This window comes from Lepidochelys kempii, chromosome 7 (genome assembly GCF_965140265.1).
Source record: "Lepidochelys kempii isolate rLepKem1 chromosome 7, rLepKem1.hap2, whole genome shotgun sequence".
In the NCBI taxonomy this organism is placed as follows: domain Eukaryota; kingdom Metazoa; phylum Chordata; order Testudines; family Cheloniidae; genus Lepidochelys; species Lepidochelys kempii.
The window spans coordinates 100,405,254-100,477,342 of NC_133262.1; the positions used below are offsets into that span (position 1 = coordinate 100,405,254).

The window sequence follows — 72,089 nt, forward strand, 5'->3', positions numbered from 1 at the left end:
ATCTCCTGAAATAGTTAATTCCTCTGACTTTGGCACAGTCTACAGTTATTACCTCATAAACAGGAAACCTCCTCAAGTTATAAAACCTCCTGATTGTTCCTATGCATTTCATTATTTATCCTTCCAACCTTCTTCCCTGTAGAACTATTCTATCAAAGTTTCTGACTTGTGGCTCCCATACACAAGGCTGAAATAAGAACAAAGACAGCTGTGGAAATTAATTTTCAAACACAAATAGTTGTTCACTGATCACCACAATATTAAGAAAGGGAGAGGGAATTGGGGATCCCTTTCATGTAGGCTGGTTTGAGCAGTTTAAGGAGAAATCTAGTGTCCCTCAGTTTCACAAGAGCTTTTCCTTATTTTCCAAGGCTGGATTAAAGCATAGGCACTCAATGGCCCTGGCTACTGCAGTCACTTGATTACTTTTGAAAAGAAGATGGGGAAATATCCCTAAATGTCTAGCTATCGTGGTTGTAAGGAAAAGCTTGAAAACCTGCCTTGAACATGACCGGCACAGTGATCTCAGACTGCGTCTGAAGACTGCCTGAAAGGTGTGAACAGCCCCACCCCAGCCTTTGTGAGAGGAGGGAGAGGGGATTCCTTCTGCTCTTGAGAGCAGGCAGCAGTCACTGCTGCCACTTTTGCGGTAGTCAAAGGGAGCCCCATTCTGCTGCCCCTGCTACCACCTTTTCATGGTATGCTTAGGGTCCCAGACTGCTTCCGTCTGGTCTTTCATTTACCTAGGTAACAGACACAATAGGGAGTTAATTGCCTAGAAAAAGAAAATATGCAGTCTCCAAAGTGCTTCCCTGCTGAATGACTGCTGATGGTTTTATATCTATGACTCAGTAAGGTAAATGCTCTCCCCCTGCCCCCCCCCCCAACCACTGGGCTATCTGCAAATACAAGAAAGAAATAAAAGGTTTTGTATTAGATAATCTGATGGTGGTAAAATGCACCAAAGAAAAAATAGGTGTATTCCCTTAGTTAACATTGATGCATCCATTAGATACATAATCTGTTTTCTCATTAGCTGTTACCTTGGCAAAGCAATACTATTGACAGTAACTCAAGTGATCAAGCTGAAAAGTCATCTATCTATCTTCTTTAGGGCACAAATTAGGCGTGTGTTTGTAATATAGTCTTTTGGTGATATGAATGTTCCTATTCTGACACCTAGTGTTGAAGAACGTTTTTACATGGAAGTGTTTAGTTTTGTGCCTGGTTCAGTTACTGTGGTATGCAGTACCCTCTTGTGGACATCCTGCAGCACTGCGTACTGATGAACAAATAACCAGGCTTTACAAATGGAGAAAAGAAAAAAGAACTTTCTTTCCTCATAGGCCCATGTCTTACAAATCACCAAGAAGGCTGTTTACCATTTGATGTGTATGCACAATTTCCATTAGGTTTAATGAGCACAATGGAAGAATAGACACCAATATTCTTATCTTTCTGTAGACACAACAAATTTTTCTTTGAGAGCAGTGAACTTAAAACACTGATAATCCTGAAACATGTTCTTAACCTTTCAACACACACATACATACATACCAGGAGGTAGCAGTAGACACACCCATCAAATGATATAACCAGTAGTTACTTGTAAAGACTTAATATTTCCTATTCGTGGACATTATTGCTACATTTACACTATTGTCATAAATCTGCAACTATTCCCAGCAATTAGACATTGGTCAAACTACTTTTTGAAACCATGCAATGAAACACTACTTAAAAAAAATAAAAAAGACTACCATAAAGTTTGTTGCCATGTCTGTTGTGTTGCTAAAAGTATTAAACTTAGTTAATCCTAACCTAGAAATACTTAATGATAGTGAAAAGCCACTGCTGGCTACAGTTCAGAACGATGCCACACTCTTAAAAAGAGAAGGCAGAAGTTGAAAAAAATGTTCATCTCAAGAAACCATCTAGTTTCTTTGCAAATTATCTATTTCCTAGTCTACCTTTCCTGGAAAAGATCAGCGTGAAAGCAGTAGTGAGCCAATGCCACCAACATTTTTATTCTCCAGTGCATTAGATATCAACCAATGAGGCTCCAGACTGGCAAAGCAAGGAGAAGGCTTTAGTCCTGGTAGTCTGTCTTCAGTGGACTGAGGTCAGATATCCTGCTTATTCTGCTACAGCAGTTAGATCTTTCTGCAGTCTGAGGCTTGGACTACACGACCAACTTATGTCGATATAACTACATCACTCAGGGGTGTGAAAAATCCACATCCCTGAGCAACACAGTTATATCAGTCTAGCTCCCCATGTAGACAGCACTATGTTGACAGGAGGATTTCTCCCTTCAACATAGCTACCGCCTTTCAGGGAAGTCGATTACCTACCTCTGCTATCTATGCTAATGGGAGTTCTCCTGTCACCGTAGACAGCGTCTTCACTAAGCGTCTTCAGATGTACCATTGCAGCTGCATCGCTTCAGCGCTTGTAAGCGTAGACTAGCTCTCAGATGCTAACGTACATGGCAGGAGTGACAAGTTCTGTTTTAAATAGTTCATCTCCTTCCTGGAGGAGTGTCCAAATCTGGTGCCCACAATTCAAGAAGGATGTTGATATATTGGAGAGGGTTCAGAGAAGAGCCACAAGAATGATTCATAGAATATCAGGGTTGGAAGGGACCTCAGGAAGTCCAACCCCCTGCTCAAAGCAGGACCAATCCCCAACTAAGGATTAGAAAACATACCTCATAGTAATAGATTCAAAGAGCTCAATCTACTTAGCTTAACTAAGAGAAGGTTAAGGGATGATGATTACAATATATAAGTATCTACAGGGGGAGAAATATTTAATAATAGGGTCTTCAATCTAGCAGAGGAAGATACAACAGGATCCAATGGGTGGAAGCCAAAGCTAGACAAATTCAGACTGGAAATATGGTGTAAATTTTTAAGTGAGAGAGTAATTAACCTTGGAGCTAAAGGTCATGGAAGATTCTCCGTCACTGATCATTTTTAAGTGACAACTGGATGTTTTCCTAAAAGATGTGTTCTAAACATTATTTTAGGAAAGTTTGTGGTCAAACTAGATGATCACAATTGTCACCCTTCTGGCCTTTGAATCTATGAATTGCAGAGGGTAGTGATGGGCTCAATGTTTACATGAAGTTTCTGGAGAAGATGCTATGGGGATATGCTACTGGTACTCAGTTCTGTCTCTTCTCTTCATCATTCCAAGATTTAGGCACCTCCATCCACTCCCAATCTGTAGAAGAGATTGGGACCTGGATAAAAGCCAGTTGCTTTAAGGTCTGGAATAAGATGGGAGTGCTACTCAACGACTTGGAGAAGCATTTTGAGGAAGTGAAGAAGTCTTTTAATAATTCCCTAAAGCAAGGATATCTGTCTACCCACTGTCAAGGATCACAAGCTCAGATCCTGCTAGACTCCTTTGCTACTCATGGATTTCTAAATGCCTTTACTCATTTAACTCCAGCCTGTGCCTAGTACCCACAGCTATTGAAAGTAGACTCCTTCCTGAAACTAAGAGTTTAAAGACAGAAGATTCACACCGCTCAGACTGCAGCTGTCCAGCTTATGAACAAGATGGGCCAACAAAATCATATTATACTTGTTCTCTGCCCCCAGCAATGGCTGCTAGTGAATTCCCAAATTAAATTTGGGTGCTGGGTACCATCCATAAAGCCCTAATGGTCAAGGACCCAGCTACCCTTTTCGTTCTGACCTGGCTTGACTACATTATTTATCCAGAGCACATAGGCTAACTGTCCCAAATGGTGAAGCTCAAGTGAGCACAGCAATGTTGGCAGTGACTCCTTATCTCTGGAATTTCTTCTAAATCAGAAATAGATCTAAGTCTGTATCAAGCTGCAGTCATTAGCCGTTATAAGATGCACCTCTTAGTCCAGGATTTTCTCTAAGAAGAATCTCTGTTACACTGTAGCATTCAGTCTAGTGATAAGGGTTTCCTCACTTCTATCCTACAAACATTGTGGTGCTGCAGTCGGGGGGAGAAGAGCATTTGCTTTCCATGGACCACATTGTGACCCACCTTACTCATATAAGTAGCATCAGTGAAGTCAATAGAACTACTTGTAGGCTTATACATATACTGCTCTCTTGTATTACTAGGGCACTGTCACCAACTGCCTGATACAGAGGAACAAAGTGGGTGAGGTAATATCTTTTATTGGGCCAACTTCTGCTGGTGAGCGAGACAAGCTTTTGAGGTTACACAAAGCTCTTCTTCAGGTCTGGGAAATATTCTGAGTACATTCCCGGAGTACAGACCTGAAGAAGAGCTCTGTGAAAGCTTAAAAGCTTGGCTCCCTCTCCAACAGAAGTTGGGTCCCATAAAAGACACTACCATAAGCGCTGACTCCTTTGGTGCTCCAGGACTGGAGAACCCCTGGAAAAAAATTAGCAGTTTCTTAGCACCCACCGGCAACCAAGTTCCCCTCTCTCACCCCACCACTCCCACCCACCTGCAGCCCCTGCCAATCAACTCCTTCCCCTCTCTCTCAGCACCTCCTACATGCCATGGAACAGCTGTTCAATTGCGTGCAGGAGGCATTTGGAGGGAGAGGGAGGAGCGGGGACAGGGCATGCTCAGGGGAAGAGGCAGGGTGGGGGTGAAGCAAGGGCAGGAAGAGGTGGGGCAGGAGGTGGGGGAGAAGCAGATAAGAGCTTTGCCATCTTAGCCCCCTTTCCATCCTAGTGGTCTTTTAATTAGTCTGCTTTGCCTGCCAAATCTGTGTTTCCTAAATGATCATAATGGTGGTACATTTGAGATTTGGATGACCAGGGGAATGAAGACAAGAGATTCTAATGAATTAATCTCAACAGAAGTGATTATACTACATATTGTGTTTGCTAATGGTGCTAGCGAGTAAACTTTATTCAAACTGAAAAGTGGGGGGGGGGACAGGACTGGAAAAGAGTAAGTTAAAAGAAAGGCTCTTTAAAATAGACTTGGCATCCATCTTATAATTGCTCATTCAGTAACATAATAGCCTGTTTTCCTAAACTCACTGCCTAGAGAAACTTCCCACTCTGATCTTGAAACCCATTTTATTTCTGAAATAAGACATTTCCAACGGATATTGATCATGTAAGGGCATAAAATAGGGAAGGTCTCATTTCTTAACAGAGGAACAGTCCTGCAAGAGGACCTTTGTCCTCCTCCCAGATAGACACAGGAAAAGAGAGGAAAAGGAAAAGTCAAGCTTGAGCGCACATCATAGTCTGTGTAAAGTGGTGATATTAGAGCCCCTGGCTACTGTTCATGGAGAGAGAAGTCTCAGACTGGACCTTTGACGGAATTTGCAGAAAAGAGGGGCAGTGTAAACGTCACTAGGATATTTTTTAAACCCAATATGCATGAAGTCAAAAATGATCCTTTGATTAAGAAAGTGTTCCCTTTGCTACACATCTCCCGTCGGCTTTGAAGGTGAAAAGATGGCAAAATATAATCCAGAACCCACACAAAGGCAGAAAAAGTGAGTGTTCTCTATGGGGCTCTTGATAATTGAATTTGGGAGACAAATTAAGATAAATTAAATTAAGAAAAATGTGTTTGAAAGTTAAAATATTAATGTCAATTTAAGACTGATTTTTTTCACATCTTCTTGCAAGTATACAGATTTGTACTTTTGGCCTTACCAAGTCATTCGGTATCCTAAACAAACAATTCTAGTTAGGTGAGTTCACCACCATGGTGAGTCGACTGCTGCTGCTCCTCCATCCACTCTGCCTGCACCTCTTGCAGCGGTGAAGTACAGGAGTTGATGGGAGAGTGCTCAGGGGTCAATTTATCACGTCTAGATGCTACACGATAAATCAATCTCCGCTGGATCGATCGCTGCCCACTGATCTGGTGGGTAGTGAAGACATACCCTAAGAGTAGAGAGGGTTCAGATATTGTTACTGCCCTCTCATATAGAACACAGTTATCATTTAAAATAGCACTCCACCACTTTATAATAGTGCAGGAAGTGAAGGATGTAATTGAAACTGTTCAGGGGACAGTGGGAAATTCCAAGTTTGATTTGATCCAAACACCATCATCAAACTAATCACTGCTTGTAAAAAAAATATTCGGGCATCTTTAGTGACATAAATGTTCAAGATCTCACTTTAGGTCTCATCAAGAAGACTGCACCTCCAGCAACTTGGTGTTGCACAAAGGAAAGAGACATTGAGGTTTTCTTTGCAGGTATGTCTACACAGCAATTAAACATACATAGTTGGCTCAAGTCAGCTGACTTGGGCTCACAGGGCTTGGGTTGCGAGGCTGTAAATTGCTGTGTGGACATTCAGGCTTGGGCTGGAGCCTGAGCTCTTGGCCTCTGTGAGGGAGGGGGGTCCCAGATGTCTACCCAGCAATTTTTAGCCCCACAACCAGAGTCCTGTGACCCCAAGTCAGTTGACCTGGGCCAGCCACAGATCTTTTATTCTAGTGTAGATGTACCCTAGGTGTCTCTCACATCAATGCTGAAAACCAGGCCTGACACCGATTAGCTTTGGAGATCTGACATGATTACCGCACAAGTTAATATTGTCAGTCTTTCCCAGCAAATGAACATTCTGCAGAAAGTCACAACTTTGTCCATCATTTGCACTGAAAGACTAATTTAAGCATGTATGAAAACAACATGACAAAGGAAATACAGGTTGAACCTCCATAGTCTGGCACCCTTGGGACCTGACCAGTGCCGAACCATGGGAGATCAGTATTGTAACGAGCAGGTCTCTTTTTATTTTTATCTTGCCAAGGCAAATAAATGGAACAACGCTTGCAACGCAGCCTAGCCAAGGCTTATCAGCTCTTCATAACAAAGTGTTAGTGATGTTACACAATTTTACTGTATTGGCACAGGAAATAAAGTAGATAAAGCATAAAAAACAAAATAAAATCATGCTGGACCATGGATGTTGCCGCACCAAAGTGCCAGACTAGAGGGGTTCAACCTGTATGTGGTTGGTTGCTGACTTCTACAAATATTTACATATGTAGGGATGTTTGGAGAATATCAAATAAGAACCTATGACTCTGACTAGGGAAACAAATGGCAGGGTTTTTTGAATATTTCCTACCTATTTCTTACTGCTTCACCTCCGCAACCAGTGTCTGCTGTGCTGAAATATTTTTAAACACAAGTATTGTTTGTCCTTTTCATTCTGCGTAAAACCTACACTTGTAATAAAAGCACTCTATTCCCATGACAGCATATTTTATTCCCACATGAAAGGCTCTATTTTAAATGTCAGTTATTGCTGCAAGGCAGACCCAGTGTGTGTGCTGCACCCCTCTGCTGAAAGGAGCCCAGAAGAGATGTTTGCCATTTGGATGAAGTTGCTTTCTTGCACATTTCAAACAGTTATTTGGATTTCACTTTTTTACCCACTCGGGATTTTAGGCCAACTACAGTTGCACAGAGTAGTTTTCTACCACACAGAGACGGCACTTAGATTTATGGGGAATGTGTGTCTAGCCTGATCATTACAGTTCATATCCATGCTGATACTTCTGATTCTGAAGAAGCTTCTACATCCCCTGATGCCACTGACACTGTAGAATATACTAAACTCCATAATGGTTCAAGCACAGTGATTTTTCAGATAAGGTGAGTACTGTCAATTTTGCTCTTCCCAACCACACCAAAACACTACACTGAAGTACAGTTGGAAGAGGGCAATAAACACTACCAGAATTAAATTATTCAAAACACTAAATGTGCAAATCTATGGTTACACCTGAAGTCCTTCATTTCCCACTCCCATGCCTCACTGTAGGAATTACAAAATCCTCACTGTAGGAACCACCACCTAGCTAGTCAAGACTTTTCAATGTTTCCACTATAAATAAGATCAGACTACAGCCATATAGCTATATTTCACCGCCTTCATTAGGATTTGGATTGAGCCATATACTAATTATATGGTTAGAAGTAGAACGTTCATAAGAGTTACTCCTGGTACGAACTGTTTTTGAGATGTTTACCTATCAAAATCTATTCTGTTTGTAAAAGCCTGCTCTTTGGAATTTACCAGAAATTCAATGCAAACCATTTTATTTCTAAGCAATAAATACCAGAAACAGCAAAGCTTTATTAAAATTTGCACTGGTGTCTGGGAGACCCATTGAATTTTGTACATTAGCAATTAAGTGATCAATAAGCAAGGAGAATGAATCGTGCTTTGTTCATGTATTCTGTCAATTGTCAGTTAGTTTTAGAACACAAGAACAGCCATACTGGGTCAGACTCTAGGTCCATCTAGCCCAGTATCTTGTATTCCAACAGTGGCCAATGCCAGGTGCCCCAGAGGGAATGAACAGAATAGGTAATCATCAAGTGATCCATCCCATCGCCCATTCCCAGCTTTTGGCAAACGGAGGCTAGGGACACCATCCCTGTCTATCCTGGCTAAAAACCATTGATGGACCTATCCTCCATGAACTTCAGTTCTTTTTAAAATCATGTTATAGTCTTGGCCCTCACAACATCCTCTGGCAAAGAGTTCTGCAGGTTGACTGTGCGTTGTGTGAAGAAATACTTCCTTTTCTTTGTTTTAAACCTGCTGCCTATTAATTTGATGTGGTGACCCCTAGTTCTTGTGTTATGAGAAGTAGTAAATAACACTTCCTTATTTACTTTCTCCACACCAGTCATAAATTTTATAGATCTCTATCATATCCCGCCTTAGTCATCTCTTTTCCAAGCTGAAAAGTCTCAATCTTATTACTCTCTCCTCATATGGCAGCTGTTCCATACCCCTAATCATTTTTGTTGGCCTTTTCCGAACCTTTTCCAATTCCAATATATCTTTTTTGAGATGGGACGACCACATCTGCACGCAGTATTCAAGATGTGGGCAAACCATGGATTTATATAGAGGCAATATGATATTTTCTGTCTTATTATCTGTCCCTTTCTTAATGATTCCCAACATTCTGTTCGCTTTTTTGACTGCCGCTGCACGTTGAATGGATGTTTTCAGAGAAGTATCCAATGACTCCACGATCTCTTACGCGGTAACAGCTAATTTAGACCCCATCATTTTATATGTATAGTTGGGGTTATGTTTTCCAACGTGCATTACTTTGTATTCATCAACACTGAATTTCATCTGTCATTTTGTTGCCAAGTCACCCAGTTTTGAGAGATCCTTTTGTAGCTCTTCGCAGTCGGCCTGAGACGTAACTATCTTGAATAGTTTTGTATCATCTGCAAATTTTGCCACCTCACTGTTTACCCCTTCTCTCAGATCATTTATGAATATGTTGAATAGTACTGGGCCCAGTACAGACCCCTGGGGGACACCACTATTTACTTCTCTTCATTCTGAAAACTGACCATTTATTCCTACCCTTTGTTTCCTATCTTTTATCCAGTTTCCATTCCATAAGAGGCCCTTCCCTTTTATTCCATGACAGATTACTTTACTTGTCAAAGGCTTTCTGAAAATCTAAGTACACGGTCCACATGCTTGTTGACCCCCTCAAAGAATTCTAGTCGATTCCCGAGGCATGATTTCCTTTCACAAAAACCGTGTTGACTCTTCCCCAACAAATTATATGTTCATCTATGGGTCTGACAATTTTGTTATTTATTATAGTTTCAACCAGTTTGCCCAGTACTGAAGTCAGGCTTACGGGCCTGTAATTGCCAGGATCTCCTCTGGAGCCCTTTTTAAAAATGGGCTTCACATTAGCTATCCTCCTGTCATTTGGAACAGAAGCGGATTTAAGTGATAGGTTACAGACTCGTTAGTTCTGCAATTTCACATTTGAGTTTCTTCAGAACTCTTGTGTGAATACCATCTGGTCCTGGTGACTTATTACTGGTTTAGTTTATCCGCAATGGCCTTATCATCCTTGAGTGCTCCTTTAGCATCTCCATCATTGAGCGGCCCCAATGGTTGTTTAGCAGGCTTCCTGCTTCTGATGTACTTTAAAAAAATGTTGCTATTACATGAGTCTTTGACTAGCTGTTCTTCCAATTCTTTTTTGGCCTTCCTAATTATATTTTTACATTTCATTTGCCAGAGTTTATGCTCTTTTCTATTTTCCTCACTAAGATTCAACTTCCACTTTTTCAAGGATGCCTTTTTGCCTCTCACTGCTTCTTTTACTTTGTTGTTTAGCCACGGTAGCACTTCTTTGGTTCTCTTACTCTGTTTTTTAATTTGCGGTATGCATTTAAGTTGAGCCTCTATTATGGTGCCTTTAAAAAGTTTCATGCAGCTTGCAGGGATTTCACTTTTTGCACTGTACCTTTTAATTTCTGTTTCACTAACTTCCTCATTTTTGTGTAGTCCCCTTTTCTAAAATTAAATGTTACAGTATTGGGCTGCTGTGGTGTTTTCCCCACCACAGGGATGTTAAATTTCACTATTACCAAGCAGTCCAGCTATACTCACCTCTTGGACTATACCCTGTGTTCTTCTTAGGACTAAATCAAGAATTGCCTCTCCTCTTGTGGGTTCCAGGACTAGCTGCTCCAAGAAGCACCTGCCATTTTAGTTCAATAATAATTCACCCTATACTAGTAAAAATAACGTAGCATTTTGTAAAATGATGAAATCTTAATATAAAAATTCAATACATCCGTTAAGTCTTTGCAGAAAAATGGGCAAAGACCACCAATATTTTGTGCAGATTATAAGGTACGCAGTTTAATTAAGCTCTGCTGTATTGAATTTTGAAGGAAATACTAATTTTTTAGAAACACTGCAGAATAAATTGAATTTTGTATTTAATCTTGATTTAGTTAAATCCTAATTTGACCACAGGGATAGTACATTTTGGTATAATTTTCTTTAATGAGGTAGGCAATGATTACTAGCAAGAAATACCTAAGAGATTAATTAAAGATTGTTTTCATGACAAGGACATGATTTCCTGTTATGAGATTAAAACTGATTTTTCCAATAATAAATATATTCTATTTTAAAATAATTGCCAAAATAATTCCAATATTATTCATATTTGGATAGAATTAAACAACCACCATTTTAAAGGATTTAATAATGTAAATAAATACTACTTAGATGCAGCAATAAAAATGTAAACCCACAAATGCTGCCAAGTGGTTTAGACTCAAAATTTGCCCACCTTCTAGGTTGTCAAATCAAATAGAGGCCAGGTTGATAGCGACTGAAAGTTACTACCAGAGACCATCCAACTGCCATTAGGTCGCCTATGTGAAATGAGTTGGTGGTCTCACTTCAATTTCTAGAAGCCATCACAAAATTCACACTACCACGGGAGACAACCTTGATAGTTCCAGCAAACTGACAGGACTGAACTGATCCGGATGCTGAATACTTTTTCACTTGAAGAAGGGGCCCTTTCAGGTCAGCACTGAGATACACTGATGATGCAGATGTAAGGACTCTTGCATTGCCTTTGCTGTATTTTTTTCAGTGGACAAACAGAGGATTTATTTTCCAAGACGATTTGTGAGCATTACATGCAGTACTTCTGGTTTAATGGTAAAGCTGTGCTTAGACACATAGGTTAGTTTCCTGGACTTTTTTCCCCTTACGATTGAGGAAAGAAAGTCTTTTGTCCTTGAATGGAAGAATTGAGACCACGGGTCTCCAAAGGTGGATTAAAACAAGAAAATAAAGAGTCCTCTAGGTACAGAGACTTAAGGTAGAAGAACAAGATGAACTGTTGAGAAATATCTCATAGGAAGGAAGTAGCTACTTTATTTCTAACGGCAGCAGCACTGAGGGTACACCAGAATAGCCTTAACTTCAAGTTTACTGGCTTAAATCTCCATCTTCATTTAAATATGTTTAAAGCAAAAACCAGGATTAACCAGGCTCAAGAACATTGGAAGTTAGCAAACAATTGCTGTAACTGCTAAGACAATGGAGATAAATAATGTACAACTGAAGCTGATTAATAATGACTTCTTAATAGTAGTACTCTGGATAAAGGTTTCGGTACCATTTTTCTTGCTCACCGGACATTAAAAAAACAATTAGAGACACTGACAATAGGTATGCTGCCTGTCACAATATGTGTTCTTCTAATGAGACTTGTATGCCCACAAACTACGTACTGTAAAGGACTAAAATATATCAGATAGGTGAATTGTGGGGTCAGTTTACACTAAACTAAACTGTCTACGTAAAATGAATATACTTATATTTACAAAGAGTGCAATGAAAACAAAAATGTTTAACATTCCATTTTAATTGAAGATGTTGATACAGCTTTGTATTTCTTCTGAAAAATTACTTTAACATAGATCTAGCATGACTTTGTTAAGTATAAAGAGAAAGTCAGAAGCTTTTAATTGCTCCCACTCCATTGCTGATTGCTCCAATGTAATCAATAAATGAATCATTTCTTGCAGTATTTCAGTTCCCACCATTAGCATTCGTGTCCATTTGCATTAATTGTCTCCCTTCAGAATAGATAACAATTCACCATTTTCCTTTAGTTCCTGTAAAGAAATTATAGGATAGTAACTTGGGGCATGTATATTTTGCAATAACCTCTGTCAAATTCAACAGGGATAGTTTTTAGACAAGAAAATGAAACCGTCCACTATTCAGGAGGAGACAGACTAAATAACCCACTAGAGGTCCCTCTCAACCACAAGTAATTTTTGTAATTCTGTATTTAAACAAAGTTTTACAGAACATAAGACACCCAACATGCTACACAAAGGAAAGTAAAAAAATCATGATCCATCAATAGAATTTGTTGAAGTGTAAGACCATGAATTGGTGTAAATTATAATTTAGAAGTACACGTATGCCCTAGTCTGGTTAGTTAACTTCAGTTCAAATTATAAATCATTCAGTTAGTCTGGTTCAGTTAGTGTGAAATGTTTTTCTTAGATGTATACAGAAAATATCTACAAGCAGAATATTTGTGCATATTCAGTCATTTTATAACATATCTTCAAATTACTGTAACATGCATATGTCTGTAGAATACATCACTAAAGCGAGCTCTCAGTAACAGATAATCCAATTCAGCTGTTTATTTTTCAAAAACTACTGCTGAGTAGAACACATTCCAAGTTCTTTGATGCTCAAAATTATACTTATTGATCAATGTACGAGTTAACCCAAAATTGTGGTAAGTAAATAAAATTTTTAAAAATCATCTATATAATTTAAGTAACATCAGCTTATTTTCAGAGCTAAATGAGATGTATCGATTATATCTTCCCAGGAGTTACAATGTGTACTAGCTATAAAACATTCAGAGGAGAATAAACTCAGGAGTATTAGAGGTTTAGAAGACTCTGCCTGCTCTGTTACAAAAATCAAAAACCACAGTAACAAATGCAGATCTATTTTTGTTGCTTCAGGGTCTGTTCAAAATACTACAATAACCTTACTTTTTTTTTTTCAGGAATAAAAGTTTGCTAGAAAAAATGTCTCACCACCTTATTTGAGAAGAGCAATGTCAAAAGTAAAACTAAAAAGAAAATGAAACCTGTAACAATGCACCCACAGGGTAAAAATGGTCTTTACAGTAAAGGTAGCTGACTGCTGTCAAGAAAATACATTTCATTGTTATATCAGAGTATGTGAGCATGCTGGAGATTTAAAAGCTCCTTTCAACCATATGTTGAAATGACAGTCACAGTAAAACCAACCAAGTCATTCAATTTCAAAATCTAAGGCCATTACATAGGAGCTTATGTATATGGCAGTTCTAAAAAATATTTTTTTAGAAGTTCACACTAGAAGAGTCAATTTACATTTTAAACAGGAGTCATCGTCCTCCCTCCCCTGCCTTACCTTAACAATATCCAGCCCTCCAACAAGTTCACCTTTCACGTACAATTGAGGGTATGTTGGCCAGTTTGAATATGTTTTTAATCCTTGCCGCACCTAAGGAAAATAATCTTAACTTTAAGGCTCTTCACAGCAGCTTTAGTAGTGTAGTAGACATAACAGTGACATCTGTGGGGCGGAGGGGACGAGATAAAGTATCAGACTTACCTCTTCGTCCTCTAATATGTCAAATGTCTCAAAATCAACACTATAAAGAAAGATGAAAATGAATTATGCATTTTTGCAACATAATACCCACAAAAACATAACCAATTTATTTGTTTTCACACTACCAGATAGCCACCATCCAAAATATAGGAGACACACACAAGATCTTTATTTATAATCTGTAAGCAAGAGACTGCAGAAAGTCAGCTACTTAAACAGGAGACAAATGACATCTGGTAATTAGCTATTAAATACTCCAAGTGACACATACTTATTTTACAGCTACAACATCTTTTTTAGCATCTATATCAAAATCAAAAGTTAGTATAGACCAAAAAGTATCCATTTTCATTGAAAGACTACTTACACTGACTAGACAGAGTGACATGTTACACAAGAAAAACTGAGTGTGCAAAATAAATGTGATATTCAAGATAATTCAGTTCACCAATACAGTGCTTAAGAATGGAAAAAGTTTTAGACACCAAAATAAACTGTATTATACAGACATGTAATGGTCTCAGGCAAAGTTACTGATCCATAATGGTACACTTATTTTGTTAATAATTCCTTGCACTCTGACTAGAGTTAGTTCATAAACACCAGACAGTTGGCAAATTCTTATGCTCTGATTGGCTGAGGGGGATTGACACGCATTTGTATGAGGTGTTTCTGAACTCTACAAACCTCCATTCTCTGATTGGCTACTACTCACAGTTGATTCAGAGGGCCATAAATATAGTTGATTACCCTTGCTAGTCACACATCTAACCAGAAAAATAATACAATATAATTTTTTTAAATGGAATTATTCAAGGGGGGAAGCTGTTAAGCAATTCTCAAGGGACAAGAAGCAGCTGCAAGGGAAGACGGGAAATCAGACATTAGGCATGGCAAAACACTCAGAATCTGAAGCAGCCATGTTTATTGTGGGCAAAAAGGAATTCTAGAAGAAGTTGCTAATCAGAGTGCAAAGATTTTTGTAGTCAATCAGATTGCAAAGAGGAGAGGATGAGAAAGGAATTCACAGTGCTTCCTGTTAGTTAGCCTAGCTACCACCAAGCTAAGTAGTTACTTTTCATTATTATTTCATTATTATTAAATTAATTAATTAATTAGAAAGTAATGTAACATATAGTGCACTCACTGCATTTAGTAGCCAAATAAATTTAAGTCGGGATAGAAGTTCCATTTTTATTACAATTATCAAATGCCAGCTGCTTTTCCATCTCTCTCAGCAGTGATTATTGAGCTAAATAGTCGGCAACAATTATGGATCTGAATTAGCTAGCAACTATTTGCACTACGCAATGTCTCACGCAGAACAAGAGAATTACATGTCCAGCAGTAATCAGGAGGAGTAATTCACTAATATGATTAGACAGTTAACTTGTTCAACAGACCTTTAAGTGTGCTTAAACTGCCTCCCACATTCCAGCAATCACCACTGGCAGATGTTAATCTTATACTAAATGTACTGTGAACTCAGTCACCACACCAGGCATCTCTCCCTCTTTCAATTTCACTTTCCACTAAAACCTTCTGTTTTTAGGGCATTAATAAGATGCCTCCTTTAAATGTTTATAAATATAATTTTAGGTGAGGGAAAAAGCCATTCGCCCATTAGAATGATTCAATTTACTATTGCTACCTGGCATTTTTCCACCTTGTAAGTTTACTTATAAACACTGCACTTTTATTCATTACAAAGCTGTTATGTTTTAAATAATACCTACATACCCAGTGCTGTTTAGGATTTCTATAATTTGCTTGCTGAATCCACATTTTGCCATCTAAAGTGAGAGAAAAAAAACTTATTAGACTACAACACTATTTTTCTAGTTTTGTGAAGTTTTAAAGTTCTTAAGCCAAGAAAATTCCAACTTCCAGATTCTCATATCACAACCCAATTAATCTATTTTATTTCAAATAAATAACCCCTCTTGATGTTCACTCTGTCTGCTGTCCTCCTTCCACATTCACCTTTTAACAACTACATTACATTTGCTCTGCCAAGTTTAACTTTGCAGAGCAATTTGTCTCTCCCTCACTTGCAAATACTTCTAAAGTGAATGAAAACACTGAGAATCATCTCCCTCATTTCTTCTGTTCTGAGAGCTACTGTTTTGACAGTTTTCCTTAGTGAAGTCATTTTCCACATTCATCCATTTTGGTCTTGAAAACTGGTTACAGCTAGGATGCAGGTTATTTCTTAAGAGTATTCAAAGAGAGCCAAAGCTAAGAAGTTTCCCAAGAAGTACACTACTTTTAGATCCACACATTTAATAAACATGTAAAAAAGAGAAGCTTATTATTCCCCATAATTTTTTCCCTTTACCCATCACTGTCCATTTTGCAAGACAGGCAGCAGTTTTCTGGACTGAGTTGGTAAATTCTGCATCTGTACAAACACTCATTCTCATTTTGAAAGGGAATTATCTATTTTAGCTTATTCCCAGATGGGACCCTGCTCTAATCAGAATCTACACACATTATTTAGTCCAGACTACCTGCCCCTTCTTCAAGATTGACTTTTTTGGCAGCTCAGATACAAAAAACAAAAAAATTGATCTTTAGGCTACAGAGCCTCTCTACACCTGACTGTTTTTAAGGCTAATGAGTTAGCCTCTCCCTTCAGGATTCCAGCACTTCCTAACATGGTGAATCAGCAGAAGTGCCACAATTATGACACAGAGGTCACAGAATCCATGACTTCCATTGACCTCCGTGCCATTTTCTGCCCTGGGGTGGAGCTCCCAGACACCCCACTCTGCCCACCCTCCGCAGATCCCAGCCCCCGCAAGCAGTGTGGAACCCGCCAGAGCTCCCTGCTGCCATGGACAGCAGGACCCCCAGAGCTGCTCAGCCGCTGCGCTGGGGGACCCTGGAACTCCCACTCACCACAGCGGCAGCAGGGGACCCCAGAGCTCCAGCAGCAGCATGTGCTGAGTTTAACCTGCCTCCCCATTTTGTTAAGGATATTTTTAGAGAAAGTCAGGTCAAAGACTTCAGTGAATTTTTGTTTATTGCCCGTGACCTGTCCATGATTTTTACTAAAAATATCCAAGACAGAATCTGAGCCTTAATTATAAGTAATATGGAAATTGAGCTCATAGAAAAAAGAAGAAATTAAATGAAAAAGAGGGAATCATACATGGAAGAGCCTAGTTCCCCACCTGAAACAGAGCTCCCTCTGTACATATATCAAAACTACTGCATAAACATTTCATGAGATCAGATTAAGCGGGGGAGTCATCACCTAGTATCCATCATTCTGATCGACAGTTTACATTTATTTTCACCCATACCGCTGTACCTGCCTCGTTGTTACAGAGAGGCCAGTTTATGTATGTGACACACTAAGAAACAAGCTAAGCTTTTGAGTTAGTCATTTATTACCATTTCAATCCTAATTATTAAAACTTGTCTGTCTTCAGTCATCACATTTATTTTAGTCTGGGTGGATAAAAAATGGCAGTTCAGAAAGACACCATCTCACACATGTAAAGGAAAACAGTAGATCATTTATGGTATGTGTTGCCATAAAATCATCCAGCATCTTTTTTAAGCTATGCGGAAAATTTACATAACCAAAGCAGAGAAACTAAATTGAATAGGACAACAACTCAGCTAGGCCACGAAGGGGAATACCTAAAGAGATGTCTAGGATTAACATGGCATGTAATAATCGAAGGGTAGGCCTCACCTGTGAGAGTCTGGCTACATAAGCAGCAAGAGAGAACTAAGAGTGATCTATTATCTGCTAAACCCAAAACTATCAGCACAGGGACTTTTGGACTAAAACCAAAAGGAGGAGACAATTAGAACACAAACAGTATAAATGATGTAGATGAAGCTGATGAATGTAACTAAAGTTTTAGTGAGATGATTGCATCACCACAGCAATGTGCTCAGCTGAAGTCCTGATACCTGTCAGATAAATTATAGATTGCTTTGTACGGTCTGTAGAAGCAAGTCAGACAGATAACTTCCTGATATCACTCCAATTTCAGTAGCCAAAAAGAAAAGAGGTTCAACAGTCCCTTCCCTGCAGACGTGAGCATCAAAAGAAATTACTATTAAACCATTTTGGAGATCTTTACCTGCTTGTTTCCTTTCATAAACAGCATCACAGAAGCTTTGTTTGTCAGAACTTTAAGTCTAAAATAGAAAAAAATTATATAAAATATCTCAGTTCAATTATTAACCTATACTTTTGATCTACTTCTTCAGTAACATACATATAAGAAAGATAGGAAGATAATTCATAGGTTTAGAAGATATATTTAAAGCTGTATTATAAACAATTGAATTTATTTATATTCCATTCTATTTCATTCTCTCCTTAAGCCACTGTAAACCATGATATTACTTTTAAAGCAATGATTTATTTTTCAGGATTAAATTGCAAATACCTAGATGCATCAAACTTAAGGGGCAAATTCCAAATTGAATTGGAGATACTTTTAATACAATATCCAGAGCTGTGCGTATCTAATCACAGATATAAGACAGACAAGGTGGGTGAGGTAATCTCTTTTATTGGGCCAACTTCTGTTGGTGAGAGAGACAAGCTTTCGAATTTACACAATAATTCTGTCTCTCTGAAAGACCTGAAGAAGAGCTTTGTGTAAACTCGAAAGCTTGTCTCTCACCAGCAGAAGTTGGCTCAATAAAAGATACTACTGCACCCAGCTTGTCTCTCTAGTAGCAGTGTTGGTCCCAGGATAGAACAATCTTGCACAGTTACAGATATGTAATCTCTACATAATATTTCAAGTGCAGAACCTAGCTATTAGTGGTTCAACCTCTTCTCATACATTAGATAAAGTCTTTGCTAGTATTCTATGAAAAGTTATGACAGACATCCAATAGTCAAACCCATTTCAGTTGAGATGGTATTTTAATATTTTTGGTTGCTTACTTGCTCAGAATTTACTGTTCCATAACATTTTTACAGGTTCATAACAACCTTTCCCCAAATTGTCCAACAGGAATTTTGAGGGGTCATATACAGAACACTGAAGTCCCACAACATCTGATAAAATAGGGCATCACATTTTATGAACTTCTAGGAGAGCTGCCAGGTTCTAGAAAATATGCTCCATTTTATTTTTATTTTTAAATTTCCCATTCAGCTTAATTCTTTGCTTGAATGAGTAGAGAGCAGGGGCCACAGGGAGCCAGCTGCAGCTCTATAATCCTCTAAAGGGGTAGAATTTCATTATAGACACATTAGCAAAGAAAGAGTAGCATGGTCAAACACCTAGGTTGCCATTGTTCTGTTGAACTTTCCCTTCTGCATTGATCACAGAAGTCAATTAGCCAGAGATTCACGAGTGAAAAATGTAAAAAGTTTAATTACAGTGTTGTAAAAATACGCTTTGGTTTTCAAGGGAAAACTGGGAAGCTGGAAGACAGCTACGGAAAGCTGAAAATTAAGATGGGCAACAAGCCCAACTGTTTCAAGATGAGTACAATAATATAATTATACACGGATTGGAGTGGATCTAGAACTTCAAGCCTAGCTCTATGAATAGGAGTTCTATGATTGTCCTGGAGTGAACGGACAATTGCCATTTTGCCAGTGTTAAAGTATCAGAATGAGTGAAGATTTTAAATCCTTGTCTTACAGCTCTCGTTGCTTCTTTAGTGAGACATCCACCTGAACCAATCTTAAGTGACTTAATTAAAACATATTTAGATCCTGTATATGCATCCTTTTCAGGGATGGAAGAAGTGACATCTCATATTATGAGCAATGGAGAAAAGAAACAAATTATTTTTGCTGCAAAGACTAAGCAAAGCAGAAAACAAAGCATGAATTGAATGGTACAAATTCAGAATTAATTTCTGAGCTTGCAGGTTGGCACGGGGGAAGGAAAAGACTAGCAAAAGCACCTCTTGCAGAAAAAATTCAATTTGAAAAAGAAAGTGACTCAGAAGGTATAACTCATCACCCAGTAGAACCAGTCAGTTTTGCTAGAGGGGATGGCTCGCTCAGTAGTCTAAACATTAGGTTTCAAATATTGAGTCACCTTGGAGCTAATGGTTCAAATCTCAACAATGCAGGTTAAGCTCTTTATCCTCAAGATAGTCTGAGTTCCATGTAGTTTGCTGTAAAGAGGTGTTTAGGATTTGGGGGGAGTTGTTTGTTTTTTAAAGATTAAAAATAAAAGGTCTGTTCGCTCTGTGCGGATATTTAAGTGCCCGCAAGCAAGGGTTTGTCCTGGTATTACTGAAATATTTCAGTGCTTATTACCCTTATCCATGACAAAACATAGTGCTGTTCATTATCACAGTATTTTGTTATAGTTTCTGTAGTCTACTGAAGTTTATGTTACTGTGTATTTTCCTACCAATATTTTCAAGTACTTCTACTTGTTACATACACACACCGTAGTACAAAATATAGCCCTTATCCTGTAATCAGATATAGAGGGGTCAGACACTATAATACAGCATAAGACTAAACCTGAATATATTCAACTGCAGAATCAAGGCCAAAATGAGTAACTAAAACTTGAAAAAACCTATTGCATTATCATATTATTTGAATAGTATGAGTATTAAGCACAAAGAGTAAATTAAAGGGTATGCACTCATCTAACTTTTGCATTTTCTGACTTGTAAATATTTAACTGTGTAGTCTAAAAGTGCTTTATTGTAATATAGGTTTCAGGGTAGCAGCCATGTTAGTCTGTATTCGCAAAAAGAAAAGGAGTACTTGTGGCATCTTCGAGACTAACCAATTTATTTGAGCATAAGCTTTCGTGAACTACAGGTCACTTCATGGGATGCATCCAATGAAGTGAGCTGTAGCTCACGAAAGCTTATGCTCAAATAAATTGGTTAGTCTCCAAGGTGCCACAAGTACTCCTTTTCTTATTGTAATACAGTAGACCTTCAGAGTTATGAAAACCAAAGTTATGAACTGACCAGTCCAGCACACATCTCATTTGGAACCAGAAGTATGCAATCAGGCAACAGCAGAGACAAGAAAAAGCAAATACAGTACAATATTGTGTTAAACAAACTACTAAAAAAAATAAAGGAAAAATTTAAAAAAGATTTGACAAGATAAGGAAACTACTTCTGTGCTTGTTCATTTCAATTAAGATCATTAAAAGCAGCATTTTCTTCTGCATGGTAAAGTTTCAGAGCTGTATTAAGTCAATGTTCAGTTGTAAACTTTTGAAAGAACCATAACGTTTTGTTCAGCATTACAAACATTTCAGAGTTATGAACAACCTCCATTCCTGGGATGTTCATAACTCTGAGATTCTATTGTAGTTTGCATAATATGTTATTTCCCAAGTGTGGTTTACCAATGCTTCGGTGGGAGTGGGGATCAGACACTTCCAGAGCTTTATAGATACCCAGTGTCGCCAGCCTCAGACTATGAGTAGGTATTTGTGTGTCAATATTTGCCTTCAGAGAATAGCTGTAACTTGATAATTCAGCTTCCTCTTTAGTGTTTTAATCGTGTGATACATATAAGATGAGAAACAAATTCCCACTACTTGCTAGCTATTGCTATAAAATAGGAAGATGCTTTACATATTTAGAGCTTATGATTTGTTTGGTTACCAGGCTTGGCTTAGCTGACCAGCCAAATTTAAACAGAGCACATGCTCAAAATGGGAAGACTCAAGAGGCCAGACTAGCTTCTAGATACTAGGTGTGCCTTGGGAGATTAAAAACCCACAATGCATCACTAAAAAGTACATAATGTCAACAAAGGAGACAACCGTTGGAACTGAAAAGTGGGGAGCGGGGCTACATAATTATACCATATTGACACCATAGTAATCAAATCTATACCCAATCAGACTCAAAAAACTTTAAAAAGTTACTTGTAGAATTACAACGTTTTCTATAAAAGGATTTACCTATGTTTTCCTTCTTAAAAAACTAGTTGTTATTCAAGAAAGGAGACTGGAGGAAATCTATGTGCCCTATTTTAAATGTAATAAAACTTGTAGTCTAAGTAAATCCTATCAAAACAGCATACCCAAATGTTTACTTCTATATATGATCACCCATGTTATCTACAACTGAAGAGGTAACTAAAAGATTCAATTACTTCAAATGAAAGACTGCAGCATTACAGTAATTTACTTTTTAAGTGCTGATGTATTTCTGAGAGTCAGAATATGGATGTTGCCTCTAAACTATAACACACTGCTAAAATAAAGATATAATGCATCATACTTGTCTTCCAATTTGTGTGTCTTGGGACAAATTGTGTCCAGCTCTCCAGAAGCCTCCAGTTCCTGAAAAATAGGTGTTCACATTTAGAAAGAGATGGTTATATACACACACACACTTTTAAAAATATGCAAAATATTAAAAAAAAATGCAGATTTCTCAATTTCTAACCTTAACAATATCCAGTCCACCTATAAGCTCTCCAGCTACATATAACTGTGGATAAGTAGGCCAATTAGAGTATGTTTTCAGTCCTTGACGTACTTCTTCATCAGAAAATATATCGAAACTGCTAAACAGAATGTTATGTTTGTTAAGAATCTCCACCATTTGTCTGCTGAAACCTGGATATAAAGAGGATATCAATTAGGAGGTGATTACTTTAAATTATATCTATTTTTAAATAAAATGTTCTCGTGGCTTTATGAAAATGTATTTGGTTAAAAAACGTACTACAGATCTTCCAGACAATAACCGCTCCCTACAATGTTCTATGGTGTTTCTTCGTCTTATTTTAGAGTATTAACATGATAAAATAGGCAATGAATAAAAATGGTTTTATTACTGCAATTATTAAACCTCAAAGTATCTAGACAGTACGTATGTCTGAAGTCTGCCTGCATAAACAATTGCATTCAGTAACTTTAGTGTACTACATTTTGGTAGAACGTCTTATGGTTAAACTTCAAAGAAATCTATTTCCCTAGTCTGTGACTTGTCTAGTCCTCCTCCTTCCTTCTGCATCCAAAAGGAAAGATACTCTTTGCCCTTCTCCACATCTTCTGCTCCCCCTTCTCTTTTCCCCCCTCACCTTGTATTCCTGCAGCTCTTCTTGTTTTCTCCCTCCAGCTACTACCAGTCTCCCCCAAACACCAAAATAAAATAGTTGAAACTGACTGACTGAAGAGCATGAAAACTGCTATTCAAGCCTACTGGGTGGCAGTAGTTTGAGTTTTAAAATGGCTTTTTTTCTGGCTCCATTTCAGCTGCCACAGCGTTGACACTGTTTTCCCTCCCACATCACAACAACTTGAGGGTTTTTTAAGTATTTACATTCATAAGCGTACATATTCTATTGTACTTGTCACACTTTTTATTAGGTACTATGAAGTCATGCACTTTTCTTCTGATACTTTCTCATTAGCACATTAAGTACTGGACATTAAATGTATAAAATGGGTTTTTACACCCTATTATGAGTCTGTTTTACAAAAAATGTTTCTTTTCATAATTTGTGTTCTAAGAAAATATACAATAATGAATGTATCCCAGTCTTCACACACACTAACTTTTTACAATTCTGTTCACAAAATTTAACATTCTTTACGCATAATAAACCATTCTTTACACTAAAAAAGGGACACAAGCTAAAGATCATTTTAAAAAAATCTTCTGTCATAACCACCATCATTCTAGATTATTAAAACTGAAAAGTAAATTTTAAACATTTTCACTATTTAGACTTTTTTTTTACATTTCTATAATAAATGGAACAAAAGGAATTCTTAAATAAAAATAACCAGACTGCCACATAAAAATAACTATTTGATTTCAACTTGCAAAATCACCTATTAATTTTTTAAATATGGATTTGCATTACAGTTTTCTACAAGTTTGCATGATCTGCACTTTGTTGAGATGAGGTACTGATATGTATATGTATGACATCTAAGTGTTAAGTTCATGTACAGCCTGAAGTAAAAACATGGATTCTGAAATTTCTCATTCATCTGGGAGTTCATTAGTAAACAGCTAAAGGGTGATTGCTGATGGTTATTCTGTTACCAATACATTAACTCATTTCTATTGAACAAGGCTGACAAAAAGCTTCATTTTAGCTATAGGCAATTACATGCAGACTAGAAAGATTGATTGGTTGTGTTTCATTTTTAAGGGTTAAGTAAAAGAATGGAAATGTTATGCTTAGGGGGATAAAGTACCAATACAGACTTACTTTCATAACAAAAGATTTAGGTAGAATTTCTGAAAAAGACACCATACATGTAATACAAAGAATTAAAGTGTGATCAAAATGTAAGTGTGTATCCAGACAGCCATAAATACCACTATATACTTTATACTGTTAATGAGAATAAATAAAATTGTAATAGCCATGAAACAAGCAAACCAATGCACTCACAGCCCAAAAATCTCCTGAAACAAGATTACATGTGTAGCAACAAGATACAACAGCCAGTGAACACATGGCCAAGGGAACAGACTTCACTCAGCACTATACTGGAGTTGTCTCTCTCAATGAAGTAATGATTAATTACAAAAAAAAAAAAAAAAAAAAGATTCCATATCCCACCATAGGAGAGGGTTCCACACCAGTAGCCAAGTGCACTCATCTACCAATTCAAATCTGTTGTGTCTATCAAAATAGAGTTTGTTCACAACTATATTCATCCTTAGATAACCACATGGAGCATCCTGTAATTATTTTACATTCTTTTTACTTATCTAATGCCATTGTCATAACAGACCAGTTTTATCTTTGACAATTTAGCCTTTTTAATATGGTAAGCTCTCTTCTCATTAAAAGGTATGCATATTTTAATAACTCTGCCAGCGCCAGCATACTATAGATTTTTCTCTCCAAGCAACACCACATTCTATCTTAAGTATCTTATCTGCAGAATTGGACTAACTACTAAATTAACCTCTCTTCAATCTAAGTTACAAACTCAGGCAATCCTATATACAACTGCAAATTTTCACTGATAATCTATGTTTTAATACATAAATCTGTACTATGTAAGTAAACAGAGCTCACTGTGTATTTTTCATAGAATGTGTGACAGTAGTAAAGTACAAAATCTGTGCAAGTTTGAAAAATATTGTATGATATTACAGTGCATGGTTGTATAATTAGAGATTTTATGCAAAAGCACCAAAGAGCCAAAACTGTGTGCGTAACTTTGATTTAGGCTTTTCCTGTTTTTTTGAGCACTTAACTATGCAATCTCAATGATCACTTAATCTTACGTTTAAACTTGGTTCAGTCCCCTCTGTGAAATAACGAACCTCTGCCTCTGCCCACATACACATTCAGTACACTTCATTATGTTGTTAAAATTAGCCTCACATACATGTACAGATATAGCCTTTACAAGTTCAGCATGCAATTTGCAAAAGCTCATGCCTAGCTTCCTGTTTTGATACAGGGGTGTTCTTATAAAAATTTCAAAGTTTCACGAAGTTCTCAAAGCAGAAGGGTTAAAGTGAAAACTTTTACTTAACCTACACTACAGTGGTAACTGTCTCTGACACTACTATTATGAAAACTAAGACATTTCACTGTCATATTGAGTATATGCAAATTAAATACAAAAACACTAAGAAATTGAGATTTTTTTTTTAAAAAAACACACAAACAAAAAAACAGTCCTAATCTATATTCTCCCATCAGAGTGAATTAAAACAAATGTATTTACTCTAAATTAAATACATTTTTCTCTATAAAAAAGCCTATTTAAAGTTACATTTGAAATGACAACCTATGGTAAAACCTAAACTATGGTTGCCACCCATCCAAGTTTTTCTAGGGCAATCCAGTTTTTGGCATCTATGTCCAAGTGTTTTAAAGAAAGTTTAAAATAATGTTTTAAAGGAAGTCAAACCACGGAATTGGTGGAAGTCACTGCCTAAGCACCTGGAACCAGAGTTTGTTCAAACTTCTGATTGCAGTAGCTTCCTCTGCAGGCATTGAGAATATTTTCTTCATTTCAATTTATTCAACTAGTTCAGTCCAATGACTAGTTCATTTGAAACTGGGAAACAGATTGAGAGCTGAGAAAGCAGGAAAGCTTGGCTTCCTCTTTCAAGCTATGAATAAAAAAGGAGGTGTGAGAAGATGACAATTTCTAGTCCGAAATTTCGAACAACATGGCAATCAGAAACAATTAGGTTCAATACACTAACTAAAGATAATAGTTTCTTTGATTAAGAAATGTATGGATAAACTTTTTTGTTCTTCTGTATCCAGCACATTTAAGGTAGTTTTATTTAACGAATAAACTTAAAAGTGCTGTTTGTATATTTAATTGTATTCCAAATTCCATCCAAATGGTGTTCTACACAAACGACATATAATAAAGAAATATCATTTGCCATTTTCTAACATAATAAAAAATGTAAAAACTAAAAATCTGAATAAGTATGTTAAGCTACATAGTTGCTTAAATAAATATCTACAGATATAGTAGATGCTCTGGTTAGCAAAAAGAAGTACCAAATTTAGTGTAAAGGCTACAGATGGTTGCAGATCAACATTTGAATGGTTACTAACCAACGAGAATAAACTTTTCCTTTGGAAAATAAAAAGTACAAATTCAAACCAAAATTAAAATCATTTATTTAAATCAAGGATTCTTTCTTGCTGATTTAAATTACAATTAAAATCTGTGATATAAATCACTGATTTAAATCAATTCACCCTGTCTCCCATTCACTGTAAGTAACATACTTGAGAAAACCAAACTGTATTACAAATGTTTTGCAAAGCAAAAACCACATATTATAGCCAAGGTAAGAAGTTTATGAGTGACAGAAATAAGATTATTGGGAAATAATATGCTATTTGGGATAAAGACACAGGTGCTTAAAACTATCTCAATTCTTTATTGCATATGAAATATGTGTGATGCGTGTGCAAATACTTATGTATGGGCTTGTTTTGTTCACGGTAGGATTTTAAGGTGCACACATAGTTGTACAGTTAACGTATGTGGGGTGGGGTGGGGGTGTTGAATGTTCAGTTTGTTACTTGTTAAACCATTTCTACCTTAACCCATAGGTGCTGGAACTAGGGGTGCTGGCTTAAAGTGGTTTCCATTATATATTGGGTTTACAGTTTTAGTCTATGGCTCAGCATCCTCACTATAAAAACTGTTCCAGCATCCCTGCCATTATGATCTTGTGAGACTTATTAATCTATTAAAATGTAGCAGCATTATAGGAGTTAATAAGGAAAAAGACATCAGATCAGATGTTCGTATTGCATGAACCATCTCTCCGCCCATTTACAGGATCCTGCAGACCACTTAATCAACCATTCATAATCCTGTAACATTCCCACAGCACTCAACAGTTGTTCATATGTAAAAGTAACTTTTTAATTATTTTCTTTTAATTCAATTAGCAGTTGGAGGTGGAGCCAATACCATGTGACCAACCAGCTCTTCACATACAACCAAGCGATCCATAGACAGAATCTGAAAACAGCTTTATGAAATCATGGAGTCTCTCCCTGCCAATGCAGGATTGTTCCTTATAGTACACATTATGTAGTGTTTTGTCTGGTCTTTTTTAAAATCCCAAACAATGGTACTTTCCACCATTACTTTCCTTTTAAGATTGTTTCACAGCCCAATACATTTCATTGGCAAAAAGTTCTTCTTCCTACTCAGATTAAGTTATTTTAATTCCATCACATCACTCCCATTTACTGCACTCAACTACTCTGGTTAATCTTCAGAATACACGGACTTCCTTCCTTCCCCCATCCACAAGTCATTGCTTAGGCAAGATATACATATTTAGCTCTTTAAAATCCTTCTTCAAAAAGGCTCTTGGTCAGTTGTGTTGCTCTTTTCCTAAATCCCTCCGATCTATCACCATCAGGCCAGTTCCAAAGTTCACTGAAGTTGATGGAAAGTATTCCACTGACTTTAGCAAGCTTTGGATCAGACCCATGGTGACTAGAAATGAAAGTACTATTCCAGCTATTATACCACAACTATACCAAGAGGTTCTAGTAACTCCCTGTCCCAGGACACGATGCCTATGTTTGCAGTCCAAAATAGCTTTTTGTAGTTATACATATTGCAAACTCAAATCACTACCACTCCCTCCCACTGAACTTGTGTGTTTTGAATAGCTTTCACCTTCCTTTCCCTCTCTTCTATCCCAGTGTAGTACTGAAGCTTGCATTGTTCCTATTTAATTCTTGTTTTTTATGTACTTGCCATTTTCAGTTTCTCTATGTCCTGTTGTACTTTTCCCTCCATTTTTACTATTTACTCAACTCTTCTCAATTTGGCTTCTTTCATGAATCTCATCAATATGCTCTTATCCTGATCACTAAAGAAGATAGCAATTAAGTATGGTCATCACTTTGGTACCTCATTAGATACCTTTCTCAAACACTGACCCTTCCCTGTTACTTATTGCCTTTTGTTTCCAGTCAGTCAGTTACCCATTTTTCAATCCACATGGGTTCTTATCCAAACTAATTTAATTTTTAAATTATAATTTTGAGGAATTGTATCAAAGTCAGTTTGATTTTTAAACTCATTATATAAATATATACGATTTTATTTAAATTAGAGAAGAGCTAAATTAAAAAAATTTAAAATTAAATTTATATTTTACGATAACCTAGGTTAAGGCCTGAATTTACTATAATCTATTAATATTATTTTCATTTAATTACAATTATTTTAACAGTACATGTTTGCTGCCACGTTTTCAAGAAAGTCAAATCACTGAACTGGTGGAAGTCACTGCCTAAGCACCTGGAACGAGTGTGTGTTGAAGTGCTAAACTGGTTTTTGACAGTAGTAACCTCTTCTGCAGGTACAGAGAATACATTTTTTTCAGTTTATTCAGCTACTTCAATTCAATGACTACTTCACTCAAAGTTAAGAAATCAACTGGGAGTTCAAATAAATAAATAAAGGCAGGACAGCTTGTTTTCTTCCTCTGATCTACAGACAAAAAATGAGGTCGGAGAGGATGAGACCTACTAGTTCTAAAATCTTGAAAAGTATAACGATCAGAAACAATCAGTTCAATATACTAAACAGAAATACTTCCTTTGTTTAATAAATCAGTGAGTTTTAAATGAAAAATGTGTTTTGGTAAACTTTTTAATTGTATGCTGATAAGAAAAAACAAAGTAATTGTTTTTAAGTAACTTAAAAAAAAAACTTGAAAATGCTATTTGTGTTTTAATGTGCCTGAATGTCTCTCCAAACAGAGCAAGCGAAATCACTAGTAAAACCTTCAACATCCAGTAAATAACAAATGCATCATTCACCATTTTCTACCATACTAAAAATGTAAAAATTAAGAATCTGAATAAATGTAAGTTAGGCTATATAACGGTTTAAATAAATACATATAAATTAGCGTATCCTCCTATCAGCAAAAAGAAGCACCATATTTAGCATAAAGGATATATTTAGCTGTAAATCAACATGTTTTAAATGGTTACCAACCAATGAGACTCAAACTTGCTTTAGGAAAATAACTAAAAAATACAAATGCAAACCAAAATTAAAATCAATTATTTCAATCACGGTTTCCTGCTGGCTGATTTAAATCCCAATTCCAATCAATTACTTAAATCATTTTGATTCAAAGCAATCCCCTCCAAACAAAGTATTTTACCATAGGCAGCAGGTGGAGCTCCCCCCCCGGGGAGGCTCGTCCCCAGCTCTGCCGCTTCCCCCAATGCTCTCCCCACAGCCAGACGGAGCCCTGAGACTCCCCCTCCTCGCCTACCCCCCACCACCTGAAGTCAGAACCACAAGCCCTCCTCCGCGCCTGGAGGAGCCCTGGGCTGGCCAAAGCCGCAAGCCTCTCCCCGCCCAGAGGAGCCCCGGCCAGGCTGGCCAAAGCCCTGAGCCGAGCCTCCCCCTGCCCAGAGGAGCCCATAGCTAGCCGCAGCCGCGCCTCCCTTCCCCGGACCCAACCCACCCAGGGGAAAAGCGTCTGTAGAAGACGCTTTTGATATGTCCCATGCAGGTTCCGTGGCGGCTGAGGCGGCAGTTTGTGCTACCTCAGCCACAGCAGAACCTGCAGGGGGCATAATAAAAGCAAAAACTTCGCCGCCAAACCCTACAACTGGGGGTCCAGCGACCACAGCAGTACCTATTATACCCGCTGTTCATGTGTTTTACTAATATCCAGATATTATGGCTGGGATTTACTAACGAGTCTACAAGGCATAGGCGCCCATCTCCCACTGAAACTCATCGCTTCCAACTTCTGTATTCCCTCATTAATTTTGTAATTCTATCAAAAAAGAGCAATAGTACTTGTCTTGCAAGATTAATTCCTTATAAATTCAGGCTATTGCTCAAAGTTGTCTCCTAGATGTTTACTGAGGTCTTATTCTTAATATTTATTCTATTGTTTTACTATAAACAGAAGACATACGGAACATTAATTTACAGCAGTGGTCACCAACAAGTTGATCGCGATCTCCGGCTGCTAAAAGTCTGGCGGTGCAGACTCCCTGGCTGCCCTGGTCCCACACCACTCCTGGAAGCAGTCAGCATGCCCCAGTGGCCCCAAGGGGGGTGGCGGGGGGTGGTCTCCGCACACTGCTCCAGCCTGCAAGCACCACCCCCGCAGCTCCCATTGGCTAGGAACGGAGAACTGTGGCCAATGGGAGCTGTGGAGGCGGTACCTGGAGAGAGGGGCAGCACACAGGGGCACGTTGCTTCACCCCTCCCAGGAGAGGCATGGGGCCAGGGAAGCCAGGAAGCCTGCCTTAGCCCCACTGCGCCGCCAACCGGGAGCCACCTGCGGTAAGTACCACCCAGCAGGAGTCCACACTCCAGCCTTGAGCCTCCTCCTGGAGCCAGCACCCCATATCCCCTCCTGCACTCCAAGCCCCTGCCCCAGCCCTGAGCCCCCTCCCAGAGCCAACACTCTGCCCCCGCCCGGAGCCACCTCCTGCACCCAAACTCTGTCCCAGAACTTGCACCCCTCACCCCTTCCTGCACACCAATCCCCTGCCCCAGGCTCAGACCGGAGCCTCCTCCCATACTTCAAACCCCTCGGCCCCAGCCCAGAGCCCGAACCCCAACCCACTGCCCCAGGCCAGGGAAAGTGAGTGAAGGTGGGGGAGAGGGAATGCAGTGAGTAGGGTGGGGCTTCGGGGAAGGGGCAGAGTAGATCTTGGGTTGCACATAAATTCAGAAAGTGATCTTGTGCATAAAAAGGCTGGAGACCACAGATTTACTGACTCACTCTTGTTGAAAACTGGCACCATGTTGTTTTACTTGAGCCTGTTACCTCCCCTAGCTGACCACAATTTGTCAGCTATAAATGTCAGTAGCCCAATAAGGTTGTAACCCCACACTTTTGATACTCCAGAAATCATGTTATCAGCACTTGCTTTTTTTAGCTTTATGTTCTAATTTTCCCCTCCTTACAATTTGAGATGCAGGGTTTGGACACAGGAGATGGTGAACAGTAGACGGTCTTGTGGTTAACACACTGGACTGACTCAGGAAATCTGGGTCCTCTTCCAAGCTCTGCTACAGATGCATGTGACTTTGGGCAAGTTGCTTAGTCTTTCTATCCCTCTGTTCCCTATCTGGAGTAACGGAATAATAATACTATCTAACTTCATGGGGGGACTGTGAAAATAAATTAGTGTTTTGAGGCGCTCAGATACTTTAATGCAATGGTCCACAAACTGTGGAGGTGTGCCCCCCCCAGGGTGCAGAGGAACGTTAGGGGAGGCACGGTGGGACTCAGGTCAGTTCTCGTGGGGGATGGTGAGGGAGCGCAACCCAGCCCTGCTCTACCCGCAGCTCTGCTCCAGCTCCGCCTCCCAGCCCCGCCCCCAGCCTCAGCCCTCTGACTCCCTTCTGCATCTCCCCTCTGTCCTCCCCTCCCAGAGCTGCGGTCCTGGTTTGGGGGAGGGTGTCACGGACAGGGGTAAAGGGGCCATGACCCCAAAAAGTCTGGGGACCTCTGCTTTAATGATACATGCCACAAACAAACCTATAAATAAATCCTGCAACCAATCCCTACATAAACAAGCCCTGTTACATTAAATAAAATTTCAGGGTCCTTACCACAACGAGGCTCCTGGGGAGATCCTTTTATAAACACCATGCAGGGTGCAGTATTGGTCAATTTCTTTAGACGTACGTTGAGGTCCTCTTTTGCATTATCATTAGGGCCAGCTGAAATAGTACTGCTAGATGCATGGCGCTGGACTTTTTTGGTAAGCTCTGGGGCATGGGCACCATCTAATCTGTCAATTTTCTGAGAATTCTAAATAAACCAAGAGAGTAGCTCAGTTAAGAAGTATTAACTAAAAGCGGTCTTTTAAACTACTAAAAATTGGCAGTTTTAATGTATTCCATCACTACATATTATAGGTTTTCAGATAAGCAGGCACAATGGGTTAGCATACTGACCCTTTACCTCTTTAATCCCAGCAAAATTCTAAAACTGAAACTAGTCTGTTGGCCATAGCATTGTCTGTACCAAATAGACTTCTTAAAGCTTGTTATAAACAAAAAAAAAAATATTAACAAACAGAACCAAACATGCTATTTCTACTAGATAATCACCTTTTAATTGTTCAGAAGCATTCCACTGAATAATTCAAACAGAAAAGTGAATGAATTGTGAACCTCACTAAACCAAGCCTAACACGATACAAGAGAAGAGTGTTTTGTATCTCGGGTATTGTAAAGCCATATATGAATTCCAAGGCATTTCAAGGAGGTTCTGAAATATTAAAACTGGCCATTCTTGTGCCCAGTAAAAAAAAAAAAAAAAAAACACACTCATACACGAGACACACAGACTGTTAACAGCTTCTACGTTAAGTCAACACTAAGAAAAGGGACTTCTGTTCTATTTTTAGCACTGAAAAAAAGAGTAGAATGAACATTTACTAGTACTGAACTGCTGAACTTGACAGACATTCATGTGAGTGATATGCAACCCATTTTCTCTTACCTTAAAAAACAAGAATGTTGGAACAGAACTAATCTCATATTTTTCAGACACTTCAGGCACAGCTTCAGCTTCCAGCTTAAAAGTCAGAGAAAACATGGTTTTATTTTCATAATTTTCTTTAAGTTTTGATTGTGCATGTCAATCCTTTTTTACTGTTCTTCTCAGCATTTTATGTTTAAAAAGGAGTTTGATGCAAAAGTTTGTAAGACATTTGCATTTAAATGAGACTCAGTGGGCTGGCATGTCATCCAGTGAGCCTGCACAGTGTCAAAACAGGTTCAGGGGTTTTTATTTTGTTGCACATTTCAAAAGATGCCTAGAGGCTGTGAATAAAATTTTTGGTGCACTAGTGACCTAGTAAATTTTCAATCATATGCAGCTACTACTATATTGAAATCCATAAATCATTGACCCCAGTTATGTCATGATTACAGTGCTTATTTTCTGCCCACAGCAATTCTTGCTGTTTGCTCTATTGACTAATTTCAAGAGGCAGTACATCATGACTGACATTTGCAGCCTTCTGCAAATTATGAAGCAAAAAGGAGTATTTCTTCAATAAACTATTGATGTCTGCTAAATTTTACTTTTAACTCTTGCAAGACTGCTGGATTCTAAGTAGAAAGCTTATTAGACTATTGGTCCAGAAGCTTGGTTATCATTAAAATGCATATTTGAAATTCCAGAAGATAATTTTTTAGCAGACAAATATAAATCTTTTTATTAACCATATCTGCTGCGTGCATTCTGTCTCAGCTGCTGACTTCAGTGACAAAGTTATTTTTGGGTTGTTTTTTGTTTGTTTATTGTAATAAATGTTGATTTCCTGTTAGCTCTGAAGACATTAAGTGGAAAAATAAAGGTATAAATAAGGTGGTAAAATAGTGAATATAAATACATTTCAAGGACTAGTAAACAGAAACCTTGTGATCCCATTTACAGGTGCACAAAGCCTTGCCAACTACTCTTTCTGCGAACTGTACACTGGGGCTTTATCAACAGCAACTGGAAAACCATTCAGGGTTGCTGATTTCTTGGTCAGAAAATTAACATTTTTAGAAAATGTAATAATTGGCTATTCAGTTTCTGGCTCTCTCCATATAGTTTGAACATTGAACATTTTAGCGTTATTTGTAAAAGTAGATTTTGGTTTGTTACACCCATAAGGCTTTTAATCTTGTTACAACTTTGAATGCAAGACAAATAATTTTACACCTGCTCAACATCCTGTTAGTTAGGGCTAGGGAATCTCCAGCCCGCTGCCTAATTTATCTGGCCCATGGCAAGTCTCTGTACCATGGGCCGGAAGCCCTGAGCCTCAAGCTCCCCCCCAACCCCCTCCCATGGGGCTGGTGCCGCAAGCACTGGATTGTCCCGCTGTGGGGGAAGCTAGGGTTGCCAAGCTGTTAAAAGTCTGGTCGGCTCTGCGCAGCTCCCGGAAGCAGCCGGCATGTCCCTACAGCCCCTAGACGCAGGTGTGATCAGGGAAGCTCCATGCACCACCTCCGCAGCTCCCACTGGCTAGGAACAGCGGCCAGTAGGAATTGCAGATGCGGGCAATGCACAACCATGCAGAGCCTCCTGGCTGCACCTCCGTCTAGGGGTTGGAGTTACTGAATGCTTCCAGGAACAGCATGGAGCCAGGGCAGGCAGGGAGACTGCTTTAGCCCCAGTGCGCCCCTGATGGGGAGCCACCTGAGGTAAGTGCTGCCTGGCCAGAGCCTGCATCCTGAACCCCCTGCCCCAGATCGGAACACCCTCCCGCACCCTAACTCCCTCCCAGACCCTGCACCCCCATCCAGACCCAAACCCCCGCCCACACCCTAACTCCCTCCCAGACCCCGCACCCCAACCCCTTGCCCCAGTCCTGAACCTGCTCCTGCACTCTAAACCCACTGATCCCAGCCAGAAGCCCCCTCCTGCACCCCAAACCCCTCATCCTCAGCCCCACCCCAAAGTCCACACCCCCAGCTGGAGCCCTCACCCCTTCCCACACCTCAACCTCTTGCCCCAGCTCAGAGCCCCCTCCTACAACCTTATCCCCTCATTTCTGGCCCCAATCCGGAGCCTAGGTGAAGCCCCAAGCCTCAGCGCCCCTCCACAGGGCTGAAGCTGCAAGCACTGGCTCGCCCCGCTGCAGGGGGAAGCCCCAAGCCTCCTCCCCACCACAGGGCTGTGTGTGTCCCCATGACTGATTTTTTTTTGTGGGTCAATGGCCCCTAATAGAAAAAAAGGTTCCCCACCCCTGCTGTTCCCCACCAAAAAAATGAAGGTTCCAGAGAAGGATCAACGATCTTCTCTCTCTCAACATGGGCCTGATCCAAAGCCCATTGAAATCAATGGAAGTCTTCAGTGGACTTTGGATCAGGCCCCATAAATTTCTCTTGCTCTCAAGTTAATTCTTGTCAGGTTTGATCCTTCACCAAAACAAGCAGTCATTATGCACTCGGTGATATGAGCATTGTCATCAAGTAGCCATTCAAAATTTCCTTCTCTCAAACATACTTCTAAAGATTTCAGGAAATTATGTGAAGGGAATGGAACTACAGCTTTACTTTATGAACCACAGCCTAAAGAATAAGCCATGACTGGCATTCTGCCAGGCTATCACACAGAGATTTTTGAGAATGGTTTTTAAATAAGCTCCTTTAGGTTCTACCTGCAGCTTTTGATTGAATCATAAGATTGTTTGATGCACACAACAGATCTTTACAGTATCTCCCTCACCTTATTTATCCTGTATTTGGCCAAGCAGCACCAGACTATGACCTTTAATTTTGAGTCTTCTATCCCTACTCAAACCACATAGTCAAATCTCTACACGAATTAACTGAGAAACAAAATCTGTCAATATATTTCTATTTTCTGATCTCCTGCAAATGGCTGAATTATTGTTACATGGTAGTGAACTTTTATTCCTTTTTCTTTTTGTGGCTCATTTCCTATCCACCTTGATGCTTTTGTTGCACTTTAATGAAGTTCATTTACACAACTTCTTTTATAAAATTGAATGTTACTGGTCCACCCACCAAATTTCAGACTATTTTAAGAGAACATCAGTCATATTTTAAACCTCTTGGGTTGGTTAAAATTAAGATTTATTCTGTGGTCATCTAAAAAGGTCTGGGGCACCTGGCATTGGCCACTGTCGGCAGACAGGATACTGGGTTGGATGGACTTTTGGTCAGACCTACTATGGCCATTCTTATGTTATCTTTAAAAAATTAATATAAACTTGTGTTTAAATACTGCAGCTATAATTTTTAAATCACATTTTAAAAGATTGCTCAAGATGTTAATCAAGTTTTGATTGTTATAAACAATGAATTTTAAAACTGATGATGTGACTTACAAGGCACAATTAGGAACCTACATTCCTGATTAGGTACTTAAAATTAACTTGGTAGGTTAGCTAAATTGTTATTGAATGATCTGAAGTTCTAGCTTGGCTATCCCAGAACATGTGACAAAGTTCTATGCTTTTAATTATGAACCCAAAATATTAAATTAGTACCAGTCAAAATTCAAGCTACTGAGTCAATAGACCTATTCAAATCTGTTTATAGCTTATTTTCTTTAATAGCCTCATCTTACATATTGTAGTCGGTATGTATTTACAAGACAGTTGTTGTAATTTTATTTTGCAATGTATTGTCCAATGAACCTTGCCATTAAAATAAATATTCATTAAAGATACACAGTCAAGTGACAGCTGAGACTTCAAAAAAATTTGGCCTACCATAAACTACAGCAGCACTAGAAAAGCAACAAAAACAATGTATAATATTTTGAAAATTGATGTTTTAGAATACTCTAATTAAAATAGCTTTGTAAATTAATACGATTAAAAACAGATCTATCTTTCTGCTTTACAAAAGGAAATGCCAAACTGTGAGATGAGTCATTAAAAACACACAAAACATAAAGGCTGTAAGAAATCAAATTAAAACACACACACACACAAACAGCTGGTTGTTCCATTACTCCTTGCCCTCATAATCACAAAAATGTCTCATTAACAAGAGAAAGTTGTTTTAAAATGAATGACATGCAGATCTAGTGCATTAAATTTTTTTTTCCCCACAGTGATTCTATTCCTGGGATATGCAGATGAACTCTCAAAAATATTGCATCTCATTTACTTACTGCTGTTCAACATGCCATTCTTAGAATGACAACATCACACAGACTTAAATTTATCTTTCTGCAAAGCCTATGCAGATTATCATTCACCCTTAGTAATGGCTGGAAAAACAACTAGAGTATCTAAATGAATCCAGAGGAAAATCTACTTGCCTAACCAGCAGCATCACTGAAACAAATCAAAGTTCTAGCAAATCTTAAAAGAGCAGTTTTGCTACCTTAATCTCAGATGCCTGGGATTAAAGAGATCAGGCTTTTACACAACTAATTACAGTACTTGCTTGGTGAGTCATTCTAAGTCACATCAAGTACACATACAAACTTAAAAACCTATTTACTAGATGAAGTAACATATTCTATTAAAGTGCCAATATAGTGCATTTTTAAATGCAAGAAGATGCAACTAACTTGTTATTTAAATCAGCAATACACCATGAACTTCACTCACAGTTCAATTTATGCGATTTCTGACACTGAAGTTGAACTCATTAGGATTCAAATCAGCACGAAAGCTTTGGTTTCCACCCCATAGAAGTCATCGGAGAAAAAAAATCTGTTTCTGAAGTTCATTTTATGTAGAAATGGTCCCTTCATCTTTGACTTTAGTTTGCATTACTATCTTTAAAATGGCCTTTACTATCTGGACATGAAGACTTACCTTCACAAATGTAACTTGCGAGTGTTCCTTAGCTAACTCAGCCATGACATCGTTCATTTGAATGCACTGAGGAGCCCATGGTGCCCAAAAATGGACAACTACAAGAGACCTATGACAAAACAAAAATACAGATATATGTTAATAGAAATAGATAATTTTTTTAAATAATGGAATTTTGATGAAGAATAACTGACTACAAAAAGCATGGTTAGTTATAATGGAACAATGCAATATTATATGAATTAATATACATTGAAGAATATAAAGACTATAGAAAGAGTAGTATTACTTTGGATACAGAAAAAAGGAAAATAACTGATATAAAATTAACTCTTATAGTAAATAACTAAGTTATGCACTCTAAGGTTATCACAACTCACAAGAAAAAAACACACTAAGAGAACAGAAAACATAGGGATGAAAAAAATAGCATTAAAAAGAAAAAAGTTACAAAGCCTTGCCCAATTTTTAATGTTTTTAGAAGAATGGTGGTTAGAGATGTTTGCTGAAAAACAAATATCACTGGTAAGATATGCAACATAAAAAGAAGAAAGAATAAAATCACAACAGAGTTACAAGGAGCTTGACATTTTGCTACCTAACCTGATTCTAGCAGAATGCAACATCACATACAAAGAATGAGCAACAATTGAAGCAGGCAGAAAGACCTCAATTACTCACTAGGGGGGTCACACACTTTGTTGCCTCTGTTGGCTGAGCTTATTGCACTCACCAGGGGCTCCTTCCATCCCTTCATTACCCCTACAAGCTCTGTGTGCCACCCGCCAATCCCCCTCTATTTCAGGGACTCGTTGCAACCCTCCTCCCCCAGCTCTTCCCATGCCAGGGGCTCTCTGCCCTTGCATTCGCCCATATCTCAGCATTCCTCCCCACCATTCTTATTCTCCTTTGCTCTCTCTTTCAGGATGTCAACAATCTAAAACTGTATTACAAGAATAAGCTTGTCTACAGATGGACTCTTATTCCAGAACAAGCATGTCTATACATAGAGTTTAAAGTTATCATGTTACATCCAAAAAGAGAAAATACCATCAAGTGGATTGTCAAGCCTCGCAAGCTCTGCCAAAAAGGCACTGAAGGCACTAACGATTACACTGACAAAACATTTGGGTTTAACAAATAATCTGGAAAACACACAACACACTTCATTGCTTCTATAAACCAAGTTCATTTCATCCCTCCAAGTTCATTCTCCTCCACAAACTCCCTGAGCACCACCTTCCCACTCGCCACAATTTCAGAGATTCCTTGCAATGCCCCCACACTTCCCTTCATTCCAGGGGCTCTATGTGAAAGCCTTCCCCATAAAGTCCCCTACATTTCCCCCATGCAAAGGGTCCTGTGTGCTCTCCAGGCCCTCCTCTCACCATAGCAGGCTCCCACACTTTCTGCACATGCCAGGGGCTTTGCGTGTACCCCATTCCACCCTGCCAAGGAATCTCTGTGGCTCCCCTTTCCCTCTCCCCCACACCAGGGCTCCTTTCTCCCCCCACACCAAAGGCTCTGTGTGCACACCTATTGTTACACCCCAACGGCCTCCTCTCCCCGTTCTCTGCTCTTCTTCTTTCTGCCCCCCGGCCTCTCGTATTCTGCAAAGAAAACTTCCACTCTCCACTCACACATTTTTAACCCTCCCCAAAATGCTTTAACAATGTTTGCAACAGTGTTAGCCACATTCAATGCTAATCTACCTTCCCTAAAAACTCCTTGGGGGGGGCACCCATTGGGGTGTAACACTATTCCTCCCACAGCAGGGGCCCCCAATTGGCCTTCCTCACCAGAAATTCTGTGTGCTCCCATACCAGAGTCCCCCATTCTCCGCTTCACCCATTATAAGGATTCTGAATCCCCCCAGACAAGGGGCTCTATGTACTCCCTTCCACAGGCCAGGGTCCCCAGTTCTCCACCCACATATGCCAAGGGCTCTACGTGACCTCACTTCCCTCATTAATATTTCTCTTCTTTCTGTCTGGGAGGCCAGATCTACTCTAGGAGCCCTTTATCAGTATACGTATACCACATCAGCAAAGAATTCCTAGCGCAAATGCATCTTTTATTGGCTACACTGTGCTTTTCCCAGTATAGATTATTCCTGCTGCCCTTCAGTTCTCCCCGGGGTGAAATAACCCAAGGCACGAGAATTAAGTTTAGAGGGGACAACAAATAAGAAGGAAGATGAGGGGTATGCAAAACAGCGAATGATACAAAAATGAAATCCCCACACACACACAAAGCTACCCTTTGGACTCAAAGCCACCAGACATCGGGCCCAAGAACTTGTAGGTTTTAAAAAAGTGGGCATGTACATGGATAATGAGAATATTCAGAGTTATCAGCCAGGAAGTTTAACAAAAAGGCATATAAACCCTCATGTTTCAAGACATAAACTAACTTCTAACTAATGAGAACTAGGAAGAAACTTTCTCTGTGGGCCAGTTATTCCTTAATTGTCCACAACAAGATTTCTTACACCTTCCCCAAAAACATCCAGTACAGATCACAGCCAGAGATCTGCTCCAGTATGGTTATTCTATGCTTTACTGTTAGCTTTCTTAAACTATTTTCAGCAGAATAAGTGAATAGTTAAGGAGGATTAATATAGCTGGACAGGACAACTAATCAGGAATATTAGTTCCAAATTCTTTAATGAAGGCTGTGTAATACTACCCAAGATAAAGGACTTCTCCCTTAATATGGATTTCTGAGAAATACTATTGACATCGAAGCTGAAAAACATTAAGATGTCTGTGATATATCCAAAATGCCAATGAGTTCTTAATAATACTCTGAATGTATAAAAATCAGAAGACATACCAAATATTATGCCACTGAAAGCTGTACAACAATTTATAATTTTATTTTATAATAGACAAAATACTAACTCATTAAGGAATTTTAATGATTACTATGTCGGCAGAATACATCTTATTGTTTTACATTTATATTAATACCCAATATAAAACATCATATGTGCAAATCCATACATTATGCTCAAAACTGTTCAATACTCCAACCCTAAACTGACAGTTATTATTTATATTACCATAGCGCCTATGAGCTCTAGTCATAGACCAGAACCTCAATGAGCTAGAAAAAAAAAAGACATAATGTTGTGGAATGACCCATGAGCCCACACAGGTCCCGACTGGAGTCAATGCAGCTCATGCAATTTTGGCACAAGATCAGGGCCCAAATAACGAGTATAAGTACTAAGGCTTAAAGCCAAGGAAAGGTAGTTTTCCTTTCCAACATCTGCTACTCTCAAGTGTATACAAACACTAAGAAGAGGAGAAAACCATAATCACTACTTCCATGACTTTACAGCAAAAGCATTACCAAAAAAAGATTAAAAATAGGAGTAACTTGACTTCAAGTTTCTGTGCTACCACTATATTAGTTATGGAGCAGCATACAGCACAAAGTGTTCTGATCCATTATATTATTAGAATTTGTTTTCTAGAAATTCAATTTACAATGCAGTTGTTCCAGTCTGTATTTGCAACAATAATCCTATGCTTGTTTGGACACCATAAGAAATCTCTGACACACATGTGGTGGATCTTGATCTGCTAAATTGTAAGGGAAAAATGAAGTCCTTCAATTCAGTGTGTAAAAAAATAAATAAAAATCAAAGAAAAAAAGATGTATAGAGCAATATAGCTAGATACTAAACAATGTATTAAGCCCAAAATACTATTTAATAATTTGATACACTTTCTTTCCCACTACTGAAGCACAGCAGAGAATTCATTCTTTCCTGAGCTGCCAAGCAGAATTTCCCACATGTCTAATTTAAATTACTCAGTATGGTAGGGGTACATCTTATCAGATAAGTGTCACTTTGTGAGCAGTACAGGAGTAAGAACCACATGGCTGAGTAATTCTAGCCCCTTTGAATGGAACAGTAATTATTTGACAAGATTATCCTCAACCATATTATTAATATTGCAATATTGTTTTAATTTAATGTGGACTTAATGAAAATATTGTGAAAACAGAATGCTTATTCCCCTCAAATTTTATTTTTCTGTGAATTATTTTTGTTTTAAACAAGGTTGCAATTAATCTGCCTTTCAGTGACTAAACTTTTTAGAAAAGCATAAGAGAATGGCAAGATAGAGTAACTCAAAACATTGGGGAAATCAAGTGGGTCAACTTCCTGAAAGTGCACCAGTGACTCCAGATACAAAGTGCACACTGGACTCAAGGCAGTACATATTTTGACTCTACTGTCATCCAGAGATAACCAGGAAACTTTTTTTTTTTAAATTTTAAATAACGTGTGTCCTTCATAACTTCCTTTCCCTTGCTACGGGAAAAAAAAAAGCCTGCAATGAGGGATGCTTTATGGGGATGACCTACAATATTGTTTTAATATTGGTCTTGGTTTTGTTATTTAGTCTATTTTATATCACAGCTGTTAGTTTAATAGATTCCAGATAAAAATATAGATATATACACCATGTATTGTCTACAAAATTTTTCAGGTATTCACTTAAGGCCAAATACTACAATTACAGCTTCCTCTTAAGTAAGGGAGGGGATGGGAGGGAGTTATGCTTGAGAAAGAACTGCAGAACATAAAACATATGGATTTTGTTCCCTTTATTCCAGAACTAGTACAGAAAGTGATGACGCAACGTTCTCCAAATAGGCAGTTCTAAAGGTGATGGTTCCATCTTCCATTATGATGCTATTTACATTTGTGTTTACCACTGTACTGTGCTACAATATAAAATCTTTAAATTATAAATATTCAAAGTCCCTTTCTAACACAGCACAATATTTTTTCAGCACATAGTGTCACCATTTTAAAATATCATTTAGTCAAAACTAGAATTAAGATGGAGATTTATATGACTTCTTAATTCCTGTTATATCATCATACTAATCCACCACCATTTTTCCACTCTGAAAACAAAGCTTTAATTAAAACTTTTCCAAAAACATATTATGAAGTTTGTGGTTATTCCATAATCTAACTTGTCAGTAAATATAAATATGCATACTCAAATAACCATTTAATCAGTTTCATTAGAATGTTTATCTTTTAAACCTTTTGTGAAATCAATATTTTCCAAAATGTGTTGTTTTGTTCAATCAGTAACTGTTCAAAAAGCAACTGAATTAGTAGTACAAGGCTATGTCTACACTAGAGACCTTACAGTGGCACAGGTGTACTGATGCAGCTGTGCAGTCACTCTATTACAGTGGTTCTCAAACTTTTGAATGGGTGACCCCTTTCATGCAGCAAGCCTGAGTGCGACCCCCCCTTATAAATATAAAAAAGTGTTTTTAATTTAATACTATTATAAATGCTGGAGGTGAAGTGTGGTTTGGAGTAGAGGTTGACACCTCGCAACCCCCTGAGAGGCCATGACGCCCAGTTTGAGAACCTCTGCTCTATAAGAACTGTACAGGTATTTGTTCTATAAAAAAATATTTTTTTTAGGTTAGGGAAACATTTCTATTAATCCTTAAATTTTCTCAGAATTCTGCTGTAAATTTCTCTAGCAAATTGTCTGTTCATTTAGGCTATAAGCTCCACAGAGAGGGGATCATTGGCTAAACACAAAGGAGATGTATGCTCAGTGCTGCTACGCTTAATGCCTAAGGGGGAGAAAGGGAGGGAATGGCGATGGTACCCCCATTACATCCAGTACCCCACTGCCTAGAGCACAGACCAAAACGTAGGAAACAAGTTTAATTTCCCACACCGCCTGATTTGGAGCAAGGATTTCAAGTTGGGTTTCCCATGTGAGTGCACTAACTACTGAGCTATTGGATAGAAGGTGGACACTGCTTCCTCCCTGGCTGTCTTGTATGAAAATCAAGCATGCTCTGAGCACGCCTCCCAGATTGGGCTCCACAGGTGGGGGAACACCCAGTTTTGAATCATACCAAGGCTTTGGCGAAAGCTAGATGGCATCAAGATTGAGACAGCTTTTCACATTTTCACTAGCAAAAATTTAGATGCCTAGGGAATTTAGGCATCTACAGGGCTAGGCAACAGCTGAGCAAGGGTCTAAAGATCTAAATTATGGACTCTGGTGCCTAACGGGGTAGTTCGGCACATAAGTCCTTTTGTGGATCTAGTCCCATGTTTTCTTCTATTTTGTACAGTTCCAGACACACTGCTATGCATCAATCCTACAAGCTTATTCACATGGGCTGACTTTTTTTCCACAAAGAGACAGAGGTCTGCTCATAAAAGTTATCTTCCAGGTTTGTGCTCTCGAAAAAAATCTGTTAATATAAATGTAAATATGCTGCCAGAATTGAGTTGAAAGCGTTCATTTAAAATTCAAGTTTTCACATAGCATGGAAATGGAGAAAAAACCTATTTGGGGCTGTGAGACACCAACACAGTTGTACCATTCCTGCTCACTGTGTGAATGTATACATCCCCATTTTAAGATTAATTTTAAAGATCCATTAACATAACATAGAACAACATTTCTCATGTCTTCAATCTACAAATCTCATACAACTGTACAAAAATTAGAACAGCACTAGAAAAATCAAATTTGCTCCAAAGTTTAGATTCTTTAAAAAAAACTTTTACAGAAACAAAAAAAAAAAAAGCAAACTTGAAATCAGTTGTTTTTAAACACAAGAAATCCCCTTGCAATGTCAGCAGTCCAAACATTTAGAGCCCTGCACGGATACAAAAACTGTATCAACATCCAATCCGTGATCAGCAAAAATGATCCGCAGATGTGGATGTCTGCGGATATCTGCCGATTTGCAGGGCTCTATGAACATTGCAGTGAAGTGAAACTGACTTCACTGATTTTCCTTGTCCAATCTAAGAAAGTTACAAAAAAAACCCTTCAAAAATAAAAGTGTAAACTGGATTTCTAAATTATTTCAATTTAGTAATCAAAAGGTATTATTAATGTAAGGAAATAAGGTTGAAATATGACTGGAGTTGACACTGTCCTTTAAATAGAATGCAAGCATTATGACCCTTTTACAGATGTGCAAACTAAGGGCTTATCTACACTTAAAACGCTGAAGCAGCACAACTACACCACTGCGGTACTTCAGTGAAGATGCTACCTATGCTGATGGGAGGGATTCTCCTGGTGGCATAAATAATCTAGCTCTCTGAGAGCTGTCTTCACAGAGGGTTAGGTAAATTTACCTGCTTCGCTCAGGGGTGTGGATTTTTCATATCCCTGAGCAACACATTTATACCAACCTAATTTCCTAGAGTGGGCCAAGCCTTAGGATAGGTCTACACTTAGTGCAGCTGCATCACTGTAGCGCTTCAGTGTAGATACTACCTACGCCAACAAAAGAGGTTCTCACATCAGCACAGATAATCCACCTCTCTGATAGGCATTAGCAAAGGCTATGTCTACACTAGCACTTTTGTCAATATAATTTCTGTCACTCACGAGTATGAAAAAGTCACCCCTATGAGCAACATAAATTACACCAAAAAGATGCACCACTTTGCACAGCACTATGGCAGTGGGAGATGCTTTCCTGTCAGCACAGAGCTGCTACATAGGAGACCTTACAACAGCACAACTGCATGCGTACAGCTATGCCGCTGTAAGGTCTAATGTAGACATGGCCTAGGTCAACAGAAGAATTTTTCTGTCCATCTAGTGCTGTCTACACCAGGGATTAGGACAGTAGAGCTACATCTTCAGGGGTTTTTGTCTCTCCTGCTGGTAATAGCTCACCTTAACTGATCACTCTCATTATAGTGTGCATGGTAACACCCATTGTTTCATGTTCTCCATGTATATAAAATGGTCCTATTGCATTTTCCATTGAATGCATCCGATGAAGTGGGCTGTAGCCCACGAAAGTTTATGCCCAAATAAATTGGTTAGTCTCTCAGGTGCCACAAGTACTCCTGTTCTTTTTGCGGATACAGACTAACACGGCTGCTACTCTGAAATCTTCAGGGGTGTTGATTTTTTTCAAACCCTGGAGAGATGTAGCTATACCAATGTAAATTACCAGTGTAGACCAGGCCTAAGAAGCAGAGTGGGATTAAGTGTTTTGCCCTAATTCACAAGCAGAGCCAGGAAGGGCAAACCAGGCATCCCAATGCCCAGGCCAATGCATTAGGCTGGGGTGGATGTCCCACAGGGGCAGGGCAAGGAAACGGGGGTAAGCGGGAGAGGAGGTTAGTAACCGAAGGAGGCAGGGCCGGAGGCGGAAGGAATTAACGACGCCCCCAGGGGAGAAGGCGGCAGCAGCGGGTGGTTAGTGGACCCCCCGCCGGGGGGGAGGGTTAGTGACCCCCGCGGGACCGGGCAGGCCTCACCCGCAGAAAGAACGCGCCTCCCCCAGGGAACAACACCCGCCCTCTCCTTCCCCACAGCCTGGCTCCAACTCCCCGATGACAAAGCCGCTGCCTCCCCAACGCGGGCCGGGCCCCCGGGGCCTGACGCTACCGCTCGCCGGAGCCAGCCGCACGTACTTGCCCTTCTGCTGCAGCAGCTCCCGGAAGTGCCCGGCAGAGCCCACCTCGGCCAGCGCAGCCATGGCTAGGACTAGTCTGTGGCCGGCGCTGCGGCCAGGACGGGCACGTGCAACCCGGTCGGCGGAGCGATCCGCCCTGCCTCAGAGCGAACCTTCTCTGCCTCCGCGCATGCTCGACGAGGGGGACCCCCTCCCAGCGCGCGCGCGCACGCGCACGCGCACGCACACTTCCTCCGCCCGTTCCCGTGGGGAGGAAGGCCTGGAGCCCGGTTGTCCTGGGAGGGGGCGGGGCGATCGGCCGCCGGGCCGGGGCGGGGAAGCAGCAGGGAAGAGGGCGGCGCGGGTGCGGGCTGGGGGAGGGGCAGGTCAGCGGCTGTTGAATTTTACAAAACGAAAGAGGAGGGCGCACAGGGTTTGCCCAGCGCCATCCCCCAGCCCGCGTCAGAGCTGGCCGGGGAGCTGGAGTATTGTGTCGGGTTCTGGGCGCCGCGTTTCAGGAAGGACCTGGACAAATTGGGGAAAGTCTGGAGGAGAGCAACTCAACTGACTGAAGGACTAGAAAACATGATCTCTGAGGGAAGATTTAAAAATAGGGTTTATTTAGTTTGGAGAAGACAGAAGGGACACGATACCAGTTTGCAAATATGTAAAAGGTTCTTATAAAGAGGAGGATGAAAAATGATTCTCCTTAACATCAGAGGATAGAACAAGAAGCAATGGGCTTAAATTTCAACAAGGAAGGTTTAGGTTGGACATTAGAAAAAACTTCTTAACTGTCAGGGTCGTTAAGCACTGGGACAAATTGCTGAGGAAGGTTGTGGAATCTCCATCACGGGAGGTTTTCTTTCAGAACAGGTTAGATAAACACCAGTCAGGAGTGGTCTAGTTATTACATAGTCTGGACTAAATTACCTATGGCGGTCCCTTCCACTCCTACACCTCTATGATCCAGCACCATCTCCGTCCCCTCATTATCCTCTCCTGTCCAGCTCTCTCCAAAACGTACGTCATCTCAATGCACCATTCACAGAAGAAAGACACTGTCATGTACAGTACATACCGGATCCTTCTATACAGTGAAATATTCACCTCTCAGATTCCAGATGTTGGGGAACAATTCCCACTTGTCCTGCTTATGGTAATGAGATCTCAATATGTTAAGACTCAAGAACATTGATCCACCGGTCTACATGAAGTTGCATAGGATATTTTAATGACATTTATTGTCATTATCCAATAATGACATTTTAATGCCTCACGTTTCATAGCCACATTTCTGGAGCTGTGTGCATTACATATACACCAACCTGTGTTTTTTTTAGATCAGTACATGTGTAGGTATTTTTCTCTTTGTTGTTCAGCATGGAGAGGTAGGGCTAAGGAGGTACATCATGGTGCCATGAGGAATGTTGGGGGATGTAGGGAGTGCAACCATGGGGATCTTTGGGCATGTAGGTCAATGACACTCTGCAACATTTGAGTTTATTCCCTGAGCAAAGCCATTAGGTTCTGCTTTATTTCCCGATGCATCTCAGTCCTTTTGCCTCTCCTGCAGCAACCATTCTCTCCATTTTTTGGTCCTTCTCCATGGTCATGTTCAGATGGGCTCTCCAAACCCTGCACTTATAGGCTGGAGCTGTAAAGAATTGGAGGATCTTCCAGAACATATCTTCCCTAAACCTCTTATTTCTCCTCCTGATCAGGGTCAGATGTTGAGCAGGCATGGAGAGGGCACCCGACAAGACCATCATGCCAGAGGCTGCTGATTAAAATGTACAGATGCACCATTAGATTTACAATCACAACAATCAAGGAAAGTTAGGTCTCAAAACCCCCAAACATTATTCCCATAAATAGGAAATGCTTATTGATGCTTTAGCTTTTGAGCACCTCATTACAGCACCACTCTGCAGCTCAAACTATGGTGAGTATAGCCTAGTGGGGAGGAATGGAGTTGTTCTGTTCCATGAAAGCTATAAACGTTGGGTGCCCCTCCCTGCGTATGGGCATAAAGAAAGTGTAATGAATACTGGCATTGTTTTCACAGGCAATGGTGATTTTGATGATATCTCACTCCTGGGGGTGACAAAGTCACAGAGGACCCAGCTGCTACTGGTGTCCCAAAGCCACCTGTGGCCATATACTGCTAACTTGTTTACTGACATGGTGCCAGGCAAACTCATCGTAAAGTGGTCTGGGAAATCTCCAATTGCAGTGAAACAAACAAGGCTGCCATCCCTAGAAATCTTCAGGAGAGGACTGCAGAGAATCTCTATTAAAGTTTCATTGAGATCTGTCAACAGGATAAAATGGACATCTCTATTCGGATAAACAAAGTACTCCACATGCCCTTGCCAAGCCCAGCAAGCCGAGTAAGTGAATAACAGATGCTGACTCTGCTGCTGTTTGTTCTACCTCTGCCCAAGCACAGGACACTAGTCTGATGTGGATTGTGTAATCAGATCACCATACCACTCTTTTTTAATTTATTCCCTAATATTTTATTTTGTAGCATTAGATCTATAAAGCAACAAAAACTCAATATGTTTGTTTTCTAAAATTACACGTGGGGTGTGTGCTATTTTTAAATGGGGAGAAAAGATGGTGGGAGGGACATGAGGTTTCATGGGGGAAAAAAACATTATAAGGAACATTGATGTACACACTTACTCAAGCACCTTTCCCCTACATCAGAGGGCTCATCGGCACTCACCTATCAGGACTTCAGCTCTTTTATGGATTTTTTTAAAGGGGAGAAAAGGTATTTGACTGTGTAGAGTGGCCTGGGACACAATTAAGGCCTTTATAAGACCAAACAAATAAATCTGTTTATTAACAGTAATATATGTCTCTCCCTTTTAATCAAATGGAACCTGACAAAGATACTCTGTCCCCACAACTATTTTATCTAGTAATTGGGCCATTTGTGGAAACTATGACATGTTTCAAATTACTGGAAATGAATGTGAGTTAGCAGTGAGATTATAAAATGGCATTTAGTCCAATGAACTCTTGGTGTTTACTATACAATCAAGTCCCTCATTCCCAACTACAACTATCATTTGGCTAGTATTCAGTTTACATACTGAATTTAAACAAATCTGTAGAAGATTTCAACCTGAAATAGTGGTCCAATTTAAATCCCCCCAAGATGGAATAAATATTTGAGGGCTAAAGTGATCTTAAACCTAATTCAAAACTGAAAATTAATCCCATGCTATTAAATTTTAGGAATGACTCTCCCCATAACAGTTATAGGAAGGCTGTTGCTTCTCAGAATAAATATCCTCTCTAATCTCCTATGTCTACCACAACTGTTTCAGAGAATTTAAAACCTCATTCTTTAATAAGCTTCACAAGACCTTTTCAAGGTTCATTTGGTAGGCAAAAAACAAGAATTGCTGTTAAAAATGTATAGGCCCATTGAGACATCGGAGAACTAAATCTCCCTAACTTAGGCTATATTTCTGGGCATCCCATATGGAGTCTTTGGCAGCATGATCCCAGGGAAACCCAGGACTTCAATGGCTCCAGATTGAACAACAGGCAGCAGGCCAAATTAATCTGGCAAACCTCCCATCGTTCCCAGCTGATCTACTACTCCCCTCAAGTCACACACAACCCAATTACAGAGTCAGTATCAAACTCAGAGATAAAAAAAATTAAAGATGCAAAATCTCTTAAAATGGGTAGTTACTCTCGACTGTATTACTAATTTTTCTCTGAGCATGAATAACTCAGTCTACAAAGAATTGTTATTGCAAACATTTACTATTAATAATATTATAGTGCCCTTTGAAGCACTGAAACATATTCCTGACAGACACAGGTTTTATTTTATTATATTCAAGCTAGGAATTCCCCATTAAAAATTAACACAATTAGACAGAATCCTAGTTTTATACACAGCAAGGAATCATTTTTATGTGGAGCAGGTAAATATGATGTATTTCTTTTGGCTGTTAGGTCTTGAAACCACTTCCCTGACACAACCTCAGACAAAAACATCACAATGAACAGAGGTAATACGTAATTCCAGTTCACAGAGGAGAAGAAATAAAAATCCGGGGAGAAATTCATAATGTTATGGTTAACAATAACTCAAGGCAGATACGTTATATTGTGCACAGAAATATTACTTCTCAGTACTTGTATGATAAAATATGTAAAATTAAACTATATAGATGTAAGAAGGTCTCCTATGTAACTCCACTTTTTTTTAATTCTATCATGTTACTTCCTGTTCCAATTCTGGTAAATTATATGAAGCACTAATAGGAACATATTCACTGTCTTACTCCAAAACACCATTTATTAAGCATTAATCTGGGAACTCATTTATACAAACCTATTAAAAACAGTATTTTTGTTAATGTTTTCAAACACACACAAAAGACATCTTGATTTTCTGAACTAGTGAGACTACCTAACTGTACAAACCTTGATCATGCTTATTACAAAATAATAATCACCTTCCACAGGGTGAAAAGAGTACACACTTTCAAAGACAAACAAGTATTTCTTTATAAAAAAATGCTGACTTTTATTGGCAACTTTATTTCCTTGACTTAGGGTCTTGACCTTATATGATACACGGGGCGGGAGGGGGAGATGTGATGAGCATGTAAGGAGCCTTCCCCTCTTGCAAGATCCTCAAGGTAGAACTGCAGTTAGGGGAGTCCATGGGCTGCTCTCTCATTACTTCCCAAAGAAACTTGATACCCCAAAAGGGGCAGAGATGGGTAGGAAAAGGGTGAGACCATGGTCCTGCCCCCTCTCCACAGTGACTCCGGGGTCAGGAACAGTACACAGAATGGTACACAGAGGTTGATAGCAGGGGGCACTCCCCCAGTGTGCTGGGGAATGAACTTGAGGAGGAGGAAAAGGAGAGATGGTGCTGATGGGAGAGGTTCGTGACATGATGGGGATGATGGGCAAAGAGGGTAATCATAGAAGGCACACTATAAATGGACTGGGGGCCGAATCCACGTGGATGTCAGAGGGTGCCAGGGAGAAGACAGTGGCAATAGTCAAAACGAAGATGACAGCAGAGTGAAGAAATCTTTGTTGACAGATGCTATGGAGGAAGGCCATATTTTGACACAGCCTGGACGTTCAAGGTGAGAGAAAGGGAAGTATCAAAGATAATATTTGGTTGTGGGTAGAAGCATGGGCTTCAGTGACTTGGGAAATGGTCTTGCAGTGCACATTGACAGAAAAAGAGAAGAGTGGGAAGATTCTGGAAGAGAAGGCAGGATTTCAGCTTTAGACATACCAGATGAAATCCTGACCCCATTAATGTCAATAGGAATGGGGAGTCAATTCCCATTGACTTCACGGAGGTCAGGATTTCACCCATTAAGTTGAAGTTCCTGACAAAGCATACAGGATGAGATGTCAGAGAGACAAGTGAAGAGGTAGGGTTGGGTGGAAGGAGACAAACCAGAAGCAGAGAAGTAGTTTTGTAAGTCAATGGCATAAAATTGGCAACTGAAGCCATGGGTGGATTGGATAGATGAGTGGATAAGTGGGAACGGATGTGGAGAGAGATAGGAGTGGACCAAGGATGGATCCCTATGAGACCACCCTGGAAAGTGGGACAGCTGAGTAGGAGAACCCACCAAAGAAGAAGGTGCTGAAGGAATGATCAGAGAAGTATAAGAAAAATAGGAGAGGACAAAGTCATCAACGACAAGAACAAGAAAGGGAGGTCAATACACAAAGGAGGAAGATATGAGTGACAATGTCAAAAGCAGTGGCGAAATCAAAAAGGATGAGAATAGAGGTTCTGAGGATTAGCCATGCTGCAGTTGTTAGCCGTCTTGATGACAGCAGTTTTAGTGGAGTGGAGAGGATAGAAGCCAGACTGGAGGGGATCAGAGATGTGAATAGAAAAGAAGAACTCAAATAAATAGTTGTAGGTGGAATATTTGACAAGTTTAGAGATGAGGGAAGTAAAGAACTGAAGTGGCTGAACAGGCAAGAGGGATCATAGGTGGTTTTTTGAGGTTGGGAGAGAACAGATCGTGCTTGTATTGTGAGGGCAAAGAGCCAGAAGAGAGAGGTTAAGGAAAAGTTGAAGGAGGGAGTAAGAGTAAGTGCAAGGGAGATCATGAGTCAACAGGAAATAGGGTAACTGAGACAGATTGATAGATCAGAGGAGAGCAGGTAAGAAACTTCAAAATTAGTAAGTGAAGAGAAGGAAACGGTTGTTGCCCCTTTGGCTGAGTGGTAACCAAAATTCAGAGCTTTACAGGATGGTTTCCATTTGTATGGGATATCAGTGAGATGTACTCAAGGTATTTGCTTCATGCAATTTATTTATTTTTTACAAAAATGTACACCAGTCCTGTTTCCTTGAACAGCATCAGGAACAAACTGCATACAGACAGTCCTCTTCTGCAGAAATCCAAGAGAAGGCACTCCAGCCCTTCTCCTAAGAAACATCTACCTTTTTGCCTTTTCTCTCCAGAGACCCACAGAGACTCCTTCTGTTTGCTCACTCCAACTGCATTCTTCCAGTCTCCGGCCGCTGTGCTTGGAACCTAGAATATCCCATTAGTTCCAGGCTCTTCCATTGGGGCTCTCTGCCTCCAAAATGAGACTGGGCCATAAACCTCACAATACCTCCTAACAACACTCTGGGTGGTTACCTGCATTGCATCCACTATTTCTATAGTTTCTCCTTGAGTGGCTACCTCAATGATTCTTAATAAGAAAGGCATTATATAACAAAGTACAATGGGAGAGGAGGAGGATAGAGGTCAGGACAGATCTGGTCAATCACACTGAAAAGGTTAGCAAGATCTTGCACATGCAGTGGAAAATATACTTTCTAACTATAAGGATAGCTAAGCACTGGAATAGTCTTCCAAAGTGGGTTGTGGAATCCCCATCACTGGAGGTTTTTTTTAACAGGTGAGACAAACAACTGTCAGGGATTGTCTAGGTGTATTGGATCCTCCCTCAGCACACTGGGATGGACTAGATGACCTCTAAAAGTCCTGTCCAGGCCTACATCTTAATGGTTCTGTGCAACACAGGAGGGAAGAATTATAGAAGGAAGTCTAAGGTGGCAAACAGGTCCTGAGATTGTGGGTATAGGATTCATGAGGTTTTCAAAAGTAGTGCTGCTTGACCAAGAAAATGGCAAAACTAAGGTCCTGATCCAAAGCCCACTCTTGTCAGTGGTATCAAGCTCTAAACGAAGAGAGAACAAATTTGTAAATCGAGGAAGTCCACATGATCATGGGAGTTTCTCCACAAGCACTCAGCAATGCAGTCGAAGAAACGGATGTTGTGGGTTATTGCAACAGATTTTGTGGTGGAAGGAGTTAAGGGTAGTGGAGAGATTAAAGAACAGGAATTCAATTGACTGAACCAATGAAGGAGAGGGAGAATACTTTTGGAAAGAGGAGGCAGAGAAGTCATCAACATCGATGGATTGGAGGCCATGGAAATGTTAGGTGGAGGGATGTGGACCAGGAAACTAGTGTGTAATGATGAAGAAAATTATGTGAGTTGCCAGAGATAGGGAACATGGTGATACAAAGATCAGAGACAGAGCAGTGCTTAATGAAGACGGAGGTTAAACTTACATTAAAACATACCTCATGTGACAAATTCATCAGGCCACTTCTTTAAATCCAAAACACTGTTGTAAATCCTTCAGTTCCTCAGAAGTGCACAAAACATCCAAATGTGACAAAGCAAATGCTTTTTGAATACAGCGTATTTTTTTTTAAAAGGCAAAAAGAGCACAGTCCTCTGAGTCAGTGTCAGAATAGGTCTCAGAGACAAAGGTCTCTATATGAGTTTAGAAGCTGTAGAAATAGCTGATAGTCTGTAGGTGGCATCAGCAACCTCTGAAGACTGATGTAAATCTATATCCCTTTGTTGGAATTTTACTTTATTAGAAGCATTATTTAGAATTAGTGCCTGCCTGAGACTCTGACCAAAATATCTGCCTTGTTCTTTTTCTATCAAAGGAAATTAACATCTGTTTAATGGAATAAAAAAGAAAAGTCTATACACAGATATGAAATAGTCATTCATGCTAGTAAGGGGCGCTGATATAAAAATATAGATTTTTTTTGTTATACATGGGATATTGTAACTCTGAGCTTTACTGGTGCATTATTCCCTAATGGCACCTGAGCGGCTGGCTAGTATCATTATCACATGTCCTTGTTATTTCTGTCATTATGCAGCATAAGCTTTAAATACTGATTGAGGGGGGAAGAGTACTTGTTTTGGTCAAATACACAACATGTCCTCTGTTGAAAGGACTACATAATATACTTGCAGGGGTATGGACTTAATGATTTAATGGATCTCTTCCATTTCTAACTTCTTTGTTCCTATGATGTACTGTACCATGTTCACATCTATCAATATTTAAATTGTTTATAAGTTATATATCCTCTACATTTGCTACTGAACACTTTAAATCTTACAACTACAGAGTTTCCATTTATATTTGAGGCAAACAATCCTCTCAGTAGTAGGCAATTAATACTGTGTTATTCATTTTACAGCACTAACATCCTCTGTGGTTGATGCATAAAAACTGCAGGTAGTTTCTGAAACTTTCTGCTGTACTACAAAAAGATTCAATTCTTATCACAACCCCTTTGCAAAATAAACTTCTTTTTGTCTAGTAGAATATCCATGCATGACAAGAAATTACTATTGACTGAATATTTTCAAATAGTTATTGTTTAAGCCACTCTCTACAATTTGTAAGCCAAGTATTTTTCAATGGCTTGGTCTGAAAGAAATATGGAAAAAAGCACCTTTAAACTGAGACCCACAAACCAATCTTGTGGACTTAGAGATGGGATAAAACAAACTAAAGTTGCCATGGCCTTTTGGCTAAGATCTAGAGAGCCCCGTCCATCCAAGACACCGCCAGCTTCCTGAGCGGTTCCCTGGACGGCGAATTCGGCCGAGATGGGGGCGACATCGCTTCGCTGTGGTCCCGCGCCCGCAATGCCACGCGCCGCCTGGGGAAACGCATCGGCTGCCGCTGGGAGTGGTGTGAGGAGCGCCAGGAGCTGGGTGTCCTGGTGCCACAGATCGGGTCCGAGGGCAACACCATCGTCACCCCGAGCGCCAGGGGCCTGCTGGAAAGGACCCTGAAGACAGCCACCCACTCGCTGTACGTAGAAGCCCTGAAGCGCAAGCCGGACCAAGGAAAAGCCTTCGAACTGACCAGCAAGTGGGACGCCAGCAACCACTTCCTCGCCGGGGGCAGCTTCACCCGCTTCGCCGACTGGCGGTTCATCCACCGCGCCCGGCTCAACTGCGTCCCGCTCAACGGAGCCGTCCGCCACGGGAACCGAGACAAGCGTTGCAGGAAGTGCGGCTACTCCAACGAGACCCTGCCCCACGTCCTGTGCAGCTGCAAGCCCCACTCCAGAGCCTGGCAGCTGCGCCACAATGCCATCCAGAACCGCCTGGTGAAAGCCATCTCACCTAGCCTGGGGGAGGTCGCCGTGAACTGCGCCATCCCCGGTACTGACAGCCCGCTACGACCCGACGTGGTCGTCACCAACGAAACCCAGAAAAAGATCATCCTCGTCGACATTACGGTCCCTTTCGAGAACAGGACCCCGACCTTCCGAGAAGCTCGAGCTCGGAAACTGGAAAAGTACACCCCACTGGCCAACACCCTGAGAGCGAAGGGCTACGAGGTGCAGCTGGACGCCCTGATTGTCGGAGCCCTGGGCGCTTGGGACCCCTGCAACGAGCGTGTGCTGCGGACCTGCGGGATCGGTAGACGCTACGCACGACTCATGCGGCGCCTCATGGCCTCGGACACCATCCGATGGTCCAGGGACATCTATATCGAGCACATCACCGGCCACCGACAGTACCAGGAGGAGTGAGCCGGTACGACGCTGTGCACACACTGTGGGAAAGAGACTGAGAGGCCTTCCCCATCGGACCGTATGAACTGGAACCGTAAACCCGCTGAACATTAAACCCCACCAAATGAGGGTAGACCCATCCCCACCCCCGTATTCACTCACTATACCCAGAATACCGAACGTAGCTGTTGTGTGGATAACTTACCCCATATCTCGATGTCTGTACTCTGACCGGTTAAACTTTTCCCCCTGTCGGGGAATTTGCAGATTATTATGTGATCCTTGCTCCACCAGCTCCTAAATCGCATTTTGCACCCCTCGATAATCTGTACCTTATCCCCTGACGACCAGAAACTCCTATGCTTGAACTCTGTACCGTTCCTTATTTCAACATTATCTCAAATAAAATTATTATATCAGGGAGATGGAATAGGAGCTTGCTCTCACTATACTCTGCACCTGAACATAGCCGTTATATGGTAACTTACCCCCATATCTCAATGTCTGTACTCTGACCGGTTAAACTATTACCCCCAGTCGGGGAGATTGCAGATTATTATGTAATCCTTACTCCACCAGCTCCTAAACCGAATTTCGCACCCCTTGATAATCTGTACCTTATTCCCCGACAACCAGAAACTTCTATGCTTAAACTCTGTACCGTTTTTTATTTCAACATTATCTTAATAAAATTATTAAATCAGTTCTTATCAGTTTAACATATAGAACTTGAAGCTTTTCATGTACCTTCTTCTGTTTTCTTAATTCCATTGTGGAATGATGTCTGGCTTATTTCTTTGGAATGATAAATAAGAAAATAAAGCCTCTGTGTTACTGAGGGATTTCTTATGGAGTGTGTAATTGAAGAAAGAAACTACTTCATCCATTAGCAATTCCTCATGAGAAGAATCCCTGAAAAAGAAGGGAAATGGCATCAAGGAATGGAATTAAAGAACATATTCTTTGTGAATATTTTGTAGGTCTTATTTGTCAAAAAGCAACTCTACTCCATGCCATAGAGACTATTTCCATATGACAATATGGAGGAGGGGACATCCTCTAGATTTACAGAGAGGCTCACTGATATTACATCAAATTTACTACTCATTAGAAGATGCTCTGGATAAAGTGAAAGATGAGGGCTTTGACTTTTCCATGATTGCCCTTCTGTTTGGAGAAAGGCTGTTTCTTAAGAAGCTGTTGATCCAGACCTCTGCATTGCTGGGAAAAGGACTACCTCTGTTACACCCGAATGGAGTGGATTTCCTCTTCAAGATGGTATGCAAAAGGCTCAAGGACTGAAAGGAGGAGCACATGTCCATTATCTCAAGAGTGTCTTCTATTTTGACAGTTGTCATAAATATAAAGGGAAGGGTAAACCCCTTTAAAATCCCTCCTGGCCACAGGAAAAATCCTCTCACCTGAAAAAAGGTTAAGAAGCTAAAGGTAACCTCTCTGGCACCTGATCAAAATGACTAATGAGGAGACAAGATATTTTCAAAAGCTGGGAGGAGGGAGAGAAACAAAGGGTCTGTATCTGTCTGTATGCTGCTTTTGCCGGGGATAGCACAGGAATGGAGTCTTAGAACTTTAGTAAGTAATCTAGTTAGGTATGTGTTAGATTATGATTTCTTTAAATGGCTGAGAAAAGAACTGTGCTGAATAGAATGACTATTCCTGTCTGTGTGTCTTTTTTGTAACTTAAGGGTTTGCCTAGAGGGATTCTCTATGTTTTGAATCTAATTACCCTGTAAGGTATCTACCATCCTGATTTTACAGAGGTGATTCCTTTACTTCTATTAAAAGTCTTCTTGTAAGAAAACTGAACATTTTTTCATTGTTCTAAGATCCAAGGGTTTGGGTCTGTGGTCACCTATGCAAATTGGTGAGGATTTTTACCAAACCTTCCCCAGGAAGTGGAATGCAAAGGTTGGGAGGATTTTGGGGAAAGACGTGTCCAAACTACGTTTTCCAGTAAACCCAGATAAAGTTTGGTGGTGGCAGTGGATCCAGGGGCAAAGGATAAAATTAATTTGTACCTTGGGGAAGTTTTAACCTAAGCTGGTGAAAGTAAGCTTAGGAGGTTTTCATGCAGGTCCCCACATCTGTACCCTAGAGTTCAGAGTGGGGAAGGAACCTTGACAACAATGAACAGGTTTGGGCGTTCAAATACCCATGTCCTCTGTTTTAGCCTTGACCTCAAAAGACAGGGTGGAGTTCTTCAGTCAAAATTAAGAGTGCATTGTAACTATTACAACTGAGTTGACCACAATGTCATGAGTGAAATACACCACTATGAAGTATATTTTCCCATTCAGAAACTAAGGCTTTGATATTCTCTCTCTCCATCTCTAGAAGGTGCTACAATGATAGGAGAAGCTTGTCTACAAACAGAAGTAATATTTCACCAACAACACCTGAAAATTTGCAATACAGTTGTATAGTTGTTTATGAATATATGCTTCTGAAAGCATCCATACTCTTTGCTTCCTTTTCTTGTGGCATAGATGTTGAAGCTCTCCCAGCTTCTGATCCTCTTGCTAAAAAGTAACACAATGAGTGATTTTGGAGGAGTGCTCATAAAAATGCTTTAACCCATATTGAAGAATCTGATCTATTTATCAGACTAGTGTGGATGCAAGAGTGAGCCAATATCCCTTGCCAGCTGCAGGAGACATTCACTTACTCTCTTTCTTATGTAGCTCTAGGATATAGATTCTAAAGCCAGAATGGACATCCAGTCTTGATTTAAAACTTCTCAGTGGTGGAGAATTCACCACGACACTGGGTAAATTGTTGCAATGATTAATTATCAATAGGCTATCAACTGATGGATCTTTTCCTGAACTACCAAAAATTGGATATCCAGATTTTCCACCACCCTTCTAGGAAGGTCTTGAAAGCTTCTGAAGTCATAGTGGCGAGATCAAAGAAGATCTCATATTAACATGAGTAGAAAAAGAAGGAGGACATTCTAGCTGTTCTTGTTCTCCATCCACCAAATGATCTGCATCCCCAGCAGACAATTCTGTTGTGTATAAATGAACCTCAGGTGATGATATCCACACTAAGGCAGCAGATGGTTTCAGTAGATTCTCAGAAGAATGAAAACATTCTCTTTGTGCCTTTCACAGGAAAGCTAACCTTACATGACTTACTGCTGAGGGTGGAGCCCACATGAGCCAATCTGCCCATGAAGCACAACACCCAAAGGGATGTGGTGGTACCAGATGACAGAACAAGGAGTAATGGCCTCAAGTTGCAGTGGGGGAGGTTTAGTTTGGATATTAGGAAAAACTTTTTCACTAGGAGAGTGGTGAAGTTACCTAGGGAGGTAAACCTTCCTTAGAGGTTTTTAAGGTCAGCTTGACAAAGCCCTGGCTGGGATAATTTAGTTGGGGATTGGTCCTGCTCCTGAGGTTCCTTCCAACACTGATATTCTATGATTCTATGACATACTTTGAAAGTGGTCACAACCATAACACTTCAGAGTAGGAAGAAGGTTACCACAATTCAAGGGCTTTTGAGGAGGGTTCTTGGGTACTCCCACACACCAGTGCATTTAAAAAACAAACAAATAAAAAACTGGTTGTACAGTTGGATGACTTTTTATCTTTTAATAAAAATTATATAGCTGCCTGTGGGTCATAAGTGCTCCTTGTGCATCAAAAAGCATGGAAAAGGCTGAAATGCACAAAAATACTCAAAAACCAGTTATAGGAATAACTACTGCAGCATGCCCTCAGATTGTCAGTGAAACCCTTGTGTTGAAAAACACACGAGGACTCTAGCCACATAATACTATTGATCAGAGTCAGGCAGCTACATAGCACCTCATATCAAGATGACAGGTGACAGCACATACTTAACATGCAACAAAAAAAGGGAAGTGAACTGTGGGTGTTTAAAACCTCTAAATGCCAAATGGTTTATTTGTATGCCTAAATATGGGTTTAGACGCCTGGCTTGAGGCCTCCAGGTTTGAAAATTGTGGTCATTTCCCTTAGTGCTCAGTTTTGTACCACCTGGGATACACATCCTATTTAAATATGTCCCTACTGGAGATAGGTAAAATTGTTCTCAAAAAATAGGAAGCAGACTAAACATTTTCCTTCCTATTCAGTAATGTGTTCTGTAATTACACAGAAGCACAATAGAAAGCTGGACTTTACTCCCTTGCTTTGCTGTTTTATCTTACCATTAACATGTATAATTTTACAATAATCTTTCCATTAACGTTATGTGGACGTTGGAGTTTACTCCTAGCTTTAGAATACAGGTAATTATAGACTTAGTTTTGTTTAATGATTGAAACAACCTTGGTCTCGTAATTAGATAACTAAACATTTACTGCTAGTGATAAAAATAAGCTAATAAAATACACTTTACAAATAAAAACAAGGTGGATGGTCATATATCTTTTATGGTGCCTTCTTCAGGCTGTGCATAAACAGAACAAACCTTTTTACTTTTTTCCCCCCAATAAGTCTTCTTACCTTATTTTCTACACCTAGTGAATCATTTATAATCCTTTCTATTTTCAACCCACAGACTAATGCAGCATCAGTTATACTTCCACATGGATTTTGTTTTTTTTATGTTACAGCATTACCAGAGCTTGAAGGCACAGAAATTAGACTACCGTTTACATTAAACCACACACACACAACCTTTTCAAATAACATTTCCAGTTTGACTTAACACCTTCAAAAGCGAGAAAATTCAAAGTGAAGCCTGAAACTCCATCCTTAATTCAATGTATTGTTCCAAGCTACTGCAGAATTTATGGTATAGTATATAAGATCACACAGTATTTGAAGACCATGCAATGAAATTTCAGGTTCAGCCTTTAATTCCCTTACTTGTACTGGGTTAAGGAAGGCTCTTAATGTTAGGTTAAATTAAAGCACATATATACTTATAGTTTTTTGTTACAAATAAAAAAATGATCACACTAGGCCTGTCACAGGGTGGCTGGCTCCTGAAACTGAAGTAGATCCAGCAACCTGTGTCAGAACAAGTGCTCCCAGTTGGGCCAGTTAAGGGGGAAGGCTGTACCTGGGGCTATAAAAGGTCAGAGAGAGAGAGAGAGAAAGAGCTGGTCTACACCTGAAACTTAGCTATGTCACTCTTAGAGACAGAGTTAAGCTGATCTAAGCCGCAGTGTAGACAGCACTAGGTTGACAGAAGAATTCTAGCTACCAGCATTTGGAGAGGTGGATTTATTACAGCAACAGAAGACTCCCTTCCATCACTGTAAGTGTACGCCACTGTAGAATTTCTAGTAGAGACATAGCACCAATGTGGGGGAATTGGTTGAAAGAGGGAGCAAGCTAGTAAATTGCTGAAAGCAGAAGTGCAAGACTGCCAGAGTCCCCTGTGAGAGGAAGTGTGCCACAAGACAGGGTTTCTCTCAACCTTGCTAAGGACTTGCTGCCATACCCACAATCTCTTTTAGGCAGACTTACTGTCCAAACTTAAACAAACCAGTTCCTCAGCTCACCCTTTACATTTTGGGCTCTCACTGCCTCCTCTCTCATGGGACTTTGGCAGTTCTGCTACTGTAAGGGTGGGCAAACTTTTTGGCCTGAGGGCCACATCTGGGTATGGAAATTGTATTGCAGGCCATGAATTCTCACAAAATTGGGGGTTGGGGTGTGGGCTCCAGCTGGAGGTTTGGGCTCTGAGGTGGGGCCAGGGATGAGGGGCTTGGGGTGGAGGAGGGGGCTGGAGGTGGAGCAGAGGGGTTTGGAGTATAGGAGGGGGCTCTGGGCTGAGGCAGGGGTTGGAGTGGCGGGGGGTTTGGGCTCTGGGCTGGAGGTGTGGATTCCAGGCTGGGGCCAGAAATGAGAGGTTCAGGGTGCGGGAGGGACCTCCGGGCTGGGACACAAGGTTGGGGTATGGGGGAGCAGGCTCTGGGCTGGGGGGTTCGAGCAGGCTTCAGACAGGAGAGGACTCCAGGCTGGTGCAGGGGGTTGAGGTGTGTGTGGGGCGGTGAGGGCTCTCGCTGGAGGTGCAGGCTCTGGGGTGTGGCTGGGAATGAGTGGTTTGGGGGGCAGGAGGGTGCTCTGGGCTGGGACCGAGGGGTTCAGAGGGCGGAAGGGGGATCAGGGCTAGGGCAGGGGTTTGGGGCACAGGAGGAGGTCGGGGTGCAGGCTCCAGGCAGCTCTGCACTCTGCTCTGTCTGCAGGCATGGCTCCTGCATCTCCCATTGGCCGTGAGACATGCTGGTGCTTCTGGGAGCCGCGCGGCACAGCGGGACCTCAAGGGCCGTGTTAGAGTCTGACGGGCCAGATGCAGTCCACAGGCCGTACTCTGCCCACCCCTGTGCTAGTGCCTGCAGTTTTCTCTCTCCCAGCCAGTCCCCTCTCATTGTGTCTCTCTCTCACCCTTTATAGCCTCAGATGTAGTCCTGCTCCTTAATTGGCCTAACTGGGAATACCTGTTATGGTACAATAGGCTACTTCAGTGCCCAACCCTCCTATTGCTGAAGACAATGTCAAAACTCCCTTTGACTTCAATGGGAGCAAATTGGATTTCATGTATATGAGGCAACAAAGTAGATCATTTTTGCTGATTTGTGTCCGTTGTAATTCATTACTATAAGCAAACACATAATTATATGTAAGAACATGGAGCTGTTGCCAAGGATTTTGCCACTTGTTTTGTATCATATAGGCCATAATGCAGATGTGTATTAATATTGATATGTGCGTTAAAATATACTTTTAAAAATCCCTCTACTTGTTCTATATTTTAATAATGCCTAAAAGGCCAGGCCTACGTTATAAACCAATTGTGAAAAGGCTCACTGAAACAAAAGCATTTTGAGTTGTAGGAACACCAATGATTTTGAAAATAAAAGAAAAATGGACCTGATGCTGCTTCCATTTAAGTCAATGGTAAGACTCCCATTCGACTTTAGTTACAGGGTTCAGCAGATCAGTTTGAAGTGCTTAAATTCAAAGCAACACTATATCAACTCCTTTCAGGAATAAAAAACAAACAAACATACAGTAGGAGATGACATGTCACGAGATCAGAACTATGATTCTTGGTAAAACATGCATGCAGTTGAACTCCTGGCAAAGTAAAACTACAGATCTCAATCCATTTAGGGTAAAATAAGAAGCTGCATTCACAGTAACATAAGCTTAGAGGTTACACCCTGCTGTAACAACCTTGTGTGTTATAAAATAAAAGGCATAAGCTGAAGGTTAAAGTCCTAGGAGACAGTGTAGGCTGCTTTCAGTGACTTTTTTTTTTTACTAGAAAGTCTTTTGTTCTCTGTCTCAAGCTCCAAGGTTTATCATTTTTATTTTTGTAATTCACCAATTTTTTTGCTGTGCTTTAACTACATAATGCAAATTCCTAAATATTCCTCTTTTTAAAGAAATCTCAGTAAGGAGGGAATTAATGTTAATAGGCTACATCAAACCTCCTGATCAGAGTGCGGAAGGACCCTGTCAGGTGTGGATTGTATTCCTCCTGTGCAGATGGGACAGTCGGATACACATGGCAGGCTGGAAGAGAAAAGGAGGTTCCATGTTGTGGGTTAACACTGGAGGAGGGAAACAGGGCAACATCTGGAAAAAATATTACAATAATGTGAGTCCCAAATCATGTTGCAGCTCCACCAGACGCAACAGCAGCAGGGACAGTAGTAACCACCCCTCTGCAGAGAGCCTGTCCAAGCAACATCGTGGTTAAAATGCTGGTAGATAGTGATACTTCAACAGCCTGTTGCTACACTGGTACATGCGTACAGAAATCCAGCCTTGGACAACTCTTGTGTAATTTGCCACAGCAAGAAAGTATTTCTCAGGTTACTTTAAAAGTAACTTTTATGTAGCTGATGCTGGTGGGTCACAGGCACACGAACGAAGGTGTGTGTGTGTGCGTGCAACGGCAATGCACTTCGAGAAGAAAATGTTTTGGAGAGGGGTTGAGTGAAACAATTATAATGGTTTTGCTTGCACAGCCTGCCCCGGAAACCAGCCACTATACTGCCCAGAAGGGCAGCTGCTGTGTGGGTGCAGGGGGGTGTTTGTCCATCCGTGTACGTGCATAGCCTGTGCTTGGCCGGCTGCTTGTCTGTGCACGGCCTGTGCCTGGGCTCAATCTGCACCAGAAGGTTCCCCTGGCCCAGGAGGCGGGGCCGACCCGCCCTGTTTCCGCCCGGCCCGGCGGGACTCGCTGCCGGCCCGGGCCTAGACCGCGCGCTTCGAGCGGGATTCTGCGGACCGAGCGCCGAGCTAGGGAGACCAGCGGCTGGCGCTGGGCCGCATGGAGCTGCTGGCGCTGCACACGCGGCGGCGGCGGGGGGCGCTGGTCCCGCCCGAGCCCGCGGGAGAACCGGAGCGCGTAAGTTCCGCCCGCGGAGGGAGGGAGGAAGGAAGGAAGGAAGGAAGGGGCGCCGCGGTTTCTGGCGGCGGGCCGGGGTGGTCCGTGCCCCGGCGCGACTGCGGAAGACTCCTGGTTCCCCGGGCATGTTGCCAGGCCCGGAGCGCTCTGCTGCCACCCGGCAGGTTCCCGAGCGGCGCTCGCAGCCGCTAGCTGCTCGCGAGGGCCCCGTGAGTTCCTAAAACAACTGCAAACCCTGCGCTTCCCCCTTCTGTTTACACCACTCCGAGTTGTGCTGCGCGCTACCGCTCCTTGTCCTTTCCAGGGAGCTCGCTCGGCGTCCACGCAGGTTTGAAGCCCCCGTCACTTTTATTGAGAAAAGATAGTGATGTCAGCTGTATAAGCCTTCTGCTTCACCTTGGGGAAATCACTCCCTCCTCCCCCCCCCCCCCCGTACCCTGACTCAGTTTCCCGAGCTGCAAAATGTGGATAATGGTATTGACCTCTTTTTGCTGTGGAAATGGGTTACTTACACTAAAGGGATTAGTCCACCATGGACTTTTAAGTTTCCTGCAAGTTTTGGTCCCTTGTGTTGGATCTTTGCATACATTTCGCCCTTGAGAGCCACTGAGATATGGTCCTATTGAAGACGCTTCAAGTAGCTTAAATTGCTGTATCCAATATTAACTGTATGTTGTGCCAATTCTTGCAATCTTTGCTGAAGCAAATTTCATAGCTACAGCTCTAGTCCCAGAGACGCTTGTGCTTGTAACTTTACTCACATAGCTTCATGGGACTAAAGTTCCACATCTGCATATTTGCAGGATTGGAGCCCAAATCTACAAGAAGCAGTTTGTTTGTGTAAAAACTGCAGGACTGAGTCCTTAACTCCAGAAAAGCCCTACCACGAACGTTTTTGTGATAGTACATGTATAGTAATGGGTGTCTCCTCTAGAAATTAAATGAATATTTGTGTTTATAATACAGTCATGTTCTAATTGTTAGTTGTTGCTTAACCTTGAGTAGATACTGATATGAGAAAGAGATTAAAGGATTGTGGGCATTTTGCTCTCAAGACATTTTCAGGAGGAAAAATGGAAAAGTCTCATTCGTTTTGTTGTAAATGAAGTTTTTCATTGTTTAAGTAAAAGTACTATATGGTTTGAGTGATCCATTAAAGGTAATTTGAGGCTTTCCTCCAAATGTAATAGGCTTTGGATAGGTTTCTTGTAAACTACAAAGTTTCTAACAATTAAAAATGTAGTGTCTTAGGTTAAAATGAGTTGTGAACTTTCTGAGCTATATGCCACTAACTCTTGGAATTTGAGTTTATTTGGCTGGAGTTTTGGCTGTTAGCCCCGTAGCGTTAGTACTGAAATATTACTGAACTCTCTAGAGGCCCAACCCTGCATAACCTTCCACACCAGTGCTTTCATGCACATGTGAAAGTGTTTGCAGAATTCAGCCCTAGCTGAAGTATTGGTTTATTTGTTTATTGTTAGCAAAATTAAAGTTCTTAAAATTGAAAGAGAACTGCATGTACGCTGATAGTTTGGTCAGACAAACACCAAGTGATGAGGATTTCACAACCTCCCTGGGAGGCCTGTTCCAGTGCTTAACTATTTTAATAAGTAGAAAGTACATTTTCCTCTATATATGCAAGATCTTGCTGACCTTTTCAATAAGAAAACTGGTAAGATCTGTCATGACCTCTGTCCTCCTCCTTTCCCATTACATACAGGCTACCCATCCACCACTTCAGGTTAGTGGAACCTATTCAATGCAGAAGCAAACATAAAATTAAGCTGGAGGCAAAAATTATACAAGGCATTATGACCCAAAGCCCAACAGCAACTTAATAGGCTCACTGAGAAAATTGTCATTAAGTAAAGAAACAGGACTAACAAACTGATAATTGCTGATTGGAGGAGTTCTGAACCTCTGCTCATGTCCCAAAGTGTGCAGTCACAGGCAGCAGTCAGTATCGCACAACTCTGCTAAGGGATATACATATACATGAACATTGATAACCATTCTGTGGTGAAGCCAAAAAAAGTAAAAAGCTATCAATAAATCACCATATCTAGATGTTGGTTAAGAACTGGCCGTCCCTCCCTCTGCAATACTCACTGAGCCAAGCAGACATTGCACCACTTAACACTGATTAACTAAGACATGGGCCTTGAGCGGGGAAAACTGTACCAATTGAATCAAAATAGTGGCCCATAGCGTCTGCCTAGAGCCCATACGTTGCCCATAACACTAGCTCATAAATATCCAGCAAATAAACCATCTGAGCCCTGTAGAATGGGAGGGCAGCACACAGGTCAGCCATGAAGACAACGGGGCTTGGGTATGTGTGACTCCCCTGGCTGTGTGGGCAATTAGGTCCCATAGTTCTCACAGTATGCTAGTCAACTGCACAATGGAAATGATACATCATAACCAATTATTGCCTCTTGTACTAGAAATCCATGTGTTATGTCAAGCACCCATGTATCACTGGGAAGGCATGCTACTAGTATTAGAGCAGTACACACAATTGTGCAGACCTGTAGCGCATTACTACCAAGCAGCCAGCATGCAATATTGCTTTCCACAACACTTCTCGTGGTGGGAGGAACATGCTATGGTTCTTCTCCTCTTTCTTTTGGTAGTGAAAGTTAGGAGTAGTTAGCTAGGTTAATTTATATTGCAAATGAATGTCAGGATCCATGACTGCTCATCCGCCTAAACATGAGAGAATAATCTTTAGCAGTTAAGAAAAAGGACATAGTTTGACACGCAGACAAAGCATGTTGATGCAGATACATAGCACCCTCCAGTCAGAGGAATGCAGCAGGGCATACTGTAGAACAGTAACACTCAGACCTCAGTAATTCAGGAGCCAAATTAGCAATCAGCGTTACCCAAAGGACCACAGTAGTGTGAATTCGTTATTTTATATATATATAAAAATTATTCTCACAGCAAAATGACTGACCAAGCATTATTTTATCAGCTACAATTGATTAATAACATAGTAAAAGCATCCCAATTGGTTAATAATTAACTCACACAGTGTTTTAATATCACGTGCTGCATAGAGCCACAGGAGGTACATTAAAGAGCCACTTGCAGCTCACAAGCCTCAGTCTGAGTATCACTGCTGTAAAACAGAAGTCATCTTCTAAATTACCAGCTGCTACCTCACTAGCACACGTCCCCACATAAGTGCTCATACCATTTTGAGGCTTTCCTTCTTTATGAATCAAGACCCTGGGAAGAACAATTGATACAAGTATTGGCCAGACTTGTATCCCCCACTCAACCATCATTCACAGTTGCACCCACAAACCATGCACCATCCCGTATGTGTTACAGAAGCAGTTGTTAAACCCACAGCATAGGAACCAATGACAAGATGTGATCTGGCTACACATCCCCCAGGCCCAGGTTAACATCTGTCATAAGCCAAGAGTCATAGTGTATTAACCTACACATGACTATGATGTACATTAAAACAGCTGCTTCCACAGTGCTAAAATATCTGGATGTGTGAAACCTTCCAGTCACTAAAACATACACTGAACAGGCACACAGACCATTTAGATACAAACTCTCTGAAAATGTCCATAGGATGATATACTTTTGCAGCCAATGTTGCCCATGGTCAGCACAGAACTGATATGGAGTGCTATTAAGTGGTTCTACATATATACTATTATTAGCCCTTGCATGGCAGACACACATGCTTCTACTCACAAAGCTTTCCTCAGTATTTGTTCTGGCTTTGCAGCTTGCGATGTCCCATATGTATTAAAAGAGATTGTTGTATCCCATATAGTTATTTTCTGAGTGGGTAAGGTCGGTCTGTAGACCGTTTTACTTCTAAGGGTATGTCTGCACTGCCCCTGTGGCAGCACTATGACATAGACAGTGTAGATGCTTTATTGCCGGGGGGAGAGTTCTCCCAGCGATTTAAAAAAAAAAAAAAGGCCATCCTGAATGAGGGGTGGTAGTTTTATCCCCGTGATAAAGTGCTGTGTATACTGGTGCTTTTCAGCACTAAAACTTTGTTGCTCAGTAGCCGCACTTTAGTTGGTATTCTGCCTTATTACCAGTTGGCAGTACTAACAGTATTCACTTGCTACTGGCCTAGTTCTGAAATGTCTCACGAGGAGAGTCTGTTAGGAGTTTATTGTTGCTTTCTCAGGATAAAAGTTTTAAGCTTGAGTGAGTTCATTTCTCTAACCAAATTCATTCCAAGAAGGTGTCTCTCACCTCCTAGCTTGTAAGCATTTTTCTTTATAGTGAGTGCCAGGGCATTCACTTCGGGGAAATTAACAGGAGCCTCAAGACAACTTGTGTTGGTGCTCATATGCTCTTACTCCATTGGTTGATGATGCCTGTTCGAGTGTGACATGAGCAAAAACCCATCTAGTTAGAGGCTAACCTTGTCCATCAGAGAAATCCATTTACAGGTAAGAAAGAAAAAAAAAATCTGTTAGTGAACTCTTGCTTTCAAGCCCTGTCTGACTATAAGTGAGTAGAATGCATAAGAGAAAAAGAACTTCTCTTTGTTCCTTTTTGAGGTTACACAGCCAGATAATGACTTGTCCTGGCTCAGTCATTGTAGTTTGTCCATGTGTGGTAACAAATAAGTTAGAGACCATTTTTCAGAGATGAGATAAAATTATCCTCTCAGATCCACATGCCAGATCCCAACTTGCATATTCTGCTCTCTTTCCTGTGAGAGATCCTTGCATCTAGAAAGCAAATTACTAGACACAATCCGAAAGGAGAATTTTCCTCTGAAGGAGCAAATTAGTAGCCGCTCATGACTGCATCACAGGTGTTCTGTGAGCCAAGGAAGTGGAACCTGGTTTCTGTTTTAGACTTAAACTAATAGTAGAAGCCTTAAGATTACCCCTAGTATTAATGCTGGGAAACTGGTCTTGTTTTATAATTTGCAGAGCACTGTACATAGCTCTACACTTTGTTTTTAAACAGCAAAACTCTTCCCTTTTAGGTTCCCTCTAACATGGAATCTTTTGGGCCTGACTGTGGCTATTAAATTGCTGCCAACAAAGGGTGTAGTGTGCATCTCTACGGTTCGAGCAGGATCTTCTGGAGGCATCATTTTTGTGGCAGTCAGTACCCAGGGGAAACTCGGACACTGACATCCTTTCAAGGGGCATGGTGGGCATTCTGCTGCATAGGGGTAAAGGTGCCATAATGTTGTCCTCTCTGGAAAGGCTAGCACCACTTTGGATACTAGGCTTCCTCATTCTTTGTACTCTAACTGCAAAAAGCTAGTTGCTAGGTTCCTGTGCAGGGGGAAGATTCCTTGTGTCCTCTCTTCTCTCCCTCTTGTCTTTTCTTAGCCTCCCTCACGCTCCTTTGCACATTATTCATCTATATGGTTCCCTTTTCCATATCTGGGTAATTCTTCCTGTATATTATAGGGGCTTGACTTAAGATAGACCTCTAATTTTTGAGAAGTTCCTTATTAACTTTGTATTCATTTCCAGGTACTTTGACTTGAAGGTTAGCAAAGGGCTTAGCATTCTCTAAGACTGCACGTTGGGAGCCTGTTTTGTACATACTTGCTGTCATCCAGCTGGAACACAGGCTGAGATATACTATAAACAAAAGATAAAACAAAACTGCCAGTGTGGTTCTTAGTATATACAGGAGAAAAATGTTTGGCAAAGAGAGAACAAAAGAAAATAGGAATAAGCACTTGACATTGAAGCTTCTAAGATGTTATGCATCTTTCTGTTTGTGTGTGTGTGTCTATATATATATATATATATATATATATATATATATATATATATATATATATATATTTAAAATGATAAGAAAGCAGTTGACAGTCTCTCAAAACCATCTGCAATTGCATTTAGCTCAGTTAATTTTTCATACTGGTTCTTGCACCACCTGTATCACCCTTTCATGATCAGTGTGTTCTACAAAGCTAGGAAATAAACTTGTGGCAACTTCACCAGTACTCAAGGGGAAGAGGGATTTATCTGGAAACCTTCCTCTTTCTCCTCCAAACACTCACACCTACTTTGCTCCTAAAAGGATAGGTTGGTGTGTATCTTCTCTGTAGAAGGATCTGTTCTTTTCTGTCTTTCCTAGGATAGAATATGACCTTGTGTTTCTTGTCTTGAGCCCTGGACCCACATTGGATATAGTGCATAAAGCGATCATTAGATTGAGTTTACCATTCCTGGTAAATAAAGGGTCATTCTGATGTAATCTTGCCTAGTGGAAACTAGGCTTTCTGAACAGCTGACCTGTTGGGCCTTATTAATTGTAAACTTAATAGATCTTGCGTTATTTGGATTCTGTCGACAGTCAGAATTGATTTATTGGTTTACTGTTCTTCTTCCCTGAGATGATGCTCTGCTTTCATATAATTTCAGTATAGTTCAGTCTTCTCTGCAGCCAACCTCTCTAGAAACTTCAAGTTCTTTTGGCATCAGTATGATAAGATTTTGTCAGCCAACTACTCTGTATGCTAAATTTCCCTCACTGATATTAAGTATCTTAAACCCAAAAAACAATACCTTGAATTTATTTTTGATAAGCCAAATTTCTTACAATGCATAGCAGTAAATCACTTTTTCCTTTTATCCTTCATTTCATACATCTTGTTAGTTATGTTGCTGTACTGATATGCCATAGCCTTTAATAAAGGACAAATTCTACAACAACAAAGGGAAAAGGATGTTTTCCCAGTGGAGGAAAGCCTGTCTTTAGAGGACCTTCTCAGGCTATGTTATTATATTATTCACTTTCTTAGTACAATACATATTTTACTTTTTGATTTACCTCCCTTACAAATATGCTTTATTCCTCAGTAGCGTTCTTGTTTCAACTGTTCTCCACTGAGGTTCCTGGCGTATTGATCCATTTTATTTTTACATAACAGGATTTTTTTATATATATTCAAATTTTAAATTTAGTTTCCATGCTTCAGGAGCCTGGTTAGTTTGCTGGCAAGTCATCTCCTGCCTATGAAGTTCTTATGCTACTGGGAGAGAGAGAATATTTCACTCGGTATTCATTGTGAAGATTGACTCTGTCAATAGACAGTACTGGAATCTGCAAAGCAATCTATGCTAATGGGCCAATATGTAACACTGATCAACACTGGGGTACGGAGAGGAAAATGTAGATTATTGTACCATGATACCACATATTAAAATGTTGCTATTCCTAAAAACAAAGTTGGTTCAAAAAGATATTGGGGAAAATTTTCAAAGCTACGTTATTTAGAAGCCTAAGTCCTATTTTCAAAGGTAACTTAGAGATTCTGAATAAAGCATGAAAGTCAATGGGACTTAGGATCTGGAATGTCTAAGTCATGTTTGAAAATGGGACTTAGATGCTTTTGAAATTTTTACCCATCCTCATCTTGTTCTGTAAAGCCCCTCAATATAATCGGGCTATGGAAATTTTGCACACTTGAGAATTGAACTCAAGATTCTTATCTGTTACGGGTTTTCAGGATTTTCTTTTTTTAATTGCAGTGGACTCTGCTTTATGACGATAGGTACATATTGCTTTTTATTCTTTTAGAAACGAGTATGCAAGAGTTTAGAGCCCATTCCAAATGAGAGTGATTTTTGCCACCAATTAAATGAATGTGCTATGGATTACTGGACTATGGAGCTGGATTCTATACAGAAAGGTACCACAGAACAATTTATTCCT

The 72,089-nt window shown here is 40.3% G+C and overlaps 1 protein-coding gene across 3 annotated transcripts; it reads right to left on the reverse strand.

The window, feature by feature from the left end:
* Positions 1 to 12,174: 12,174 nt before the first annotated feature.
* On the reverse strand, positions 12,175 to 46,316 carry GLRX3 (glutaredoxin 3). 3 transcript variants are annotated; one of them, XM_073354032.1, is made up of 11 exons: positions 46,163 to 46,316; positions 37,696 to 37,804; positions 32,895 to 32,969; positions 31,997 to 32,198; positions 22,347 to 22,519; positions 22,179 to 22,240; positions 18,068 to 18,125; positions 15,705 to 15,757; positions 13,965 to 14,004; positions 13,761 to 13,853; positions 12,175 to 12,445 (listed from the first exon to the last, which is right to left on the reverse strand). In XM_073354032.1, the coding sequence occupies exons 1-11, from the start codon at positions 46,225 to 46,227 to the stop codon at positions 12,395 to 12,397; spliced, it is 981 nt and encodes a 326-aa protein (XP_073210133.1). In that variant the 5' UTR covers positions 46,228 to 46,316; the 3' UTR covers positions 12,175 to 12,394. The 3 variants fall into 3 exon arrangements, with proteins under 3 accessions (XP_073210133.1, XP_073210136.1, XP_073210134.1); XM_073354035.1 differs by having other exon boundaries at positions 46,167 to 46,250; XM_073354033.1 differs by lacking the exon at positions 32,895 to 32,969.
* Positions 46,317 to 72,089: the final 25,773 nt, after the last annotated feature.

Coding starts and splice junctions, on each gene's coding strand:
- GLRX3 (XM_073354032.1), bottom strand. CDS start 46,227: ATGGCTGCGCTGGCCGAGGTGGGCTCTGCCGGGCACTTCCGGGAGCTG. Junction 37,805..46,162: donor CTGCTGCAGCAGAAGGGCAA/GTACGTGCGGCT, acceptor GTTTTGTCATAG/GTCTCTTGTAGTTGTCCATT. Junction 13,854..13,964: donor ACATATTAGAGGACGAAGAG/GTAAGTCTGATA, acceptor TATTTTCCTTAG/GTGCGGCAAGGATTAAAAAC.